This window comes from Podarcis bocagei (genome assembly GCF_964188305.1).
Source record: "Podarcis bocagei genome assembly, chromosome: 10".
NCBI classification, from domain to species: Eukaryota; Metazoa; Chordata; class Lepidosauria; order Squamata; family Lacertidae; genus Podarcis; species Podarcis bocagei.
Window position 1 is genome coordinate 38,854,312 of NC_138135.1, and position 59,869 is coordinate 38,914,180.

Genomic DNA, 59,869 nt, shown 5'->3' on the forward strand with positions numbered 1-59,869 from the left:
AAGGTCTAGGCCTTACTGACAAATTGAAAATGAACAAATTACCATGGCAAGAGTTCTTGAAGAGCTCACATGTGAAGTTGCTGGTCTTCTAGCAAAGACATCTAACTTGTTCCTATACCAGAGGACTGAGAAGCAGCCAATGCAATAACAGTTTTTAAAAAGGGATCAGGAAGTATCCAGGACATAAAGGTAAAGGGACCCCTGACCATTAGGTCCAGTCGTGGACGACTCTGGGGTTGCGGCGCTCATCTCGCTTTATTGGCCGAGGGAGCCGGCGTACAGCTTCCGGGTCATGTGGCCAGCATGACTAAGCCGCTTCTGGCAGACCAGAGCAGCACACGGAGACGCCGTTTACCTTCCCACTGGAGCGGTACCTATTTATCTACTTGCACTTTGTGCTTTCGAACTGCTAGGTTGGCAGGAATCCAGGACATAAGGGGCTGCTAAATTTAACACCTGCTCTAAAGCTATTGGTGAAAAGCATTATTAAATACAATATTAACAAGCACGTAGAACAGAGTGGTGCTGGCCAGGTATTGTGGACTACAAACCTCATCAGCCCTGGCCAGCAAGACCTATGGTCAGGGATGATGGGAATTTTCAACACTTGGAGGGCATCACTTTGGCTACCCATGATATAAATGGACAAGTCTTGTTTTTTGTTTGTTTGTTTTTTAAGAATCAGCATGCCTTCTGCAAAGGTAAGTCCTGTCTCAGTAACTTTTTAGAGTTTATTGTAAGTTTCAGCAAGTAGTGGATGGAGGTAGGTGCAAAGTGATTTCTCCTAAAGCAAGAGAAGTCAATGTGGTGCCCTCCATACACTGTTGGGCTACAACTCCCATCATTTCTAACTACAGTCATACCTTGGTTTTCAAACAGTATATTTCCCGAACATTTTGGCTCCCAAACATCGCAAACTGTTCCTGTTTGCGAACTATTTTTGGAAGCTGAACATCTGACGGGGCTTCCATGGCTTCCTGCAGCCCATCAGAAGCAAAGATTTGGTTTTCTAATGTTTTGGGAGTCAAACTCCCGGAATGGATACCATTCGACTTCCAAGGTATTGGCAACGCTGGCTGGGGCTGAAATAAATTGTAACCCGGTAATGTCTAGAGAACATTATGTCAGCTACTGCTGGTGCAAAGTGATTACCGGTAGGTGAAAATTCCTGTACAGGGAATGCCATCAGCAACTTACTTTCTGTGTGTGTCCCCAGCTTTGTTTAGATAAGGGCAAGCACATACTACTCAGAATGTTGTCTTTCTTGTTCTTACAATACTTATTGACTCTAGCAAATCTTACAAGGTCTGAACACCCCATATAAATACAGGGAAATAGGTTTGCAATAACATCCTCAAGAATTATCTACAAGTTAGCCTCTTTTTTATTCTTTGTAGTAACGGGCTTGCAACCAGGGCAGGCCCCAATGAACCTCTGAGCCCAGGTAGAGTCCTCTTTTTCCACCCACATGCTTGGGCTCCTATGTTTGGATCCTGCTTACAGCAAGGTTCCTCTTCATGCTGTTATGAGTTGGTTTTGTGTGTGTGTTAAACTGGGTGCCAGATCCTTCTAATCCCTGGATCCAGCACTAATCAAGCCAGGCTAGCTTCCTGATGAGGTGATGCGATTGCCTGGATGATGGGCCATTAGGAGAACAAATGAAAGAGGGCTCTGTGCGAGACAGCAAATGGGTGGAGCCCGTCCCACAACTCAGAGATAGTTAGAAGGACATGGCTTGAATTTAGAGTTGAGTTTTGCAGTGATGAAAGCAGGAAGCTGGAAAGCCAGAGAGACAGAGCAATGGTTGATTTCTCTTTGAATCCAAGGCTGCAGTTATGGGAGAAACAAGACCCTTTTTGGGTGTTAATGCTGTGAATTGTAGGCTCAAATAGTATATATGTGTAAATAAACCACATATCATAAAGACACCACAGTCTCATTTCCAGAAGGAAACACAAACCCCGGGAGATAAGTGCATTGTGTTAGTTGTGCTGATCAGAGCAAGCACAATTAGCAGAAAATTCAGTGGTGGTTGTTTTTATGCTCCCTGCATGCAGTCATTCATATAATCATAGCATTAGAGGGCCCCTTCTTCTACATCCAAATCTCTGCCATTCAGCTCATTCCGCATTTCAGTTGTCCTCTGTATTTTCCTGTAGTCTCAAATTTAGCATGACAAAGATGGAGTTCCTCATCCAATTCCTGTTCTCTCAAAGAGATCAGAGCAGCAGTCAGGTTGGGGAGAGGAGAGTGAGGGTATGGGTGTTTGAAACATCTCCCCACTATTTTCCTTATCAGAATTGCCTTCTTCAATTCAGGCTTCTGATTTTCCTGCAAAGAAAAGACTACAAGGGAGCATTGTATAGTCCCCTTTTAGACAAAGAGCACCCTGGATATGTGTGTGATTTTGATAAGGAAAATAGAGAGTGAGATTAAACACCCCCTTTCCTTGGGCTGCTGCTCTGACCAAACATCCTAAGCAGTTGCATTTTTGGCTACAAATATGCCGTACTGTACTTTTAAAGCCCATTTCCCTCAACGACAACAGGGATGCTGGGAGCTGTAGTTTACAAAGCTACAATTCTCACAACCTTTAACAAATTTCATTTCCCAACATTCTTGGAGTGTGTGTGTGTGTGTGTGTGTGTGTGCGTGCTTTCAGCCGACACAGTTTCTAAAAAACACACAAACCACAGGAGATCCAGTTACCTATTTGTGAAGATGTAGCATAAGCTGCAAGGAAGCCATCAATGGTTTGACCATTCATTTAGAAATCTGTTTTTGAATCTGCCCTATCATGGTGTGAACACTTTTTTTGATTGACATGAGAAAGACATCCACCCAGATTCAGGCTCTGTAGTTCACCACCTGTGCTACCAGTGTCTAACTGGATTCTGACATCTCAAATCTTTTTGGCTACCCCAATTCTGTTTTTGCAGTCTGGATCAGGGAGAAATCAAAAGGAGGTTCTGGGTGGCTGCCACACATGACTAGTTGACTGAGGACTCAGGTAAAGGTAAAGGTAAAGGACCCCTGACAGTTAAGTCCAGTTGCGGATGACTCTGGGGTTGCGGCTCTCATCTCGCTTTATTGGCTGAGGGAGCCAGTGTACAGCTTCCATGTCATGTGGCCAGCATGACTAAGCCACTTCTGGCGAACCAGAGCAGCGCACGGAAACGCCATTTACCTTCCCACTGGAGCGGTACCTATTTATCTACATGCACTTTGATGTGCTTTCGAACTGCTAGGTTGGTAGGAGCTGGGACCGAGCAACAAGACCTCACCCCGTCGTGGAGATTCAAACAGCCGACCTTCTTGATCAGCAAGCCCTAGGCTCAATGGTTTAGACCACAGCGCCACCCACATCCCTGCGGACTCAGCTACACAGCTGCAAATGAAACATTTTAAATGTGTTGTAAAGTGCAGTATGCAAATGTGACACTAGAAGGTGACAGTGAGCTATGCCAAATTCAATGTATTTTTTCAAAACTCCCCCCCCAAGCATTTTCACAGCATTTTTTATATGTGTGTAGATTCCACCTGAGTTTGGCTTGATGGGTCAGATGTGCAGGTCTACTCTGTAGTTTCAGGAACTACTTTTTGAACTGGACTATCCAAATTCTCAGTTTTTGAAGGGATATTTATCATCACTTTCTGACTAGCCGAAGCTAAATTTTACTGCCCCCCCCAAAAAAAGTTGCTATATTTTTCATAGCAAAGATGAAGATTCAGATCTAATTAGGAAAGGACATTAACTCTTTTTAGAAGTCCTACTTCCATATTAATTTAGGTGGGAGATTTAGAAACCACAAATAGTCATAGTAATGCCTGCCTTATAGCCAGCATGCTGTTTTAAACTTATTCATATTTTTACAAAATGAATATGCTCCCTAAATGATTGCTTTAATGTTAAAACACTGTGCTCGTTCTAATCTTATTTGCTTTAGCGTGTTTAGCAGCACACCTTTGTATATGATTTTTTTTATATATTGACTTACACTGAAAGACTTAAGCAAAAGGAAATCTAACGAACTGCTGGTAATTTTTGGCCACTGTTTATGTTTGAACTTTCCTCCTTCTTCCTGTAGAAACTTCCGTATCCTCTTCCTGTGTCCCTGCAAAGGATTGTACAATGCTCAACAAGAAATGCTACACAGGCAGTGCTCCACCTTTCTCCTTCCTGCAGGGATATCCTTTTCCTTGCAGAAATGTTAAGAATGTAATGTTCCTATCAAAACGTTAGCTTATTATTTTGCCTCTGTCCATTTCTGAATTCATAACTAGATAAAAGTTAAATGTATATGCAACCACATAGCATTCATTTTCTGTATGAAATGTTCACTGTCAAAATTGGATTTTTTAAAAAAAGAAATTTAATCAAAATGACTAGAATCCCAGGATCTTATCAAGAACGCAAGCCCAAGATAAATGAGAAAAGGGTGGGTAAGCCTTTTCTCTTAATTGTTTCAATTGAATGAACAGGAAAAGGGGTTGAGGAGAAGGGTGGCTTTCTACCTATCTGACACCAGAGTGTTATTAATTAACTCCACTATAGATTTGTCGGTTGCAGGCTGAACTTTTAGTCTGTTACACCTCCCCACCCCACCCCCGAACCCTACAGCTTTTATCCGGATGTATTTTCAATAGCCATTTCCACCATCACTCTGCCAGAGTGCGACTGGTGTGGTTGCACTGTGTGCGAAGCCTTGGGGGTGCTGTGGGGGGTGCTGCAACTCTGATGTAAAATGGAAGGCGAGAGATGGGGGGGTCATCAGTTTTTTCGTTGCATAGAGCACCATGGAGATTTGAGGCCCCAAAATCTTCCACTGACTGCAGACAGCTTAAACCAGGGTTAGGCAACCTAAGAACCTAAGGCCCATAGGCCACAAGCTGCCCATGGGGGTCGTTTAACCAGCCCACGAGCTGCCCCCGAACCGAGCCACCCACTCAGTGAGTCCCCACGCGCTGCACTAAAGCAGCGCAGCGCGGTGCAGGGACTCAATTCCACGGTGCCAGAAATCATGTCTGCGCATGCACAGACGCTGGGAAACGCATCTGTGCAGACGCATCTGCTGGAAATCGTGTCGAACAGACGCCGGAAATCGCGGGCACACACGTAATCCGGCCCATGGGGGGGGGTTCTGGTGGAGTAAGCCGGCCCAGGTGAGGTAAACCTTGCTGACCCCTGTCTTAAACACACACAAAATTAGAGTGCACTGTGCATGTGGCAGACAGAAGCCTGAGTTGTTAACCACAAGAACAAAATAAGGGTTTGTACACCCCTTCTCAGCTCATACTGGGATCTAGATATGTTTCTACCTTATGTGATCTATCCTAAATACCTGCCAGTAGCAGGCTGCCCGTGCCCGGCGTCGGAGGCGGCGTCGGCACTGCTGCAGCGGCTGCTCCTCCTGTGAGCAGTGAGTGGAGCGCAGCCACAGCGGCGGCGGCGGAGGGCACGCGCGCGCTAGGGCGCAAGGCTGGAGGTGGCGCCGGGGAGCCCGGCGGAGGAAGGAACTTGTCCCTTCCCTCTGGACTCGCGCCCCCCCAGATGTTGCGCCCGGTGCGGCCGGCACCCCTGGCACCCCCCACGCTACGCCACTGAGTGGGGGTATAGCTGAGGAGGAGGAGGAGGAGCTTGGGACGAGTACCAGGGCTAGATAGAGAGGCCCAGAGAACTGCAATTTACCTCTGAATCTGAGGTTCCCTACCCCTGGTTTAGAATATGTGATTTCTGAGGAGCTCCATTTTTCTCTTTTCCTCATATGTTAAAACTTATTCGTCCTAAGGACTAATCTACACTGGTCATTTAAAACGTAAAAATGTGTTATAAACATGTGACACAAGATGGTGCTGTAGAGCAGCAAGCTGTCGTCAATGTAAAATTGCATTGAGAGCGTTGCTACTTTTTTAAAAATAGCGTTTTCCAGATCAGTGTAGATACAGCCTTCCATTCAAGTTACCCCGTTCTTAGTATTGATCTGTGACAGGAATAGCAGTGACTAAACCAAGAGTTTCCTGGCCTGTGCATTGGAGTCCCTGACATGCAGTGACTCACTCAACAATGTCCTGCTTTGGGCAAATTTCTCTCGTGCATCTAGAGGGCACAACATGGCCTAACCCAGCTCCAGTCAAACCTCGGTTTTCAAACATCTCGGCTGCCAAACGTTTGGGAAGCCAAACGCTGAAAACCCGGAAGTTAATGCTTCCATTTTTGAACGTATCTCGAAAGTCGAATGGCTTCCGAGGCGCATTTCTCCACTTTTTCAATGGATTTTGCTGCCAGCCCTTTGATCCTCAGTTTTTGAATGTTTAGGAAGTTAAACGAACTTCTGGAATGGATTATGTTTGAAAACCAAGGTTTCACTGTACAGTGGTACCTCGGGTTAAGTACTTAATTCGTTCCGGAGGTTCGTTCTTAACCTGAAACTGTTCTTAACCTGAAGCACCACTTTAGCTAATGGGACCTCCTGCTGCTGCTGCACCACTGTTGCACGATTTCTGTTCTCATCCTGAAGCAAAGTTCTTAACCCGAGGTAATATTTCTGGGTTAGTGGAGTCTGTAACCTGAAGTGTATGTAACCTGAAGTGTATGTAACCCGAGGTACCACTGTATAAGATCTGCCCAACACTCCATCTTGACTATTTCTAATTCTGTTGATATTTATATTTTCAGCTCCCCATATGCTTGACTGCTAGTGACCTAGCACTCCTCTGTTTCAGCCCTAATTATATTTAGCTTTACCTTTTTCATTCTCTTGCACTCACATCTATTTATCTGAGGTGGGAATTATGTTGTAAAGAAGCCCTATTGCTTTTAATACGAGCACTCAAAGAATTAATATCCAGAAAGGAATTAATTCCCAGCTAGCACATTATGCAATGAAATGAAGAGGACTACTAAATCTGAGGAAGTCATATGAGAAGTTGCATCCCTTTCAGCTTAGAGAACAAAGAAGAAAGTTGGATGAAAGATGATAAACAAAAAGCACAAGGAACAGGACAGTCCATTACATCAACAGTAGGATTTCCATGTTTTCCAGAATCTATCTTGTCTCCCAGCTTTTTGGAAGTCAGGCTTCAAATAAAAATGTAATACTCAGAAAAGGCCCATTAAAATCAACGGACTTAAGTAAGTCATGACTCAACTAAGCTGGTTTATTTCAGTGGATGTACTCTGAGTCAGATGCCACCCATATTGTATTATTTATTTTTGTTTGTTGAAAGTATTTCTTACTTGCGAAGAGATAAAAGAAATACAGTGGTATCTCGGGTTAAGTACTTAATTCGTTCCAGAGGTCCGTTCTTAACCTGAACTTAACCTGAAGCACCACTTTAGCTAATGGGGCCTCCCGTTGCCACCGCACCGCCAGAGCATGATTTCTGTTCTCATCCTGAAGCAAAGTTATTAACCCAAGGTACTATTTCTGGATTAGCGGAGTGTGTAACCTGAAGCGCCTGTAACCTGAAGCATATGTAACCCAAGGTACCACTGTAATGAAATGCGTTTAAGCTAGTTGGAAAAATAAAGTAGCGTAACAAGAACGGCTGGAAGTCAAGTCACTTGATAGGTGTCCGTGTGGGGTGGGTGTGTAGGTATGTTGATATGTATAGTATAGATAGATATTATGTAGAGTAATGTAGGTATGTTTTATGTTATGAAAATAGTGCGTTGTGTACGTGTATTGTGTAAATGTATATGTATGTGTTTTATATGTTAATAAAATAAAAATTAATTTAAGAAAAGAAAAGAAAGAAAGTATTTCTTACTTGCTCCTCTTATCACTAAAGGTAATCCCAGGGTGGGTTGCATAAAAATTTAAAACATAATACATGATAAAACAGAAGAATACAAAAATAACACAATAAACCATTTTGTAGCTTTATCCCACTTAACTAAACATTCCCTTCTATGTTCTCATACAATCCAATCACTTGAGATAAACTCTATACTCCAGGCTTGTACAGGATGCTCCTATCCATTGCAAGTGCCCCAATATGAACACGGTGCTGTGTCCTCCTTCGCACATCAGGGCAGGCATAGGTTTCTGCATCAGGAGCAGTCTTCAAAGGGATTCTAGAGCAGACAAGCCATTCATTGTGGCACTTCCCCTCTTCTCTGCCTTTTTAAATGAAGTAACATATTTACATTTGTTTAGCTTCCAGGTTTTTGTGATCTTGGAATATATTCCTTTCAAAGGTAATCTAGAGGGACTCTACTTTTTTCCACATCAGACTCTTCTTACTTTCATCTTTCAGACTCTTTCATCTCCCTAGTCTTTTTTGTTGATTGGTTTCTTCTGCCTTTTGTTTTGCTTTACAGTGTTCAGCAGTTGGCTTCTCCTCCCCTGAGCAGGAAGAAACCCATGCTAGACTCTGCAAGGTTAGCTCTCTTCAAAGTGGAGAGAAATGATGGTTCTTCAGTACATTTCACTATGTCAGCTCCAGTCTGTTGACCAACTTCGCTCTGGAGATCTGCAATGCTTAGGACATAGCAGAGTGCTATTTAAGAAGGGGCCTATTGTCCAGTCGTTATGGTTGTCCTCTCCACTGGATTTGAATCTGAAGCCACAAAATACTCTTAACAGGTTGTTATTGTAAGCAAAATGTTGAGTGTATTGTCTTGTTGACAGAACAGCTTGGGCACAAGTGTGTAGGAGGGTGGAGGCATGCCCCCTTGGCCCAACCCCCAACATCACTGGACACACCCCCTCCATTCCTGGCCTTCATCTAATTTGTGTGGAGATCTGAGGGGGACATGCCCCCCTCTTGGTTGTGAGGAGGTTTGTGAGCGCAAACCTCCTCACAACCAAGAACCCTGCCTTTTGAGGGTTCCTGATCTAGAAGATGCCCGGAAGGTTTGAAGTGAGAACTACTTACCGATGGGGCTTTTGTTAAATCATGCCACTGCTTATCATGCTTGCACAAAAAGACAGAGAAAAGGGCAGGTATGGAAAGATTGGAGAAGAGCAAAGAAGGATGGCTCTATCCACCATTATCTCCGCCTCTGACTACCATTGGTTCTAACCAATGACTGATATTTCCTGTGGGTTAATAGCCCTACATAGAGTGGGAAAGGCACAACAAATACTAATGTTCATAAGATCTAGCTGCAAATTTGAAGCATGCAGGTGATCTTGCACCTGGGATTTTTTCTAGCTCTGATGAAGTGCATCCCGGATGCCAAAACCAGGTCAAGATTCTAATGTACACACAGTTACAATGGGTGCCTTCAAAATATACGTTCTTGTCACCATTACCTACATTGCTTTTTGAAGACAAAGGGACACATACACATAATGCAATGTGATCTCATGGAGAAAAGAAGATGCTTTTCTGCTTCAAGCAATACATATTCCATGCATCTTTTGTAAGCAGTACAGAGAGTACCAGTGCTTGCTAGGAAACAGACACATGCCTTGCCCCTCTCCAATTTATCTGCACATGCCCAATCTACTCCTGTCTGTCAAACGAAACATTCTAAGAGGTCTGAAAGATTTGCATGGAACAGATTCTTGTGTAAGTGGCATGCTTTTTTAGAGGCATGCTAATGGAGGCATTTCTCAAAGATTTCTTCCAGGACGCAATTATTTCTAGCTTCCTCAAACCATGCTCCATGGCACTTTGTTCCTGGAATAAATGGTACTGCATGTAAAGGTATAATTATGTAGACATCTTTGTTTTGCTCACATTGGCCAATGCTAATGTTAGAAAGCACTTATCCTGTGGGTAAGACATGCTGGTGCAGCATCCATTGCCTGGAAACACTAGGCAGACGAACAAGGCCAACTTGCAGGGCTTATTTTCCCTTTCTTTTAAAATTGCAGACCACAAACACTGATAGAACGTCAACTGTTTTCAGTCTAGACAGGATGAAGAAATGGTGGTGCCCTTTCAATTTCTTCTCAGCAAACCAGTACCTTTCCTCCTAAAGTGGATTCATCGCTTTTTATAAATTACAAAAATATCATGCCTTACTAGTAGATTTAAATTATTTATGCTACCTGATGCTATTGCATGCTTTACTAAGAAGGAAATTTAAAGTTCAGAGGGACTTACTCTACTTCGAAAATGTCAGGTGTTGGGCTGATTTCCTCCACCCCTCCCCAGCCAGAGAGCAGGTACAGTAAGGGCAAGTATAGCTGCCTTCCTTACTTCCCTAGCAATGATGGGGTGATGGGTCTCTGATTCTGGGAGCATTTTATGTGAAGTATGCCACCAAATTGCTGGCAGTTAGAAGCACAAAACCCAAAGTTGAAGTGTGTGAGAGATAGACGCTAGACAGAGGAGGCAGCCTGAAGTCTGTGAGGGAGAGACATGCTTGATTTCTGCTGGAATCCAAGGCTGTGGCTATAGGAGAAGCAAGGTCTTGTTGGGGTGTTAACACTGTGAGCCCCTCCATCATAAGCTCAGGTTGTATATCCGTGTAAATAAACCATATATCATAAAAACACTACTGTCTCCACTGTCTCTCATTCCGAGGAAACTGAACTCTGGGTAAGTGCCTCAAAACACTGCGATCTCATACCACTTGGAGACTGGGGTGGTATGCAACAATATTTTGAAAATTGTGAATGGGCATGAGAAAGGAAGGCAGGTAATTTTAATCTCACTACATTTCAAAACACCCTGAATTATTTTTACCAACATGTACTTTCCCTCAGAATCATGTATCCAGAAAGAAGTAAAAAGGTGGGTCTTTGTTAAACAAAACCAAAAACAAAACCTGACAATAGTAATAGGGAGAGTTCCAGCTCTTGTCTCTTAGCTTGGTAAGCAGGATACCCTCACAGCATCTCTTCTTTTTTGACTAATGTGGAGAGAGCTCCCTCTCCTGTCTCTGGCTGGTTAAGCTGCTGGTCATTCTGTTGTCATGCCGTGTTCTGGCAGCCAAATCTCTGGGACCCAGAAACTACATGGAAGTTTGTGCGATATCTGTATAGCCACATACATTGTTAACATCTAGGTCTGTGTCTACATGCGAGCCTTGGGAAACCTCTGCATCTGAGTAGGTCTGCCTGCCCTTACCAGGTGGGACCTATTTATTTGGATGCATTTGCAACAGGAATAGACTTGGCTCCTATCGTGAGCCTGGTTGAATATAATGTGTGTGTATATGTGTCGAGTGGGGTGAGTTGGGGTGCCAGGATATTAACTGTTGAGCAGGGTGAGATATGACATGAGAGGATGGACAGGTCAGGTAAGCAGATGGATAGCATCTGACAGCTGTCCTCTTGGCCAGTCCATCCTCCACCTGGACCTAGGTGGCCCTGCTGTTCTGCCCTCTGTTCTGGCAGTGCTCTTCAGTGCAGAGCAGGCATAGGCAAACTCGGACCTCCAGATGTTTTGGGACTACAACTCCCATCACTCCTAGCTAACAGGACCAGTGGTCAGGGATGATGGGAGTTGCAGTCCCAAAACATCTGGAGGGCCGAGTTTGCCTATGCCTGGTGCAGAGTAAAGCATCTATCATGGTTGTGGGTCCAGCTTAGCAGGTATTACTGAGATCTGGATGGGTGAACTAGGCAAAGGAAACCAGACTAAGCTCTTCCTGTCCAAATAAGACAGTGAAGCACCTGCTCCTTAAGAAACAACACTGGACCCAGAGATGACAACTACCAGCCAATTGCTGGTGTAACACTCTGCTGTTTTGAGTCAGGAGAGGATTTCCCTCTCTCTGAAGGAGCAGGTGCTTCGATTGGAGGTGCTCTAAGTGCTGTCGTTGTCAACAGAGGCAGAAATGGCCTCTACAGCAAGGGGTGCATTTTGCCAGCTTCAGCTATTGACATTCCTGTACAAGGGTAGCTTGGTCACAGTGATCCACACCCTGATAACCTCAAGAATGGACTATTTCAATGTGCTGTATGTGGGGACGCCCTTGAGGTTGTGTAACGCGGAGTAGGGGTTCAGCCAAACGGTGGGCTTTTGCTCTCTGTGCAGAAAATGTGGCCATCCTGTTGTGCACTCAATTATTCTAAGAAGGAAAAAAAAGAAGTGCTACAACTCAAAGCTGTATGGTATCACATAACAGCAAAGCAATGATTATATGCTCCGATTACAGGGAAATTGAAACAAGGGGGGCTATAGTACTTTAAAGACTAGCACCTTTTGTAAATAGTTTGCAGATCGGGCATGGGTAGGGGGGACACTTGCCTTGCAGAAGTGTGAAGTAGCCTGCTTCAGGCAGCACCGTGAAGGTGGGGGATAATAAATAAAGGCTGGACTTGGGGCTCATCCACACTTAACTTTTGCCTTGATCTTTCGAGGTAGAAGTCTCCAAGTGTTTTTTGTTTCCTTGTTTGTTTTTCCCCAAGCTTTCCCCATGACAACCTGCTCTAAAGAGCTTTAAAGAGTGGGTTTTCATGAAGAAAGTTCTGGAGGGGGAAAAAAGTGTGCTTGAATGCTTTAAATTGGGGGCCGTGCCTGGAAAGAGCAGAGGAAAGATAAGTGCAGGTAACTCCTTGATGTCTGAAACGTGCAGCAAAACCTTTTGAGGTGTTGGGCCTAGAGAGGGAATGGAGACTCTGCTTCAAGTAGCAAACTGTTTTGACCAGCCATGTAAGCCAGCAACCTTTTTCAGCCATGGGCCAGTCCATCGTCCCTCAGACCATGTGATAGGCCGGACTGTATTTTTGGGGGGGCGAAAAATGAACGAATTCCTATGCCCCACAAATAACCCAGGGATGCATTTTAAATGAAAGCACACATTCTACTCATGTAAAAACACCAGGCAGGCCCCACAAATAACCCAGAGATGCATTTTAAATAAAAGGACACATTCTACTCATGTAAAAACACGCTGATTCCTGGACCTTCCGCAGGCCGGATTGAGAAGGCGATTGGCCGCATCTGGCCCCTGGGCCTTAGGTTGCCTACCCCTGATGTAAGCAGATACCTTGAATCACACTATGTATTACATACAGAAGCGGAACTAGCTGCTCTGGCACCCAGAGCAGCGCACATGCTGTGTACCTGGGGGCAGAGCTAACTGCCTACGGCGAGCGGCGAGCATCCCAGGGGGTGGGGCGGCAATGTCACACCCCCCTTCAATGATGACACCCGGGGCAGCCCGCACCCACCACACCCCCTTCCTCTGCCAGTGGTTATATACATTCTTTAGTACACATATAATGTAAATGGATCTATTTACACAATCATTATTAACGACTGCCAATGTTGCTTTTGGGTGACAAGCTCACCGCTTGGAAGTAGTATTTCTATCTATAATGGTATCAAAACAGCGGAAGAAGATGCAGCCTTGTGGCTTCCCAATTCATCTTCTACCAACTAGCTGTAGCAAATGGGACTCCCAGTTTCTTGCCACAGCAGGCAGGATATGCAACAGACCAGTGGATGAATAGGGCAGGAGGCAAAGCTTCACAATTTTTAACAGTGTTGGCAGCACTTGCAATCTTCAGATTGTTTCCCCAACTTTTGTCTACATAAGGAGGCTGCATACCCCGGCTAACTATCTTGGCCTTTTATAAATCATTGCTTTTCCAGATAGCGTGGAGAATTTCATCCACCAAATACAATGCCTATAGAAGTGAGGCAGACACCCCTGATCTTGCCAGAGATCCAGCTCACATCAAACCAGCTCACATCAAACCCTGTAACGATATTGGAGTAAAGAAAAGTATTTCTGTATGTCTCTATGTGCATGCAAAAGATGAAAATGTGGCATACAAATCAGATGCCTAGGGCACCAGAATAGGATAATTTTCCTATATTCTAGCACTGCTAGAATGTTTAAGAGTCACTCCAGTACATGGTAACTGCATGAAATGTTGCGTTCCCTCATTCCTCCTCTCTCTTATTATATCCATATGGAGTGGTTGAATCAATAAGTGGCATTTAAGGGGTTAACAGCTATACTAGGAGAGGAAAGGGTGGAGAAGGGAAGTGGATTGGAGGGGGCTGGCAGTGGGGAGAGGAACAGTGGCACTGTTGCAATCATGAGATCAAATCGCAGGGTGGAGGAGGTTTTTCCAGATCCTCTGACCTTAAAAGTTGGGGAGTAAAAGGAAGAGGAAGCACATTTGCACAGGCCTTCTGTCATAGCTTCCTTAGGGAGGGGTGCCTGTCCATGCACACACAGAAACCTCAGCTAAACAAGTATATATATGTGTGTGTGTGTGAAGTTGCAAACTGAGACACACAAAGGGACATGTAAACAATGGGAATATTTTATTCACAGTTCTGTCCTCAACTCCTTCACATGCTGAAAACCCAGAGCTATTCACAATGTGAAATACGTAAGTTCAAAAAACAGTAATAATAATATTAGTGGGGTTTTGCACTTTGACAGCACCTTCTCTGGTTCCCAAAATACACTATGTCTGCAATACAAAGGCACTCACTCATGGTCAAATAAACAACAAAACTTGGAGGTTTTGCTCCACAGAGGGACCACTGAGACATGAACAGTCCTCTATGCAATTACGTATATCATCAATAAATATTGATCTCAGTAGCTGCTTATTAAAAGTAATCTGTTTATATGTGTGCGATTCTCCAATGTAATTATAGAAAAATGATACAGTACTTAGAACATAAGCAGTTTTTTATTGGGGATGCATCTGCTAGGTCTCTCTGCTTTTTGAGTGATGAGGCATCAAGGCTCGTTTTGATATTATTAAAAGTGCATAAGACTAACAACTCCAAAAATGCAAATGAATAGCATTAATACTGTAAGATACCTATAAAAAATAGAGCAAATGCTATACAGTACAAAAAAAATTGAAATTGCCTCATACTTTCCATATTTTAGAGAACTAATATTAATTATTAACATGATTTAAAAACTGAATCTGTTTGAATGTTGAGCCAATCAAGTGATCTCATTGGGAGAACATTCTTTTTAGTGTTTTGTATGTAGAATGTACTACAAATGATAGATTTGTGGGTGGCGCTGTGGTCTAGGGATTGCCAATCAGAAGGCAGTTGTTTGAATCCTCACGATGGGGTGAGCTCCCGTTGCTTGGTCCCTGCTCCTGCCAACCTAGCAGTTTGAAAGCACGTCAAAGTGCAAGTAGATAAATAGGTACCACTCCGGCGAGAAGGTAAATGGCGTTTCCGTGCGCTGCTCTGGTTTCGCCAGAAGCGGCTTAGTCATGCTGGCCACATGACCCGGAAAAACTGTCTGCAGACAAACGTTGGCTCCCTTGGCCAGTAAAGCGAGATGAGCACCGCAACCCCAGAGTCGTTCGCGACTAGACTTAACTGTCAGGGGTCCCTTTACTTTTACCTTTATGCAGAATGTATTACAAATGAGGGAGCTGGGTATGTTTAGCCTGGAAAAGAGGAGACTGAGAGGAGATATGATAGCCATCTTCAAATATTGTCAAGGGCTATCACATGAAAGAGGGAGCTTGTTTTCTCCTGCTCTGGAGTGTAGGACCCAAACCGATAGATTCATGTTACAAGAAAGGAGATTCCGACTAAATACGTATCAGAAAGAACTTTATGACAATAAGAGATGTTCAGTAGTGGAATGGACTTTTCTGGAATCCATATGCAATTTCATCAAAGTCGTTCCCCACCCCCAGCTTCTTAATCAAAAGTGTTACTTTACTGGTTTCCTTTCCAATATACTTTGACAGTCAAGGCAGCATGAAGTCTGTCTGGCACAACAGCTCCACTGTAGCAATTAAATGTCTGCCAGCCAGTCAGCCGACTTCCTGAGACATATTTCCAGTGTTGGAAAGTATACATTGTGTGGTATATTAGCAACTGAGTGTGCTGCTCCAGTCCGGTTCCTTCAGTGGTGCCAGTGTTTGTGATAACTGATACACCTGAGCAAATAAATGTGTGCTATTTTGTGCAGTTTCAAAATATATGACACGGTGCCAAATGCATATGTAATGTTATACAGTTGCTAGCCAGAAAGGTCTGGTTTCTTTCTTCCAACCTGCATTGTTTTCAATCAGGAGTAGCTAACATGGTGCCCCTGCAGGTGTTGCTAGACTACAACTCCCATCAGCCCCATCCCACATGACCAGTGGGCAGGGATGATGGGACCTGTAGTCCATATCTGGAGGGCACCAAGTTGGCTACCCCTGTTTTAAGTGGAGACACATTTTGTGGATGGGGAAGGGCAGGGGAGGTTCCTAATAATGTTTACCTGGACTATTAGCTCTGAAATTTTTATACCAGTTGTAGCTATGAGAGATAAACTACTTTCCCAAACCCCATAGAATGGAGGCAGAAGGTCCAGTGGGAAAAGAAGGCTGAGGTTGCAGTAACAATAGAAATGAAATTTTATTGGTGCAAACTTGGCTTAAATGTGGGTGTGCATATACAGTGGTGCCTCACAAGACGAAAAGAATCCGTTCTGTGATTCTCTTTGTCTAGCGGTTTTTTCGTCTTGCGAAGCAAGCCCATTGACGGATTAGCGGATTAGCGCTATTAGCGGCTGCGGCTTATCGGCTGATCGGATCAGCTGATAAGCGGCTTAGCGGCTTAGAAAAAGGGGGGAAAGGAAAAAAACCCGCAGGAACTCGCAAGACATTGTCGTCTTGCGAAGCAAGCCCATAGGAGATTCGTTTTGCGAAGCACCTCCAAAACGGAAAACTCTTTCATCTAGCGAGTTTTCCGTCTTGCGAGGCATTCGTCTTGCGGGGCACCACTGTACCAGTATTGCAGGGTGGGGAGCTGGGTGACATCCAGATGTTGTTGGACTACAACTCCCATTATCCCTTATCCCTGACCACTGGCTAGGCTGACTAGGGCTGATGGGAGTTGGGTCTCCAACAATATTTGGCGGACCACAGCAGGCATTTAAAGCACATTCATCACACCTTTAAGGTACATGGTTTCCCCCAAAGAATCTTTGGAACTGTAGTTTGTTAAGGGTACTGGGATCTATAGCTCAGCTACATTTCCCAGGATTCTGTGAGGGGTGTTGTGTGTTTTAAACGTGCTTTGAATGTATATTGTGGATCAGCAATTTTGCTGAATAGCCCTCGGGTCAGGTGCAAGTCTTTCCTGAGCTGTGGTCGGAAAAAATGGTCATGAGGAAATAAGTAGGGACAGGAAACCTGCTCCTGCTATCTATTAACAGAATCTTAGTCCACTTCCTAACTTGGATTTTTGTTTTAAAAGCTACTTAAGTCTGGTTAATTACATTAGTAGTGCAGAATGTACTACATACTATAATTCACCCTATTAGCATAGTGACTTCCTTCATATGCAAGCTTCGTTTTTCTTTCAACCACCTGCTTATTATGGGTTTCATTTACCTCAGTACACGCCACAAAGTTACCAAACTGGCCTTATTTAACACACTTGCAGTAAAGATCAGACCTTGCAACAAGTTTCAACTCTAACACTGCTTAGCTTGCTTTTTTTTTTTAACTGCCAGTTAACATTGTTTTAGTATTCTTGATTAAGAAGATGATAGAAATGTGCAGGAAAACCTGTTTGCCTGGATAATAGTAACGGTGAAGAAGTATCTCTACCAGAAACTCAACAAAGTAAACAAGCAGCAAAGGGCTACAAAGGACAGAGAGTACAAATAGGAGCAAATTTGGGTGAGTGAGGCTTCCCTCACAATCTAGGCCAGCCTCCTTGGATTTGTCATGGAGGGCTAAAATCTTGGTGACCCTGGGTCCTACCTCAGCACTGAATTCCCTATTACTGAAATTGCATATATTTGTTATATTGTTACTTGTCACCCCAATCTCTGTCGAGAGGTACGCAAGATTACAAGGGGTCTTGGAACTCAACTAGAGTTTGTGTTCCTTTGGGGGAAATGAGGTGTGGTGCAGTCTACAGTGTCTTTGAAATATGATTTATTTACACGTATTTCCACTGAAAGCTTTCAATGGAGAGAGATTTCATGGCATCTACATCTCAGGAGGAGCCGAGCCTTCACAGAAGCCCAGCATTATCCCCCAACCTCTAAATTTCAAAGGGACACATTTTTCCTGTGTGACACCATGCCCTGCCTGTTACCCTGGCAACCTCCTATTCTCAACTTTGCTATTGTCTCCTGTTGTCTTCTGCTAATGGGCACACAGCTGGGGGAAAGGCAGCACCTGCTTGGGGCTACTTTTATTTTCCCCATGGCCAAAAGGCCCTTATCCCTGCTCTAGAATCTGCAAAGCCCTTTTTTGTTGCTATTGCTTTTCAGTTTGTGTAGTTTACTGCGGATGCTCTTCTGCATATTCCATGGCAGAGACAAGTAAGCAATGGGCTATGAAAAGCCATTCATTGGACTACATAATAATAAACTGATTATTCACTTCAGATGTGGATGACTGTGAAAGAAATCTGACTTGAAATACAGAATTGTACACTAAAGATCTTTCCAGGGATACTAAAAGCTTAACACATTATTAATATTTTTAAAAAAATTCTAATAGTCTACCCAAAGGTTTTAAAGCTGGAACACAAATAAGAATTACTGCACATTCTGAGTTTACCAGATTCTGTTCTTACTGTTTCCAACTTCCAGCACAGAGCATCATTTTTAACCGTTGTGGATAATCAGTCCAGTCAGCTTGAAACCAACCAACTGCATAGCAGCCTGCTCTTAAGTGGAATAATCCCCCATTTGTGCCAGTGCCACAAGATAAGGGCATTATTGCCTTCCATTGTCTATAACCTTTTCTGACTCCCATTGCATTACTGGTAATAAATATGTAAATTTTTTGCTTGCTTTCCTGATACTCATTTTGTGTTTTTATGGTTTCATAGCTCACTGAAGAGAAACAATTTATATTTCCCTGTGAAAATTTGCTTGCAGTGTTGTTTTTAAATATAAGGCTTTAAAAGATTAAGAACTGGTGGGGAAAATACTATTGCTGCATGTCACATTTGCTTATCAGCTGTATATTTTGGCAAGTTGTTTGCTGTGCATTTGGACACCTCTTAAGATATTGTAACTGAATCTTGCCTGATGGTTTCTGATATCAAAGAGATTCTCTTCCCCATTGCACATATCACAGAAGAAGTGCCACACATTATAGCAGGGATGAAATTCACACCAGGATTTTTGTTTTATTTCCTATTCCAAATTTTAATTTAAAAAAAACTGAGTTAGTTTTGAAACTATTATTTCCAACTCTCTTTTCTATTTTCACAAAGTATTTGTTTGTTTGTTTGTTTGTTTGTTTGTTTGCTTGCTTGCTTGCTTATTTGCTGAAGCATTGACAATGGTACACCCTAGTGGTTGGCAGCCAATTTATGGAACGCAGACCGGGGTGACTTCTTCATAAGTTGAATTGAATCTGAGATAGTTGCTGTAGCCCCTCAAACAAACCAGGACTGGAAGCAGGTGTAACAGTTATTCTGAATCTATTCAGTTTCCTCTGCAAATAATAAATTGCAAATAATACTTGTGAAGGTAATACCTGTGGTTGCAAAAGACTCATGCAAGACATTTTGGACTTCAACTTTTATTAAACTCTTCTAAATATATATAAAAAAACTTGTACTGCTCCCTCTAGCAAGTCCAGCTTTGTACCTAGAGTATGAGGTGTTTAACTTGCACTCCTGCTTCTCCATTGCAAGCTGTCTCCAAATTAAGTACTTTTTGAGTTCCTTGTTTTAATTTGGCTTTATTTTATTGTCGTGTCATTCTGTAGCTGGTGTCTGAAAGCCACCTTGTAGTTATAATTGCATTTAACAGTGGCAGGAGAGACAGGAAATACAGTAAAGGTGCCTGCCCTGGTTTGCTGGTTTTTAAATAAGACCTCTATGATGACATTCAGGTTTTTCTTATTCTCCTATTTTGACTGGGCTTGCATATAAACAGCAGATGGTTAAGAAAATAACAAACCTATTTTTGCTGCTAGCTTTTGTTTTGGGGGAGGAAGAAAGATGGAATGAATAAAGTGTGCAGCCAATGGTTGGGGAATAAACCAAACGTATGTACATATCTCCTTTATTTCACCAGTTTCCAACTTGAAATACATGGTTCTTATTAAATGCAAATAATATATTATATTTGGTGGAGGCTGCAACCACAAGTGTTATCAGTGTGTCCTCTCTCTTTCTCTCTCTCTCTCCGGTAGAGGTTTTGTCACATTGGGGTGTATGTATCAAATTTCTTTGAACCAGTCAGTAACTGAAAGAGTTAGGACACAGGAAACTGCTTTGGGCTGATAAGACTATTGAACTCTTTTGCTCGGTATTGTCTACTAACTGTGACTTCCAGGCATTGAGAAAGGAGTGAAATTACATTAGCTTTTGAATTTCTTTTCAAAGCTTATGTCCCGCTTTTCCCCACTAGGTGGACTCCTAACAGCTCACAATATACTTTTTAATGGAAGAGTTCAAAGCCAATACAGTACAGAATCTTAGAACTGTAGAGTTAGAAGGGACCCAAGGGTCATCTAGTCCAACCCTTTGCAGTGCAGGAATTCTGCTCACAGCCATCCCTGGGTGTGCTTGAACCACCAACCTTCTGGTTAACAGCCAGAGACACTGACCCATTGTGCCACAGGAGAATTTGTTATCCCAGAGGGGCCCCAGAAGCAACTTTAGTCCATATTACTTTTTTTAAAATGGGTTGCACAACACAAATTTATGAGTGTTTTGTTGTGTATATTTCAGCAATCCCAAAGTTTGACAATCAGTAGCACAGCTGTTGTAAAGATGGTTATGAACAACCCCACTAAAGAAGCTAACAGACCTCATTGCTGGTTGTGAAGCTTAAACTTCAGGGACACAAAAATGTACCGGTAGGTCTACCACAGCAAACTATGGCAAGTTTTTTAAAGAAATGGGAGTGCCTGATCACCTCATCTGTCTCCTGAGAAATCTCTATGTGGGACAAGAAGCTACAGTTAGAACTGGATATGGAACAATTGATTGGTTCAAAATTGGGAAAGGCGTACGACAAGGCTGTATATTGTCTCCCTGCTTATTTAACTTATATGCAGAATTCATCATGCGAAAGGCTGGGCTGAATGAATCCCAAGCCGGAATTAAGATTGCCAGAAGAAATATCAACAACCCCAGATATGCAGATGACACAGCCTTGATGGCAGAAAGTGAGGAGGAATTAAATAACCTTTTAATGAGGGTGAAAGAGGAGAGTGCAAAATATGGTCTGAAGCTCAACATCAAAAAACGAAGATCATGGCCACTGGGCCCATCACCTCCTGGCAAATAGAAGGGAAAGAAATGGAGGCAGTGAGAGATTTTACTTTCTTGGGCTCCATGAACACTGCAGATGGTGACAGCAGTCACAAAATTAAAAGACGGCTGCTTCTTGGGAGAAAAGCAATGACAAACCTAGACAGCATCCTAAAAAGCAGAGACATCACCTTGCCAACAAAGGTCCATATAGTTAAAGCTATGGTTTTCCCAGTAGTGATGTATGGAAGTGAGAGCTGGACCATAAAGAAGGCTGATCGCCGAAGAATTGATGCTTTTGAATTATGGTGCTGGAGGAGACTCTTGAGAGTCCCATGGACTGCAAGAAGATCAAACCTATCCATTCTTAAGGAAATCAGTCCTGAGTGCTCACTGGAAGGACAGATCGTGAAGCTGAGGCTCCAATACTTTGGCCACCTCATGAGAAGAGAAGACTCCCCGGAAAAGACCCTGATGTTGCGAAAGATGGAGGGCACAAGGAGAAGGGGACGACAGAGGACGAGATGGTTGGACAGTGTTCTCGAAGCTACCAGCATGAGTCTGACCAAACTGCGGGAGGCAGTGGAAGACAGAAGTGCTCTGGTCCATGGGGTCACGAAGAGTCGGACATGACTAAACGACTAAACAACAGCAACCATGTTCATATGGTGGTACGCTGAAGTGACTGCAGCATTGCCTAAAGGAAAAATAAGATGAAATGTGCAGCAGCTAAAAGAGCGATGCTCTGATGCAATAGTAGTTCCAGCTTGCATGCAGAAATATTGATGCATGCTTAGCACTGCGTAGGGCTGCCCCTTACACTTCAGCATGGAGGAATGAGGTAGCCACAGATTATGTGGAGCAATCTTGAACATCCGATCCCTGTGAAGCTTCAGAACACGTCCTAACTGGTTTGCTCTTGTGTAAGCTTTCAGAGGCAACGGACAGCAGTGCCGTCCATCACACCACGGGGCAATGATATGATCGGATGGAACTTACTACAGCGCCTCTTTATGCTTGCACAACACCCCATTGCACTAGCAAGTAGTCAGCCCCAAAATACTCTTTGCAATGAGAACGGGATGCAAATGTTAAAATAAGTGATTAGAAACTGTCCGTACTATAAATATGCAAGTCTGCTTGAACTTGTGATGCCACATGCTTAAAGATCAGTACCGTATATATCTTAATGCAGTGTAGCAAGCAAGCTAAATACAAAGGGATTTACCACAAGAAAAAGGAAGTTATCCGTAATTATGAAGTCAGGAAATTAGTTCTGAGGAACTAGAACTAATGGTTTTGCAATGCATGGTCTTAGCACAGAAATTTCAGCATTGTAGATGAATAATCAACTCATGCAGAAAGCAAGATTAAGTAAGCAACTGGCAATGAATATAATGCTTTTCATATGAATCTAACACAAGTAAGACCATTAATTTCTATAACCAGATGTGTGTGTGTGTGTGTGTGTGAGAGAGAGAGAGAGAGAGAGAGAGAGAGAGAGAGAGAGAGAGAGAGAAACACAGTTTCTTAATTTTCCTAAACTAGCATATATTTGAACTGATAAAAGGGCCTTAAGAGAGAAGAGGCTTCCATTTACAGTGGTACCTCGGGTTAAGTACTTAATTCATTCCGGAGGTCCGTTCTTAACCTGAAACTGTTCTTAACCTGAAGCACCACTTTAACTAATGAGGCCTCCTGCTGCCGCTGTGCCGCCGGAGCACAATTTCTGTTCTTATCCTGAAGCAAAGTTCTTAACCTGAAGCACTATGTCTGGGTTACCAGAGTGTGTAACCTGAAGCGTCTGTAACCTGAAGCGTATGTAACCCGAGGTACCACTGTACAAGTTTCTCAGTACCCAACACCCAGGAAGAGAATCAGATGCCCATATCCAGGCCCTCCTTCCCCACAGTGACTTCACTTCAGAGAGGCATAAATAACCAATGAAATGAACACATGACAGAGAGAGCATTCTATTGACAGGTTGTATGATAAACTTTATATTACTGCCCTACTGGGGAAATGTTACAAAACGATGCAAAAATTACCCAAAGTAAAAAAAAAAAAACAGACTTAACTCTTTACCAGAATTGTGTGTGTGTGTGGCATCATTTTATTTCTTACACAAGGAAGCCAAAAGCACCACATATCAATTTTCAGTGCCCTACATCTCAATCTGGCTGCCTCGAGTTTTCTTCTGTGTTGAGGACTCCAGTATAACATGGATTTTCAGACCTGCGCACAGATGTACCTATACAGATAAAAGAATAGACTAGTTTGTCTTTTTTTTTTGGTTGTTTATATTTGTAATTTGTGGCTAAGATCAAGTGTAGAACCTTTCCTTAAGAAACAAATGAATACAATTTTTTTAAACAATCAGACCTGATCCAAAGATCCATGTGGTTATCTATGAGCTGGGCACATGCAATCTCTGTATGTACTAACAATCAATGGTTTTAGGAAAAATTATAAGGGTTGATGTTTTTAGATATGTTGTAAGCTGCACAGAGTGGCTGGTGAAACCCAGCCAGATGGGTGGGGTATAAATAATAAAAATATGAATTATTATTATTATTATTAACGGAAGAAGAGTTCCTCTCTACATTCAAGTTCCATCCCAAGCCACTCCAACAGGTGAGCCACACAGTCCAAGTGGACAGCTGGAATCAACTATCCATTTGCCACGATTGTGAACACTATTCATAATTAATAATCCACAATTAATTTTCATCACCGGTCATAATTATAAATTTTGAAAACACAGCAGTCTTGCAAAATTCCCCCATCCCTGATGAAACAGGATGGCACTTCTTTAATCAAGTAAAATGCGCTAGCACTAAATCTCAATCTAAAATATGAATTCATTTAATGATGCCACCCTAGGTTTCCTGTAATCCCTTGAGGTATGAATAATGAACGTCTATTAAAAAGCTGCTTTTCAGCTTAATATCATTAGCCATTGCTGTAAGCATTGCGAGTGCAAAGCCGTGGGCACTTACTCTACAAGCAGAGACAAGTATTAATAAACCAGTAGGTGAATTGTACATGTTCGAAATAGTTGCTGTATACTGTATTATATATACAGTATAGACAGGAAAGGAAGGAAAAAAACATAGCACCTCCCCGTCGGGGAATCGAACCCCGGTCTCCCGCGTGACAGGCGGGGATACTCACCACTATACTAACGAGGAACCACTTGGTCAACTCTCTTCCTCCGTCAATTTAAATTCTTCCTCCGGAGAATTCGCGGCGTGCCATAGGATAACCGACCCATCCAAACAAAAGCCATTGAACGAGGCTTCCCCGTAGTGGATTGTGGGAGTGGTAGTCCTCCCTCCGTATTTTCCTTAGGCTCTCCCCATCTAAAGAACTATCTTTCCCAGAATCCCTTTCCCTTAACCCCGCCTCACGAGGAGGGGCCTGTGGCCGGCAGGCCGGCTCTTAAGCGCCGTGGGCCGGCTGGCGTGAAGGCGAGAGCGCAGCCATGGCCGAGGCGGACCCCAGCTCCTTCGCGTCGCCCGGCTGCTGCCGCACCCACCACCTCCACCTTCGTTGCCGCGTGGACTTCGCCAGCCGCTCGCTGAGGGGGACCGCGGCCCTCACCGTGAGGGCGGAGAGGGACAGCCTGCGCCGACTGGTAACTTCTTCCCTAGACGGGCGGGGCGCGGGGCTCTAGGTCTGGAGGGAGAGCGGAGGACCGGCCGCCCTCCGTCGTGGAGCCGGCAGGAGCGCAGGCCCCTCTGTGGGACGGAGGGAAACCGGAAGGGACCCCTGGGAAGCCGCACCTGCCGCACCGGCTGGAAAGTTACTGGGTGACACCTTCTCCTTTGACGCCTCCTTCGTCCCAAGATAATATCTCTTTCTCCCTCCTCCTCCTACCTGTGGGCGCGTTTATCTTGGAGGAACCCAGCGGAGCTTCCTTTGGAGCAGTGGTTCCCAACCTTTTTTTGGCCATGCCCCTCCTAAGTATCTCTAAAATCCTGATCCCCCCCCCCCGGTGACATATAGTTTATTATTCAATAATTGAACTCCTGTTCCCGTGGAGGAAGCCTAAAGGCCACTAACTTGCTCTAAACAAGCTTCCAAATTGCCCCCCTGTGGGGCATGTGCCCCGCATTGGGAATCACAGCATTGGAGGAAACGGGCGTAGGGATTGTGCGCAAAGTTGGCTTGGGCTTCTGTTTTAAGTTGGTTTGTCTTAAGCAGATGCTCTGAGGCTGGCGACTTTCTCTCGTGGCTGCAGCATTTGCATTTTGTTTCCTTGGAAGTTGTACTTTGTCACGCTGGTATGGTAGGTGCTTGCAAAAGCAAGTTCCTCAAGGGCTTCTCTCTCTCTCTCTAAACTTAAGTGGCCGAATCCTTGATAAAGAACTGGCGGCGATTGCTAAAGTCTTTCGGTTGATTTGAAGTTGGAGAGATCGCTGGATGTTCTAAATTGTAAACAAAGATCCAAGTCAAGTTTCTCAGTAAAGGGAAGTCTGTCAGTTTCTGGGATATTGTCCCTAATGATTACACAATATCCAAAAAATACTTAATGCACTTCAGGGACTGATATACTTTACTTGGTGCTGCTGTTGTGTAAATAAATGTATGATTTATAATAGTTTCTTCAAGTTGACTCTCCTGGCCACAGAAATGGGTTACACTTGGCCAAAAACAATCCTAAGTGTCTTGTTTCGTCAGCTGTTTAGTACTTTGGAGCAATGCCAGTTTCTGTTCTTTGTAAGTACTTGAAGGCACAGAGACTTAAGGTTGTGGAATGAACAGAACATTTTAAGTGAAATACAGCTAACTCTAGATACTGTGTTTTCCTACATCTTAAAAACAGATGTAGAAAACTGGCCACAACATAGCTGCAGTTGTGTAGCTCTGAAGCATATACGGTAATTGTTTGTGCTGTGCAGATAAAGCTTTGCAAAATGGTTGTCTTGTATTCATATAGCACCTAGAGATTGATAGCACCGACTGTTCTGAAAATTGAGCTGGGCAATGCAGTCAAGTGCTGCTCAGTCCCCTTTGTCTTGGCAACATAATCCTTTTGCATGACTATGAGGAAAAGCCTGTTAATAACATGCAAGGAAAGGCTGGGCTACATTTTTGAGCCTTTGTAAATGTCTGCTTCTCTATTTCTTTGGGTATTTATGAACAGATAGAATTTATACTGGCCATTTAAAATATTGAGTATATTGATTCAATTTTCAATATATATTAGTGTGTTTGTCAATAATAGCTCATGAACTCACTTACAGGTTTTGGACACAAAGGATCTAACAATACACAAAGTGGTTGTCAATAAGCAAGATGCACAATTTGTTCTTGGGGAACGTCATAGCTTCAAAGGAGCACCGCTGGAAATCACGCTACCTTTTGAGTTGGGAAAGTATGTGTGTTCAGTTTATCCCCCTTTTCTGGTCTCTTGATGATCTTATCTTAAAATGTGCTAGATTAAGAGGCCATGTCATGCTAAACTAGCAGTTGTGCTTGTGTAATATTGTAGCGTATGACATGATGCCAGACTTGTAGAAATTTGCTTAAGAGTCTAGCAAAATATACTTACTTTGGGCCCGTATAGGTTTTTTCTTGCTATTTTTCTTGCTATAAAATCAGATAAGACTTGTTCCTTGAGGTAGTTATGACTCATTGTCCTGAAATTCTAATATATACCAGTCAATGTATTTGTGAGTTGGGGCTACTGTTGCTCAAGCACGAACAACTTTGTAGTTGTTTGAATGGAAGATTATTTGCCCACTACATACTCTTCATTAACATAATTAAATTGCTTGGCTGTTAAAATTTTAAGAAAACGGCTGCCTAATTTTATCCCTAAATTTGCAGTTACAAATTTAAAAGTTAGAACTTTCCAAAGATGATGGAGGTATCACATCTGACCTGTTCTCAAAAATGCACACTATTCCAATATTCACAGGGGTCAAGATGTGGTTGTAGAGATCACTTTTGAAACGTCTCCAAGGTCTTCAGCTCTCCAATGGTTCACGCCAGAGCAGACATCGGGGAAAAGGCACCCATTTCTCTTCAGTCAGTGTCAGGTGAGAAAACCATTGTTTTCCTTCTCTGCTATGGGCAACCTTTTCCCACATGTTACTTATAGTTTTGTGTATCCTGCACTGCTTCCACTTGACCAAATGGTGCCTGTCAACTGAAATCACTTGAGCCAAGACTGTCTGCCACAGACTCTCTTAAAGTACCGGTATATATCATACAATCTTACAGTGTGTTGGGGGAGTGAGTAGCAGTCTGTAAAGGCTCTCAGGATCCCATTGTGTGATAACTCCCCATTGCATAGTGGGTACATTGGCTGGGTGCAAAGGCATAAAAGGCCTCAGTTATATTGGAGCTGAGGAACTGATCTGGTTCTTGCATATCTCAAGAAATTGCACATTCTTTAAAAGAAGTTTTATGACCTGGTGGCTAAGAGAACAGGGTCATTGTGTCTTGCAAATCTTGTGTACTATCTTCTAAATGTCAGACATTTATGGTTCAACACATTTGTATGAACTATAATACTAAGTGCAACTGTTAATAGGGTTGCAATTCTTTACCAAAGGTCAGAAATAAGCTGATAATAGTGTTGAACAAGATTTGCAAAACGAAATCGTTTTGATACTTAGAACATTAAACCATTTAATTTCCACCAAAGTCAATTGATGATGGAGGTGCTGTCTAGACTTTCCCTGTGGTCTTCTGGAGATGAGCAGTAAAGGGAGAAAACTTTACCCATTTCCTAAAGTCCTTGTACTGGGGTATGAAAATAACTTAGTAGAACCATTCCTGTAAGGAGCTTGCTTTAGATCGATCCATTAGGTGCAGGATGAAGCAGATGTAGGGTGTGCTACCAGGTAAATTCAGAGTTGCTCATAGAATTACACAGGAACAGATATGGTAGGGAGGGGAATGCTTGATAGTTGCTGAATTTTTGGATATAACACTTTTTCGGGAAAAGTCTAGGAAATTTCCTGTTCAGTTTCCCCCGCAGAAAACCCATATCACTGGTTACTGCCTTTTTATGATTACTTGGAAGCATGTATGTTGTATAAAGTTCTGGAGGGTGCTCTGTTATGACATTTTTGAAGCAATGTTTATAATGTGGTGAGGCAATCTCAAATAGTACATGTGCTTGTGATCTTACTGGTCCACTTGCCTTTCAAACTTCAAATTGCCTTCTAAACTTAGGGGCATTTGATTGGTGGACTGCATTAGGGAATGTGAAATGTATATATGAATTTGAAGCAGGCACATGGGCCTAATTAAATCGTGCCTAGATGTGGTTACTTGGGGGTATTATGCTTTTAATGGTAGCAGTGTAGTGCAAAACCTAAATGTAATATTAAAAAAGTGTTCCTTGTGCATTACTATATTTGCCTGTAAGAATAGCAACCTGTAATCTGTGTCACTTTGTTTTTTAGGCCACACACTGCAGAGCTGTTCTTCCCTGCCAGGACACTCCTTCAGTGAAGCTAACATACTATGCAGAAGTAGGTGAACCTGAAAGCTCTGTACCCCTGAGGTGCAAACTTGGCTCTCTTATTTAGCAGTCATGCATAATCTCAATTAGTGCATTGGTATTCATTAAAACCCCGCCACCAAACTAAGCAACCTAAGTGAACATGCAGGCAAAAAAACCTGAAAATGTATAGCGAAAAACTCTTGCATTCTTTGCCGGTACCTGATTGTGTTATTTTGTTCGTAAAGCTTTGGTGCACAAATTTAAGTGTCTCCTACTTTATAAGATTCCAGCTGGTTGCCTTATCATGCTCTATCTGGAAGGTGTCACTGTCTTTCAACAAATAGATGGGGTTTGGAGAACTAGGTGTTAGTACAGACCCAGGTGCTGATGTCGCAGGGCGTGTGGTTGCCCAGTGGTGTGTGTGCGCAGGGCTGCTGTAGAACTTGGGGAGGCTTGGCTGCCATGGCCTCACATAGATGGTGCGCCTGTACAGACCAAACAGTAAGATTCTTGCTTAATGAAACTTGCCCATTTCTATAAATCATGGCTTATGAAGCCAGGATAGTTATTTGATCTGGAGCCACTCTTGAATATGCAGAAAACCAGTTGGTTAGCCTTCATGGTAAGAGGGCGCCATGGGATAGGTTTTGACAGATTGAATTTGCAATGTTAGAAATAAAATACCTTGTTCCGTGGAGGATGGCCCAGCATGTGAGAAACCCTGCCACCTAGTGTCCAAAGGCAGGAAAATTGACTTCTGGAAGCAGCTGGTCTTGTGCGTCCCTTTTCCTGCCTTTTGTCCATGGTGGCTTCTCTTTTTAGCTTCAATTTTTTTCTTTCAAGTGGATTTTTTTCCTTTGACTGCTTCTCTCTCCTGGGTTTGGGTGAGTGTGGAAGAAATGTTTGTATATAAAAGTGACAGTTTGAATCCAACAAGCACATGTCAAGCTGTCTGTTTGTTCTAGTACTTGGCAGAAACTGCTTAGGATTCATAACACAGGAATCTTAACAAATCGGCTAAAGTAAATTGGCTGAGAAGAAGTTTTTCCCACTATAAGCTTACAGTAAAACCAATTTCTATCTTCAGGGAAATCCTTAAAGAAAATGTTGCTAAATAAAGGAGGCTTGAAGATGTTTGTTTTCCCAGCCCAAGGAAGCCAAGCTCTCTAGCTTTGAAAACTTTGTTCTGAAATTGTTCTTATGCTCCATGACAGAAGTCCTTTGAACAACTGAGCCATTCAGTAAGCTGGGTAGAGCTTGATCTATTTGCTTAACATCAGACTTGCATGGCAAATTTGCATCAGATAATTAGGAACATATGAAGCTGGCTGGTTCACACAGTCTCAGAATTTGGGTCCATCTAGCTCAGTATTGCTTGCATCAGGGGTGGGGAACCAGTTTCAGACCATAGCCACATTCCTATGTGGACAACCTTCCGGTGGCCACATGCTAGTGATTGGCAGGGCTGGAGGCAAAAGTGGGCAGAACAACATTGTGAATGTTACCTTTGCACAGTAAGCTAGTTCCCTTATACTTTTACATCCCTCTCTATCCATCCATCCATGAAAGCTTTATCAGAGTTTGAAGACACATTCCAGCAAGGCAAAAACAGTCAAGGAGGTTGCAGAGAAAGTCTGGTCAGGGGTGTTGCTCAGGAGGGTGTGGCTTGGGGGTGGTTCTCCTAGCATTCAGACGGGTGACTCTCGCAGTCCTGCCTGGAGATTTCAAGAACTGGACTTGAAATTATAAAGCATGTTCTCTCTCACTGAGCCACAGCTTCTTCCCTAAAAGAATGGGCACGCTGATAGCAGTTACGGGGCTGCATCTTCAACATCTCAGACTGATCTGGGCCCTGGACAAGGGTTTCTGGAGGGACCAGTGGGATAATTATGTATTAGTAGAGAATGGCCACAGACAGGTTTCATGTAAATTAGTTGCCAAAGCCTGCACCTCAGCAGCAGGAGCCGTGGGGAGCCTTGAACTCATTGCTTTCCTAAGCCTGAAAACAAGATGATCTGGCAGGTGACAAGTCATGTATAGACTGGACCACATGACATCTCCCCAATCTGGTCTTAAGAAAAATCTGAGAAAAGCAGGCATGTTTTTCAAAGATCCATGCAAATATCATAGTCTGGATCAAAAGATTAAGGATGAATGCACGAAGTACATTTTTTAAAAAAATTCACCTTCCTCCTTCCTTCCCACTTCCTTTAAATTCCTATAAATGTTAATTGTTATTGATACAAAATACAAATGCATGTTACTATACATCATTTCATATCTGCAGTTATTGCAATAATTTTGGTAGATACACTTTGATACAACTTTGTTACTATATTCAGAAATGTTTGTTTATTTTAATTTTATGTAATTGTTGCATGTCATATGCTCTAGTGTAAACAAAGGTAGATGGATATATCAATGCTGCAGTCATGTTAAAAAGCTTAACACTAATAATGAATAAAACTGTTACCAAGAAAAAGAGGGGAGGTTAGGAAAGAAGAAAAGTGTAGGCAGGATCTTGAGGGTACATTTTGCAGCCACACTGCTGAACCCAAGGAGGCCTGGGCATGACCAGTGCCTGCTGGGACATCACTGGAAAATTCCATGTGCTTCACTTTGAATTCTGTAGTGGAAGAAGATGGGCAATAAATGTTACCAATAAATAAAGCAAAGAACATTTTACAACCTAGTCTCATGCAAACTGTCTATGCTGCAGCCTCAACCCAGCAACTTTTCAAGTTGCTGCGGTGTTGCTGTTTGTGTAAATTGCACCTTAGAACACACTTAAAACATTCAAGGGTATAATTTACCCTTGCCTATAAATAATGCCGTAAGAAACAGATGGATATAAAGTTAAGCTTATTGGAAATCAGAATCTCTTGCTTACCAGCCCCAGACACTTTATTACCCATAACCAGATGGCAGAGTGACAAGTTTTGCATCATTTGTGCCAGATTTGTCATGATAAGCACTTAAATAGCTGAAGAGGGAGGTTGTGAGAATGCAGTTTCAGCACTTAGAACTCCAGAATGTTGAAACTGTTGTGGCATTATTAACATAGCTGACTCAACATTTTAACATCAAATCCACATGTTCTCCTTGAGAGTATCTTTCTTTATGCATTGCAAAACACATCAGAGGTTACTTCTAGAGAGGGATATGTTGGTGGTTAGTTGCTCAATGTTGGGTGCAGGTTCCCAGGCCTCTGTCTTATGGGCTGTTAAGCCCTTGCACAGCTATTTTATTTTTTTTAAAGAGTTTATGGGGAAAACAAAGCAGGCCAGGACCACGGGAGGCAGTTTTAACCTTTTATCCTCTGTCACATTTCCAATCTAATTTGGGACAGAGGACCTGCAACAGTTCTTACCTGCCAGAAAGTGTTTTACTGTCCACACAGCACTGCTCAAAGTGTACATCTTATCGGTGTCTTTTTGCAGGAACAGTCACTGTTCATTCTCTCCAAGAGATCAGTATGTTACAGGGAACCAAAAGATCAAAATTGCACATTGGCATGTGTTACTTGTGATCAAGTAACTTAATGTTTGTCATGACACCGGGGAATGTGTCACTTAACACTTCTGAAAAACCCAGGTGTGAGCATGGCAGAAAATAAGGGGAGCTTTCAGGTAAGGCGAGAAGTGAATTATTTCTGAGCTGCACTGCTACAGAATTGCCATTCTAGGATATCATTGCCTGCAAGGTGTGAAATAGTTAACATATTAAATAAAAACAAATGTATTTTTGTACTTCACTAGATATCGGTTCCGAATGAACTGGTGGCACTTATGAGTGCCAAGAGAGATGGAGACTTGCCTGACCCAGAAGAAAGCACAAGGAAGATATACCGCTTCATACAAAATGTAAGCCATTATGCACTTTCAGCTCACAGTGGTTGGTTACATAATGCAGATATGCATCATTGCATGGAGCAATTGGATAACTTTGGCTTCAGCCTTGTAGGTGCAAAATATGTGATATGGAGCACTGTTATTGTTTCTATTATTTTTCTCTCCTTTGGGGTTAGGTTCCAATACCCTGCTATCTGATTGCTTTAGTTGTTGGTGCTTTGGAAAGCAGGTGAGTATTACTCAATAACTGCAGAAATTCCTCAATTTGTAAAGTGTAGAAATTGCCTGAGCCTGTCCTCTCTCAAGACTAGGCTGCAGCCTATTTATCAATATTGCTACAATATCACTTTGGAGGACGGTAAAAATGATTCAGTAGGATTCATATCTGAACAGGAGAGCCAGTGTGGTGTAGTGGTTAAGAGCGGTAGTCTTGCAATCTGGGGAACTGGGTTCGTGTCTCCGCTCCTCCACATGCAGCTGCTGGGTGACCTTGGGCTAGTCACACTTCTTTGAAGTCTCTCAGCCCCACTCACCTCACAGAGTGTTTGTTGTGGGGGAGGAAGGGAAAGGAGAATGTTAGCCGCTTTGAGACTCCTTAGGGTAGTGATAAAGCGGGATATCAAATCCAAACTCCTCCTCCTCCTCCTCCTCTGTTGTTCTACACTGGCTGCTAACAGAATATTATAGTTCAATCTAGCTTGGGACAGGCAAGACAACTTTCTACCTTTCTAATCACTTTGTATGCAGTAAGAACGGGCTGTTTTGGAAGCGATTTCTAGAATTAGACAGTATTTCTTTTGTTGCTTCCTCACTGAAGAATATAGTTGAGCTCCTGGACGAAGTAGAAGTTGCAAGACAGTTGTGCAGAAACTGACTGGTACATGCACATTGTTTGGGCAATGCATCTTTGCATCAGTCCTTCCAGGTCACTCCAATTGTTGGGCTACAGAATACTTAAATAAAGAGGAGTGTGAATATCATGACTAAGTATGACAAAGGCTGGCAGGGAGAACTTGCTTGCAAAAGGAAAAGTGTTGAAGAAGGGTTTGCTGAAACCCTGTCACCTTCTCCTAATGCACAAACTCTGGCCAGGATATGGACCTATGTCTGCACCAGTCATTGGAACCAGAGGCAATTAAAGGAACTGTCCACATCAGCTATTCCCTTTCAATAATGCTTTTACAGCCACTCGCTTGCCCCAGCTACTAAAATGTTCACAAACATCTGCATTGAAATTTTTGCTAAGAAATAAGCAGCCAGGAAATCCAAGATGGTATTCCTGGTTTTTCTGACTGAATTTTGTTCTTCAGAGAGATTGGTCCCAGAACTTTGGTGTGGGCTGAAAAGGAGCTTGTGGACAAATCGGCACATGAATTTTCAGAGGTTAGTGAAAATTATGGCTATATGACTTTGGTATATTGTGAAAAGATGAATAGCTGGTAGAGGCAGTGACCATTTTAGCTATATCTAATTTACACGTAGTTGCCGGTGCACAGGTGCTTTTGGACCTGGAAGAAGGCAGAATGGGCAGGGCTTAGCTGACATTTGTAGGGGCTGGGAATGGAGCCTCTGTGTGAAATGGCCATTGCCTGTACTTAATTATTCCTTAGATGGCTGTACATTTTGCATAAGAAACGCAAACTTGAGTGTTCTCCCAAGACCCTATGTAAAGCAAACATATAGCAAGTTTGAACATTAAAAGCTAATTGACTAAGTTGACTGCATTCCTCAGCTTCAAGATAGTCTCAGAGGATCGCTCCACAACTGTCACCTGCATATAAGATGACTTGAAAGTGATTGTATCCTACCTCTATCACAATTGTGTTTTGTAATTAAAAATGCCATATTTGTGACAGGTTTGTAAGTTCTTAAAATATGAAGCCACTTGTATTATTTCCCCACTAATAATGACTTTACAGATTTCCTGAATTTCAAGTCAGGAGGGACTTGGTTTCTATTGTCTGAGTAAAATTCATTCTGTACGAACAGGTCAGTTACTATCCTGTCTGTGATGTATCTTATCTCACTAATTGGGCATTACCTGTATATATATATTAGAACCTATTTTAGTTTACTGACCTTTTTTTCAGACAGAAGCCATGCTGAAAATTGCAGAAGACCTAGCAGGTCCTTATGTATGGGGTCAGTATGACTTGCTAGTGTTGCCACCATCATTTCCATATGGTGGTATGGAGAACCCCTGCCTCACTTTTGTGACTCCCACATTACTGGTAAGTGTGTCTCCCTCTCTTATGGGTTACATTACATAGCTTTCCTTAGGACATCACATTAAAGCCATTTAGAGTTTGGGACTTGCATGGTGGCTTTCATTTTGCTAAGTGACCTTAACTTAGCCTGAATTCGGAAATGATACTATATTAAGCTTTCATCTGACATGGATTAGAGAGGTAACTTTTTGATTTCTGTTTGCTGCAGGCTGGTGACAGATCATTATCCAATGTAAGTATAAGTCCAGCTGTATTCAAGTATTTATACTGAAGGTGCTCTTTCCCCCTGAAATCTAAACAAGGTGCCTGAAACATTAGGTGCTATGTATGTTTTCTAAGCAGTAATCATACTTGGAATAGACGTAGACCACTGAAATGAATGAAATTTATTTTAGAATTTGACTAACATTGGAGATCACCTACTATTTCTCACTGTTTACTTGTCTTGTAAGTGTTTAAACTTCAATATTAAGAAACTGAAAATGTTGCAACTTTATAGAGTTCTGCACAATACAGTCTGCTCAGTTAACACTTAGACCAACTGTTCTCAAAGCATTACGTGAATTAAAAAAAGACAACAAATTATGGTGAATTAAAAAGACAACAATAACAACAGTGGTAGTAGCTGCTGGAGTGGAGGTAGCTGGTGATCTGGAAATCAGATCTATGGAGACTCACTGAGATATTGTACATTAAACCTGCCTTTCTTGGAACAAGTGTGGTTTTATTTTTATGTTGTAAGTTGTTTTGGGACCCTCTTCTGTGTGTGAGAAAGCCCAAAAAATATTTAGGATTATGGAGTTGCTGGTCCTCCCCCTTTTTTAAAAAAATTAAAAGGCTTCTCTATTGAAACCATAATAAAGCTGAAACCAAACAAATTTTAAAATGTTAGGTTAGATGCCACTAAAATGTGTAACAATTTCAACAGTATTTTGCATTTTGGGAGTTGATGATTAATTTCAGTGGAGGATAACCCAAGTACCTCCATGAAAATTGAAGCAACTTCCCCATGGTTATTACCATGTCTGCATGGGGCCAGTTTAGGGCATCTTTGGCACCTAAGTGGCACCCTCCTTTCTGTTATGGATATGTGTGTTTGTGACAAAAGAGACCGCTATGTGCTTATGCCACTTCTATACATTTCAGGTTATCGCCCATGAAATTTCTCATAGCTGGACTGGGAATTTGGTAACAAACAAGACCTGGGAGCATTTTTGGTAGGTGAAATCCATGTGCTTTTAAGGCGTACTTGGCTTTTCTTTTGGTGTGCGTTTAACTCATTAAAAGATTTCTCTAATTTACAGAAATAATGACTTGTGCGCTTGGTGTTTCAGGCTAAACGAAGGACACACCGTTTACTTGGAACGCAGGATCGGTGGCCGGCTCTTCGGTGAGCAGTTCAGGCATTTCCAAGCTCAGGGAGGCTGGAGAGAACTGCAGAACACGGTGAGTGCTTCTGGTTGATTTGAAGAGTAACTTACACATAACTTTTCTTCAGAAACACTGGGCACATGTAAAATTAAGAGCAAATTTATTTTATCTGGTATTGCAGATAGAATTAATTTCTGCTCTATATTGCTGTAATTATCTTTAGAAAAGTTCTATTCTGCCTTTTGGCCTCTAAGGCAGCTTCCAGATTAACAAGCACAACTTCAGTAAAAATTGGAGGGAAATAAACAGTATATCAATTAAATAACAAAGCAGCAGTATAAGCATGGCATAAAATCAATGGGTAAGTTTTAAAATACATTCCAGTGCAGGAGATGAATTAGGATACAAATACTTTGTTACCCTCCGAAAACACACAAGAGGAACAATCAGACTTCTTTTGGGAGGAAGTTCAGCAATCTGGCTGCTGGCAGGTAGAGTTCTGTTACAACTTACAAGCACATCAGTTTCCAGCAATATGTGTCTCTTTCTAGATTAACACCCTTGGAAGCACAAACCCTGTGACTCACCTGATCCCTAATTTGAAAGAAGTAGATCCTGATGTTGCATATTCTTCTGTTCCGTATGAGAAAGGCTCTGCTTTACTACTTTATCTAGAACAGCTTCTTGGAGGGCCAGGTATTGGTTAATTTGCTTTTAAATATGTGTGGCTTTTTTTTCCCTGTTGCAGCACTTTATTTCTGGTTAATGCATCTTATATGTTCCCAGATGTCTTCATTGGCTTCTTGAGGGCATACATCCAGCAGTTTGCATACAAGAGCATAGACACGGAAGACTGGAAGAATTTCCTGTACTCCTACTTCAAGGACAAGGTTAGGTGCTAATCTTCCAATTCAAGATGCTGGAGTGTAACCCCATCAAGAGCAGCCAGCCTCCGATCCCTTTGGCTATGCAACAAATGTCAGCAAGAGTTATAGTGTCATAGGAAAGGAAACTTCCATCTAGAAAAAACTTGTACTGCAGGTACCCCTCTCTCCTAGAAGTTCCCATATGGCAGAGATATGTGTACCTCTCCTGATTAGCTGCCTGCTTACTTGTGTTTATCATGCAACAACAGTGTTAATTGAAAAGTTTAATCTGACAATGAGTCATTCTCCGCGCCTCCCCAAAAACCCACTTTGCTGAATGATTTTTTGAGGGCTTAGTCTTCTGAGGTCTGTAGCTTTCAGTTTCATAAGGCCTTCTCAATTATGCCATCTTTGCTGTGTCATCAGTGTGGTAAAATGCTGGTAGAACCACACATTACACTGTTATATGGAATTAAGCATGAAAGGAGTAGAAGAAACCTCAGATTTCCTAATTCAAGTTAGTCAAATCATTTCATTGTATATGTGATTCCCATTAAAATTATCAATGAACAGTTAAAAACAAATCTTCAAAAATATTGGGATCAATATGAGTTTCAAAGAAATAAAACACTTCCAAGATTTTGGGTAATTTGTTGGTCTGTTCATTTTAGGTTGACCTTCTTAACAAAGTTGACTGGAATGCATGGATGAACACTCCTGGCATGCCTCCAGTAAAACCAACGTAAGCACATAATCTTTTTCTGTAACATTTCTATTTGTTTTGAAAGAGCACCTCTGTATAATAATAATCATGTTTATTTAACTATAATGTAATTTAAATTAAATATATAATTAGCTATTTATATAGCTGAATTTATTAGAATTTAATATTCAGTTATATATTTAATAAAAATATATCCTTGATTATATTAGATCCTTAATGTAATCACTTTTCCTATTTTTAATTTTTTTTATTTATGGTCAATTATATATATATGTATATTCCTTAACTTGATTTGATCCCTTTGGACTGGGGTAAGAAATGTTTTAAGTATGACTATAGCCAATGATCTAAATGCAACATAAGCATGTCTCTTTCAATAATAAAAAATATTCCTCAAACACCTGCACAATTTTGGTTATACCAATTTCTAAATGTGTCTGCTCTATAAAATGTCCCTTTAGACTTCATTTTCCATTTTCTACTGTTGGTTGTAACAGTAATAGTCTATTCTATTTCTTCAAAGCCAGATGTGATCAGTGAGGAGTATAAAAGAGAGCTGCTCATAAACTATATTGTAGCAGCTGGCAAGATAGAATTTGGATATGTGCTCTAGATACAAATGTATGTGTTCTAGGTATGTTCAAGATACAAACATTTTCTAAACAAGACATACTCATTTTTATGTCTTCACCAGGTATGATTCAACACTGTCAAATGCTTGTGTTGCCTTGAGTCAAAGATGGGTCAAAGTGAGTTAATGTCGTGTTAAACATATGTTGAGTGAATTACTTGTAAGTGTTGTATTTTGCATTGTCTTTCAACATGCATAACTGGGGATTCAATGCAATGTAGAATTTAGTAAAGTCAATTTATAATTGAGGCAAACTTCAGATTTTATTGAATTTTTTATTTAACTTCAGACTTCATTTTTTTTTTTTACATGAGCTTGCAAACTTCTCTTACATTAGAGGCAGTAAATGTGGTATAGGGGGAGATATAGGGTGTTGGAGGCTGGGCAGATCAGATAAAGAGAAGGGGCTATTGCTCAAAAGCTAAGGCATTTTCTGGGTCGTGGCTGCTGTCTCAGCCTGCCTCTCTAGTCTGGTGCTGTTTTAAGAACAAGTTAGTCATAATACAGTACTTTATTCATGATTTGATTATGGATCGGGGCATGGATAGAGGTGGGTTGGGCTGATTTGATCCACTTGTGCCCATCTGGGTATCTACTGACACATTAGCTGAAAGGTCACTGTAATTCATAAGAATTCCATGCAGATAGCATTCCTCCCAAGAGAAAAGAATCCAGAGCCCTTGAGTTATTCTTTTGACTTTTATGTATCCAAATGAGGTTTTCTAAACAAATTTCTGTAATTTCTTAAAGGCCTGCTTCTCCAATTTCCTCCTAATTCTGCTTGTCTTATAGGCCACGGAAAACGATCTTGGCTCCTTCAGCTCAGCTGATATAAAAGAGTTGTCTTCACACCAGCTTATTGAGTTTCTTGCACTACTGCTGCTGGAGGTAAATATAGGCAAAATGTTTTTTTATTACCTTTCAGGATAAACGTTTGTGGCACCATCTTGTTGCGTTTCCAAGTTTGTAGAGTGAAATTTAGGGGAGGTTGGCATCCGTTTGTCTCGAGAGACAATGGAGGAGTGCTGTTGGAAGGTTTCAGTTCCTGTTGCGGCTATAGAGACAGATGCAGGAGAGGCGTGTTTTGTTGCAGCTGGGGCAGATGAAGGCGTCCAGTTATTAGTCATAGCATGTTCATTTCTCTCTTCCAATGACTGTTAGATCTTGTCATCTTAGTAGATAAGAGACTAAGTCTTAGTCTTAGTCATACCTTAGTCTAAGTCTTAGTCGTACCTTGGTTCACGAACGCCTTGCGAGTCAAATGTTTTGGCTCCCGAACGCTGCAAACCCGGAAGTGAGTGTTCTGGTTTGCAAATGTTCTTTGGAACCCAAACGTCTGACACGGCTTCCACTTGGCTGCAGGAGCTTCCTGCAGCCAATTGGAAGCCACGCCTTGGTTTCTGAACATTCTGGAAGTTGAAAGGACTTCCAGAACGGATTCCATTTGACTTCCGATGTACCACTGTACTGCAAACTTATTGCTGTGCTTATATAGAATTGTAGAACCACTGTGGGATGTTGGTATCTTGTCCTACTGTTCTGACCACCCTGAACAGTATGCATGCACTTTGGCAGCAGACTGCAGAATGAGCGCCATTTTGTTGCTTACAACTTTGGTCTGTGTCATTTCAGAAACATGTGGTCCTATTGTGTGGGCACAATGGCTTACTTGCTTCAGGGGTGAACTCTAGAGCTGGCACAATTATTTAGAAGTGAAGAGTTGATGACTTGATGTTGCTTTTCTTTGTACCCCTTGTTTTATATTTTTAGAATCCCCTTCCAGTGAGCCATGTAAGGCGAATGCAGGAAGTTTATGACTTCAATGCTGTGAACAACTCTGAAATTAGATTCAGGTTTGTAAAATGTAGGAATATTCTGAAATTTTAAGAATGTAATGGATCGATACTATATAGTAGTAACTTTTATTAAATCTGCAGTCGAATTGCCTGTTATATGTAAAATATAAATGAAAGCACAAGTACATAGAACTGAGCAGTGATGTGTGTGCACATTCATACCTGAGGTTGTAAAACAACTGTGAAAACAAATAATCCTGTTCGTCCCTGGTATAGATCCCTGAAAGTAGTTTTGAATACTGTCCAGCCAGGAACAGCTGGTTGCAAAGTTCTAAACTTACCTGTTTATTTAGAGATACATGCAAGCATGTGGTTTGTGGGGCCCTAACATCTTGCCAATGAGATCCAAATTCATTGAATAAGCAATCTTAGATGCAGAATAAACTATGCAAGCATTTTAAATATATATAAATTAAAAGATTATTACTTACATCCCACATTTCCTTCAAAGAGCAAAGGGTGGTATAAATGGTTTGGTCTTCACAGAATCCCTGTGAGGTAGATTAGACTGTGACAGTGACTGTCCCAAAGTATCCCCGGTCCTAGTCCCAACTCTTTGGAGACTGCTTGTGGTTAAACTTGGATTTTCTTGATCTTGATTTAGCTAACTAAGGCTAATTCTGCTTTTCAGATGGCTGCGCATCTGCATTCAAGCCAACTGGGAAGATGCCATTCCTTTGGCCCTGAAGATGGCTACAGAACAAGGCAGAATGAAATTCACTCGTCCTTTGTTTAAGTAAGACAGTTACCTAAGCAGGCAGGCAGTGGTTCAATATAAGAAGTTCTCTGCATCTTACATGTTAAATATGTACAAAGTGGTTCTTCAAAGATAAATGGTACTTGTCTTGATTTTTTAAAAAGTCGTTTAAAATTTATTTTGTGGCGTCTATTTCAGGGACCTCTATAAATTTGACAAATCCCGTGCTCAAGCTGTCAGCGCTTTCTACCAGCACAAGGCTTCCATGCATCCAGTGACTGCGATGTTGGTAACCAAAGACCTGGGACTCGACGGACAAACAGCCCAACCTTTGCAGACCTAAGGATAAACTCCGATAAGAGTTTCTTCTCCCCACTCCCTCCGTGAAAAAGAATCATTGTAACTTGCATGTTTGATTACTGAACTAGCTTTCTGTTCTGATGCTGAATCAATAAGCACCCCCCTGCCCCCACCCCTGATTATTCATGCTGGCATCTCAATCTTGTGCCTCATTTAAAATTCTGCAAAACCAGGAAAAAATAAGATATATTTTGACACTGCATTTGGCACTTCACCACAAGTAGCATTCATAGTTTTGCTACATGTACTGCTTTATTTGAAGCAATAAATCTTTTATGATAAATCGGATTGTCTTTCCGTATATTTAATTGCCTCCAGTATACAGAGTAAAGGTGAAGGGACCCCTGACCGTTAGGTCCAGTCGTAGCCGACTCTGGGGTTGCAGTGCTCATCTTGCTTTATTGGCTGAGGGAGCCAGCGTACAGCTTCTGGGTCATTTGGCCGGCATGACGAAGCCGCTTCTGGCGAACCAGAGCAGCGCACGGAAACGCCGTTTACCTTCCCGCCGGAGCAGTACCTATTTATCTACTTGCACTTTGACGTGCTTTCGAACTGCTAGGTTGGCAGGAGCAGGGACCGAACAACGGGACCTCACCCCGTCGTGGGGATTCGAACCGCCAACCTTCTGATCGGCAAGTCCTAGGCTCTGTGGTTTAACCCACAGCGCCACCCACGTCCTAGTATACAGAGTACTGACATGTAAAAAGCTACTGTCTAGCCCTTGCATTCCCAGTGGTGGTTGGGACCAGAACTGGTGTTGGGTGTGAAACACAAACATGCACATGCGCTCTTCCCCCTTCATATGTATACTCTCATGCATACCCTTCCATTCCCTTCCATTCCCTTTTGTCTCCATCCCCCACCAAGCACTCACCATCCAGCAAGCTGCTAGCCTGCAGCAATCTAGTTGCCATAAGGAAAAAGAGACGAAGAACCAGGCAGACACATGCAGATGCTAAAGGTCTGAGTATGCAACACAGTTGCTTTCCACCATGCTCTGTTGTGAAAGGGGCCATGGCCTGAATCTGAAGGTTCTGCCGGCCTGATCTAGTCTCAAGGCAGCCCATTCTCCACCCCTCTGAGACCTTAACACTGGATGATAAAGCAGTTAAGTTTCTGAACTCCATTTGATCTCACTTGCCATGTTCTTTCCATGGAGGTACTTAAATCTGTTTTATTGTATGAAAGCCACCCTGAACGTTCATAATTGAAGTTTTATTTTTTTAAATAATGGCAACATCACTTTCCCACTGTTTTGGAAATTCATCTTATCTGAATTCTGCCATATTTGTTACTTAAATTACCTTGTCTACAGAACCCTGAGTGGCTAACAACAAACAAGTATGAAATAGCAATAGCATTTAAGACCTGAAAGTGCTACATAAATGTTCAAGGTCCTTTACATGTATCACCTAGTTGTAATCAGTTCTGTAGGGTAAGTCGGTGGTATTCTTTATGGCAGCATAAACACTATCCCCCCCCCATGCATTGCAGAATAATAAAAGTACCGACAGGCACGAAAGCAACTTAATCAGATATAAAAACAACTTAGTCAGAAATTGCCTAAGTTAAGAGCAGTTCAGTGAGAGCAACAACGTATACTTACATAATCCAGTGCCCAAAAGACACATCTGAATTAATGATTAATAGTTAGCCCAACTACAAACGACTCTTGTTCAGGTTGCTGAAGTCTAAAGGTTGTTAAATTGCCATGGTTGACTAGTGCTGATTTTTTAGCTGGGATTGCAGTAGCTCATAGAAGTAATAAATTGTAGATCGCATCTCTGCAGCTTGTCCCATCTTCTTGATAACAGTGTGCAGTGGCATGTATGGTTTGCTAAACATGCTGGCTGCTATAAGTGGTGCCAAAGGCTGAGAATCATGAGATGTCTCCAAAGGTAGCATCTACTACTGGGGACATAAGTAGTTGGGGATGGAACAGCAGAGAGAAGACTGGAGTCCTTGAGGCTATTACATTTGTCCCTTTGTGATGAAAAGTGGAGAGCTGGCATGCAGTCTCTTCCACTTTCAAACTAGTAATGTACATAGCATGTAAGAAGACACCCACCAGCTCTGACTTTGATGGTGAATGACATTCTCGTGCTCACGGACTTATTTCTGGTGCACATGCAGAACCCAGCTCCAGTGCTGCCATTTTTTGTCTTGATTTTTGAGATTTTTCGCCTTGCCAGATGGTTCTGCAGAACCTTCAGCATGGCTTATAACAAGCATGGTAAACCTTTCACCATTGCTTTTGCCTAGCTGGAGTGTGTCCTTGAACTATGATAATTCCTCTTGCTCAGGTGGAGTGTGTGTGTGTGTGTGTGTGAGTGAGTGTGTGTGTGAGAGAGAGAGAGAGAGAGAGGCTTAAATGCAGCCTGCTCTGCAAGGGCAACAAATATATTTGCCCGCTATTGTCAGTGTGGCCCCCTGAAGACTTCCTCTAAGGCGGGGGGGGGGGGGAATAACTCTTAAACTAAAAAGAATCCACATCCCTGACTTGCAATCTATGAATAAAAACAAAGTGCAGTGGTACCTTGGTTTGCATATGTCTTGGTTTGCATACGTTTTGGATTACAAACACGTCCAACCCAGAAGTACATGTCTCGGTTTGCAACCTTTCTTTGGATTACAACCCCCCCCCCTTTTTTTTGGATTAAGAACAATTTTTCTTGGAGGCCCCATTGGCGAAACAGGTTACAGCCTGTTTGGGTTTACAAACTGACCTCCGGAACTGATTATGGTTGTAAACCAAGGTACCACTGTAATGGATAAAGGCAGTAGAGCCATATTGGCTATCAGGAAGCAGCATAAAATGTCAACTGCTGCTTAAATAACAATTTTTTGGAAGGGTCCATGGGTCAGGTTCAATCATGCCCCCTGCCCCCAATGAAAAACATCTGAAGCATCTTCCTAAAACGGAAAACAGCTTGTTTGCCGAACTTATCAGGAGATGAAGTTCTATAATGAACTTAGTAGGGCAAGGTTGGAGCATGGATGTGGGAGTGCACTGAGTCCGGAATAAATGCCAATGTGTACATAGCTTTGGATTCATCTTTTCCCGTTTCCTCATTGCTTTGTTGTGATAGGGGTGTGTCACCCGTGTGTGTGTGTGTGATTTGATACTTGGCTTAAATACACATGCTTGTTTGCAGAGTGAGGGAACTTTGGGGTGGGTGTGTAGCTTTTTGGCCTTTTCTGATTGGGACAGTGGAATTCAGTCAGGTGGCATGTGCTGCAGATTGCACACCTATGCAGTGCTCACACCGACCCTCCGCAGTGGAGGGACAAGCCCAGGCGGAGAACAAGCATGCCAAGGTACACTGTGCATGTCCGAGGGGAATGGCTTGCCGTGCCTTGCCGAAGTGGCGCAAGCACAGTGAGGTGGCTGGGGAAAGAAGCCGTCAGGCGTTACATGAAAAACAAGCCTGACAATGGAGGCTTCGGTTCTGTGGAGGAAGTACAATTCTACGTCCGCCGTTGCAAAGGCCTTGGATTGCTGGATCAGGACGATACTTTGGAAGATGTCCTCGAGGACAATGAATTTGTGGAAGTTGGTAAGTAAGCGGAAGACAAGTTGCAATGTTTGCACATATTAAGGAGAAGTTCATAAAGGGAAACACTTGGCAGGAAACAATGAAAATGTTTTGATATTGTGATGGGAAGTCTCTCCAAATACCATCAATGTCTGGGGGGGACCAGCATGCATTTTAAGTGTGCAGTATTCCAGCCAGTTATTTTCACAAGGGTTGCTTAGAGTGCTGTTTCCATTTTCCATGTTGGTAGGCTGAAAGAAAACTCCACATGTATCCAGATATACTTTGGACTTAAACTGGGATGTCTTCTGCATCTCATTAACTGTAACATCCCAGACTTTGACTACAGCAAATAGAGGAAGAAAAGAAGCAATTGCTTCCATTTTGTGCTGTGTTATTCCTCCTCGTTTCCAACTCACTGCCATACGTAAATTAGTTGATAGGGTCTTTGAAGCAGTAGCTTGTGGGTCTTTTGGCTTCTGCTGTAAATAATCAGACACCCCCACTGATATGGATCATATAGTAGATTGATCACATCCAGGCCTCATTGAGATGTTGCTTACATACTGGAGTTGCTGGTTGGAAATCAGAAGTGCAAAGAGGCTCAGGAAGCTGCCTCACACCAAGTCGGACACTTGGCTCATCTTGCCAGGATTGTCTACACCGACCAGCAGCTACTCTTTGGAGTGTCAGGCAGTTCCCAGTCCTACTTTGAGATGCCAGGGATTAAATCTGAGACCTTTTGGCATGTAGAGCAGATGGTTTCCCAGAGGACCACTGAGCCACAGCTTCTCATGTGAGAAAATGGAATAAAGGTGTTTAGGAACAATTCCAAATGCTTAGCAAAATACACTTCTGATTACAGGGATAGCCTGTGAAAGCATAACTACGCTGGCCACAGAATAAACAAAATGTCATTGATGGTTGTCTCTCTTTCCTTTCAGTGATACAAGGAGATGTAATGTCCCCAGACTTCATTCCATCACAGCCTGAGGGTGTTCATTTGTATCCTTGTTAAAAATGTGGTGGTGGTCTATTGTTTTTCTGAGGCCTCATAAGTCGAGAGAACTTAGTTTTCGCATGTTGTCTCTCCTATACCCGCAAATGTGGACTGAAATCTAAATGATCTTGTATTACATTATATATTTTCCTATGCTGTGCTTCAGATATAGTAAATATCGAGAACCAGAACAGGTATGGAGCAAGAGTAACTTATGAAGAACTGGTGTTTGAATTATGTCTTTCCCTGTCCTTAATTCTCCTCCCTATGTGTTAAGTTCTAAGTCTGCTATATATACTATGCTAAATGCTATGTGCCTGTACTCCTATTTAACACAATGGGATTTGCTTCTGAGAAAACATTAACAGGCTTGTGCTGCACAATAAATAGTAACGAAATAGAACTTAAAAAAAAAAACCAATTCTGTAATGCAACATGCAACATAGTCACAGATTTTTGAAGTGCTGAAAAAAATTAACTGCAATAGTTCTTTTAAACACTTATATGAAAATGTGATATTCCCATTGTAGCAACACTGACTGTACAGAGACATAAATACTGTGTCCACATAGCACAACTGGTTAATTACGTTTATCCATGTCGTATTCTCTTATTCTAACGCTGTTCTTTTATACAGTATATTTATTTAGATGGGAACCATTTGACAACACAGGATTTAGTCAATTTAGGAAAGGGGCTGTATAAGATTAAGGTGAGTACTGGAAAGATTATAACTCTAAAATACCCAGGGGTGGAATTTAGATGATTTTAGACCCTGGACCTTTGACCCACTTCCTCTTTTAGCCAGCCCTGTTGTATCTGGGGGCCCCTCTGCGTGTTTTCCTGAGTGGGGCCCTAGACCTCTGCCCAAATGTCCTACAGTGACAGCACCCCTGTAGATACTTTATTTGCATTTTAGCTCGAAATAAAAATATATATAAAGACAATTTTATTTCTAGTTAACCCCTGAAGCTGAAACTAAAGTCAGAGAATCAAGAGATGTTATTGAAAGTATTCTAAAGGAACAGAGAGGTAACCATTAATTACTTTATTTTATAAATTGGGTGTGAGCAGTTGGGAGTACTGCAATATATGTAAAAGTGATTACATATATTCAATTGCATTTTTTTTATTTAAAAAATGCAAGTAAAGCATTTGTTTTATCATTCTTCTTTCAGTTGTCTATGGAATTACTACAGGTTTTGGGAAGTTTGCACGAACTGTTATTCCAAACAGCAAGCTATGGTATGTCTCTTTTTTAAATTTACAAAAGAAACCTATAGAAAATGCAGCCAAACAGATTCTAACATGTTTTATTTAGTGAGGTTACTTTCCATTGGTTAAACGTTCTGTCTACAATTTTATTTGTTCTGTTTTTGCAAGAAATTTAAAACTTTGCCTGCAGTTGGAACTAATTGTATTGTGTGTTTTTCCCCTTTCTTTCTTTCTCTCTCTGAGGGAACTTCAAGTGAATTTGGTTCGGTCACATTCTGCAGGTAAGGAAGAGCAGATCTTCCAGATGCTTTCCTACGATTTATTCTAGGCTATACTGAGGTGGTTGTTTATCCTTGCAGGTGTTGGGAAGCCTTTGATTCCAGAGAGATCTCGTATGCTCTTAGCTCTAAGGATCAATGTCTTAGCAAAAGGATACAGTGGAATATCACTGGAAACTCTTCATCAAGTCATTGAAGCATTTAACGGTAACGTAATCTGTGCTATGCCACATTTTTGCAGAGTTCAGCTTTCAGTGCAATAGGCATAATTTTGAAAGGGGATGAAGCTCCCATCAAAAAACCAATTTTTTCTCTTTGTGCCAAAAAAATGCAGCAACTTTCCCATTTGTACCTAGAACTGTGCAAAGAGAGGTGGTGACATCCTGCACCTTGCAGTTTAACCTGCACCTGCAGCTTCTAAAGAAAGATTGATTTCAGAATATACTTTCCAATAGAAGCAAGGCCTATGCAATGTGCTGTGGACTGTCTCCTTGAAAGGGGCAGTGCCATTTGGGATATTGGTGGTCAATAGAGTGTTGTAGCTATGAAAGGCAACGGGCAAGTTTGGTTTGCATAAGGCACTCCTTCAGGTCACTAGGAGTAAAGCTCACTGCTAAATTTCAAGGGTCAGGGTGAATTATGGTATGTGTATTTCTGTAACCAAGGTCTGCTTCTCCCGCACCCTCTTGTTCTTATAGCATCCTGCCTGCCCTACATTCCTGAGCAAGGGACTGTTGGAGCCAGTGGAGACTTAGCACCTCTTTCCCATCTTGCTCTGGGACTCATAGGAGAAGGGAAGATGTGGTCTCCAAAGAGTGGATGGGCTGATGCAAAATATGTAAGAGACAATGCTCTGCTGGTTCCTTTTGGTTTGCTGAAGCATTCGTGAGAACGGTGGAAGGTGAAGAGGGGTGTTTCGTTCTGATGCTTTGCAGATTAATGATTTGTAATAAATTTAGGCTTCTTACAATGCAATCTTATAAGTAAATATAGGATCTCAGTCCTAGATTTTAATGGGGGAAAGTTATTGACCAATTATAACAGATGTGCAACAGGGAGACATATGAGGGCTTTGTGTCACAAGCTGAATGTTCATAACTTATTTTTAATGAGGGTATGAGTGGCACGTGACCATCCACACACTGTCCGCTGCCCCGCCCCCCGCCTCCCACAAAGTCTTAGAGCTTTCATAGCTTGTCCACTTTTTCTTTATGGAATGTTTCTAAGCTGTATTTTCTGCCCTTTCCCTTCAAACACTACTCCCCACTTTCAACTTACTTTCTTCCATTCTGGGCATGGGCAATGGCATTTCTGTACCTTTGTACCTTTTAATTCCCACCCCCTCCCAAAGGAAGAGTGCAAGAGCAAAAATTTGATTGGGATTGCATCCAGTCTCTTGGTATTCTAAGTCTAACGTTACTGATCAGCATGTATGGAGAACTGCAAGCTGAAGAACTGGAACAGACAGCAGTAGAAATAATCTATCCAGAATGTCTTGCTGGCTTTGTAGCATGATGGGAGTGGCAAGGTGCCCTTCTGTTGTTCAGTGACAGTGACTGAGTGCTGCTCATGATTTTCTGGTAGCACGAGCAAATGATCCTGCACAATGTCTACCATGGTTTTTAATATAGATGTCGTAACCCATAGACAAAGCAAAGGATTTGTGTATTCTTAGCATGCAAATGCCGGAACTTTTCTGAAGCCGAAATGTTCTGCCAGCCAAGGGTCTGTTAACTTCAAATGGTTTCAAGTGATGAACATAAATGAATTCTGACAGCAACTGTGGTAATGTTTCCTTATAAGCATGTCCCACTGATTTAACTGGGACTCACTGCCAAGTGAGCATGCACAGAATTGCAGTTCAGAAGGAAACACAGGGTCATGTTTTTAATTAATTTTTATGCTGATAAGGCGATATAGGGAGAGGCTTCCTAAAATGAATATGTTGTTTCCGGTGCAAACTAGAGGAACTACATGAGCCTGAAAGGGCATGTTAAAAGAATGCAGAAGTGGGATTCCATGTATGGAACTGAAACTACTACTAATTTAAACCATTAGTTTTTTTTAAACTATGGGTGTTGAAACATCCTTGAAGCCACTTCTTCAATTCTGCTCGGGCATCTTCCTTCTCAGTAGAGTAGTTAAAAATATTTATGGGGTAACAAAAGATGAGCCCAATAAGTTTGTTACTGATACTGTTTTACAGGTGCTGGAAGCTCATGGACTGAAACCAATTACACTGAAGCCCAAAGAGGTAATAAAATGCATAGAATCTCAGCAATAGTCCAGTAGGCGGAAGCATGTACTATGTAGCTAGACCATGTCATACGTACCCTCCAATATTGTTCTGATTAAAATTGGGATACACATTTTTTTGTGCCAAACGCACATGCGAGCCAGCTGGGGTTTCCCCGCCCCAGCCCCCTGTCTCCGTTACCAGCAGCAGCTCCTTCAGCGAGCCCCAAAGTGGCTCCTCCCCATCCCCATTGCCATCCCTGTCTTTGTCTTCTCCTCCATCAGTGGTGGTGGCCTGGCCTGCGCCACCAGCAGCTCCCTCTCTCTCCCACCCCATGGGCTCCAGCTCAGCCGCCTCCTTTCTCCTAAAAAATGTGGATCTTTCAGTGTCAAACTCTCGTGGGAGCCAGCTGTCTCTCAAGAGAGAGCAGCACCAAAAACGGGACATTATGGGATCTAATCAGAAACTGGGGTGGCTTCTATAATTCTGGGATGTCCCAGTGAAATCAGGATGCTTTGACAGGTATCGTAATGGCGAAGGGAGCATTTCTAATTTGCACTGTTCGCTAGAAGGCACTTTTACAGTGAAGCGGCTTTAAGTCGGGAGAAGCTTTTTCACTCCAGTGGCCACAGTTGTGGGTGAGGCCAGAGCAACGGATGTCAAGTTCATAAACTCCAAATGTCCCTATTTTCCAGGGACTGTGCCAGAATTACAAAAGCAATCCCAGCTTCTCATTTGATCCCGGAATGTCCCTATTTCCCCCCAGCCGTTGCTTGTGAGGGGAGAGGGGGGAAACGCATGTGTCTTTATACAGAGAGAGTCTCTGAAAATTAATGCTTTCTGTTTCTTTGAAGGGCCTGGCTCTTATAAATGGGACGCAAATGATTACTTCTCTAGGATGTGAAGCAGTTGAAAGGGCCAGTGCAATTGCTAGACAAGCTGACATAGTGGCTGCCCTCACGCTAGAAGTTTTGAAGGGCACAACAAGAGCCTTTGATACTGGTTAGTATTGCATTTTCTAAGGCTGCTAGGTCCCTTTTACAGAACATACTTAAATCTGGGGTTTTGGGTATTTGCTTTGTTGCTTCTCCCACATTTCTGTGATGATGTGATTCTGATCTTCACAGTGCCAGCAGAATTGTGACCGTAGGAACTACCAACGTCATTGCTTTTAGTGTCTGCTAACGCCCTATGGGAAACGGTTTAAGTGATCTATACTGCTTTAAAGCCCGGTCATATATACTAAGCTCCAACATCTCAGTCTCCAAGTGTGGATTCTTAAGTAGCCAAAATGGTGCCATTCACACATTATAGCCAGGTACCAGTAGGTTTAGGAGAACCACAAAGTTTGTAGAACCATCCAAAACAATGTAAGCGAGAGAGACTGAGCATGCTCAGTGTCACTGAATGTTGCTGATATAGGTTGAGAGGCAAATAGAATGGAATACAGTGGTGCCCCGCAAGACGAATGCCTCGCAAGACGGAAAACCTGCTAGACGAAAGGGTTTTCCGTTTTTGAGCTGCTTCGCAAGACGAATTTCCCTATGGGCTTGCTTCGCAAGACGAAAACGTCTTGCAAGTGTTCCAATTTTTTTCCGCTTCCCCCCCTTTTTCTAAGCCGCTATGCCGCTAATAGCCTTTTAGCCGCTAAGCCTCTAAGCCTTTAATAGCTGCTAATCCGCTAAGCCGCTAATAGGGTTGCTTCACAAGACGAAAAAACTGCTAGACGAAGAGACTCGCGGAATGGATTATTTTCGTCTTGCGAGGCACCACTGTATACTGGAAAGGGCATGGCTGGCTAGAATCCTAGCCAGAATCACTCCACACTGTAGCATTTGCTGCAGATTTCACGTAACTATAGTCCCAGGCTTAATACACCTGTCCAAGTGTTGCTTGCAAAACTGTCCTTAATTTGAAGAGAGGGGATAAGTGTTGTGCTGTAACTCTCTATCTTTATTTTAAAACAGATATTCATGCACTGCGACCACATCGAGGGCAGATAGAGGTGGCTTTTCGATTCAGGTCACTTTTAGATTCTGATCACCATCCCTCTGAAATAGCAGGTGAATGGCCATTTTGGGTGATACATACTTGGCATATTTGCTTAGAAAAGAAGCTGGAACAATCTGATAATTTCATCTCGGTTTATTTTTAAAATGCTGTATCTAGCCCTCAAAAGTAAGTAAGAAAAAATAATTAAGTCCTGGATATAATTTGCTAAAGGCCAAGAAAGCAAAGGAATGTCTTTTCTTCAGCTGGGTAATTGTTTCAGCCCCTTCCACATAGTTTTCAGCACTGGTCCAGTTACCAGAAAGGCTTTCCTTGAATTTTGTTTCCCCGTTTCTTACTAAAAAGTCCCAGATATTAAAAAAAATGAAATTGTTCATTAAATATATCCAACTGTCAGACTTCAGCCTGACAATATGCAAATCTCATTTCATTTTCTTTTTTAAATCTTGTTTTGTAAAACGTTTAAAACAAAATACACTGTAAGTGTAACATTTCACATTATCCAAGCATGTGATACTCCAGGGCAAATCTCATATTTTGACTTGGCGCTAGAGAGGTTTAGAATTAAAATAGTAACTTTGCTATGTTTTCTTCTTCTTTAAAATAATAAGTTTTCATTTTACTGTGTTGCAGAATCTCATCGATTTTGTGATAGAGTACAAGATGCATACACACTGCGTTGCTGCCCTCAGGTAAAGCTGAATGTAAACTTGGTTCTGACACGTGTAGCCAGGAACTCAGTTATCACTTCCACATGTAAAGAAAATGGTTCAAATCTGTCAGTGAGCTGAATTCTATTCTCCTTAACAAAAGTTAGAACCATGGAAGGCAAAGCTTGGAGGTCCCAGGAGCAGGACAGAAATAAAACTAGGTCTGTATTTAAAACAGTAATTTACAAAGATGCAAGATATGTGGCTAATATCTGAAATTTCCTTTAGGTTCATGGCGTTGCAAATGACACGATAGCATTTGTCAAGGACATAATCACCACAGAACTCAACAGCGCAACAGACAATCCTGTATCTTTTTTGCATAATTCTGCTGCCTGAGTCAAGTGTATGTTTCACACCGTTCCACATGGACCTGTGGCTTTCATTGTTTCTGCAGGAGCTGTCAGGCAAAAGTGATCCTACATACTTGTGCATTTAGGTTGTAAGTTTTAAAGCGTATTGTTCTTAACTTACCTGAGGCCTATCATCTTTAAAGCCCTAACCTAAACAGCTTAGGACAAACAAAATAAAAAAAATCCTTCCACTAGCACCTTTAGAGACCAACTAAGTTTGTTATTGGTATGAGCTTTCGTATGCATGCACACTTCTTCAGATACATAGGCTACCTACCTATAGCTTAGGACAAGGATACCTTAAGGACCATCTCTTCCCGTGTGAGCCTATTTGCTCATTATGATCTACTGAGAGGTCTTCTCTATAACTTATTAGTATTGGAGTGCGATTGGCAGGAATGTGTGAGAATGTGCGGCCACACCTAGCCTTTGGAACTCCCTGCCTCAAGAAGCTTATATCAACTCCCTCTCTGGTCTTCCACTGTCCCATATGAACACCTTGTAGTTTGGTGGTCCAGATGAAAAATAAAGTATTTTGTTGACCCTCTGGAAATATATATATTCCTTATCATACATTATTGGTTTAAAAACATGTTTAAACATGTGCCTTTTTTGTAATGGAAAAGTAGAATAGAAATAATACTAACAAATTCAATAATAAATGAATAACTTGGGCTTTGCTATGGCCAACCTCACTACTGCTGAAGCCTTAATGTGTTCCTTAAGATGGTTTTTGCTGAGAGGAAGGAGACAATTTCTGGAGGAAATTTCCATGGTGAATACCCTGCCAAGGTAGTTAACAACATTCCCCCCCTTTTTTTTACTTTTTACAATTTAGGGCTTTAAAAACCATCACTAAAAACCAATATATGTCTTTCAGGCTCTGGACTATCTTGCAATTGGGGTCCATGAACTTGCTGCGATTAGCGAAAGGAGGATCGAACGGCTCTGCAACCCATCCCTCAGTGAGTTGCCGCCATTTTTAGTCACAGAAGGAGGTCTGAACTCTGGATTCATGATTGCACACTGCACAGCAGCATCCTTGGGTGAGTACAAAATGGCTGAAGGGGCTGCCAGAGGGATTGAATACACGGACCTCTCAATATCCCAGAGTTAATCTGCTGCTCTGACCAGTCTTCTTGCATTTCCCTCTCAGGTATTTGAGTCTTGGGCTATGTACACATGACCATTACACTTGGGATGTGTCTCCTAATTCCTAAATCCAGCATGAGTTCAACTGCTGGAATAGCTAGGCCATTTCTAGAATGTCAAGGCATTTAAATAAATCACATGCAACCAGTACATTACAAGAAACTACAGGATAGCTCTAGATATTCCCTCATGTCCTGAGTAGGCAGATTCAAAATTTAGTGGAGGGAGCACACTGCAGCCAGAGTTAACAGTAATGTGTACATGGCCCAAGTCTCTGGTTTAAATCTCTTCTCTGCCCATTTATTCTCTAATTCATGGTCTTGGCCTCTCTCCCATTGGCAGCACAAGGATATCTTGCAGGGCTGCTGTCAGCATTACTGTGATAAACATTGCTGAGATAATGTATAGGAAGCTTTGAACATGTAAAAAGAACCCTGTTAGGTCAGACCCAGAAGCTCACCTGATCCAGGCAGATGCTTATGGGAAGCACAAATACAGGGCTTGTGTTGGTGTTCCTTCCATGCTGTCTTTCTCCTTGGCAGTGTGAGCGCTTTTGGAGTGTCCTCTACATTGGGGGGAAAATAAGGTTTATGGATGCTATATATTGATATTACGCTGCTGATCTGCACAGAGTACTGTTACAAAAGCGTTTCAGGGATCCTCGTTTCCCTCACTGACGGCTGCTCAAAGTGGGGCATTGTTTACATCCGGGGTAGTCAACCTTTTTATACCTACCGCCCACCAATGCATCTTTCTTGATGGTAAAATTTCCTTACCGCCCACCAGTGCTCGATGGAAGGAGGATTCAGCTTGTGCCATAGAACCCCCTACCGCCCACCTAGAATCTTGAAACGCCCACTAGTGGGCGGTAGGGACCAGATTGACAACCCATGGTTTACATAGTGGCTTGCCTCAGAGGCTACCATTTATTCAAACTGGACTTTTGCAGTTTCCGAGAACAAAGCCTTGTGCCACCCGTCTTCTGTGGATACTCTTTCGACCAGTGCTGCTACGGAGGACCACGTGTCCATGGGAGGATGGGCTGCGAGAAAAGCACTCAAAGTCATTGAGCATGTTGAACAAGGTAAAGTCATAGGCCCAACTGGATATTAACTGTGGTCACATCTACGCCACACACAGAAAGCATAGAGCTTCCCTCAAAGAATCCTGGGAACTGTGGTTTGTTAAGGGTGCTGGGAATTGTAGCTCTGTGGCAGATAAACTACAGTTCCCAGGATTGTTTGGGAGAAGCCATGTGCTTTAAATATGGTTTAAATGTATAGTGTGGATGTGACCAGTGTTTCATACTGTGTGTAAGCTTCATGGAAATCGATGGGAATTGCTTGCATTTTAAAAATACATTTGACTGGATTTCACACTTATACATAAATATATATATTGCAGTTTATAAAAAAAACACTGTAGAAATGAGATGAAGATGATAATAAGTAGGAACAAATATAAATTATAAATAACAAATAATTTCAGAAAATATTACAGAGGAACTGCTGTGGATTGTCAATAACAAGACATAATACTAAGAATTGCCTGCATCATTTCATCCCAAAGTGTTTAGGGTCAGAATGGCAAGAGACTTAATGCAGACCCCAAAACTATTAAGAGATCAGGAAAGGCACTGCAATACAAGAGAGTGGAGCAGCCTCCCTCGGTTGGCTTCTTGAGGGAAAGATAGATGAAGGCAGAAATTGGTGTCAGTGCTGCTATATGTATTTTTAAGTGTGGGGCTCTAGTGGATTTGGGGCATTTGGACTTCAACTCAGGCAACACAGTTTCTTAGACTGACACTGTAAGTAGTGATCCTGGTTCACTGTGCTTCATTGCATAGATCAGTGGTTTTCAATCAGTGTGTTGTGGCACCCTAGGGTGCCGTGGGCAACACGGGCCTCTGTCCCTCTTTCCTTCCCTCCTTCCTTTGATGCTCTCTTGCATCTCTGCCTCCCAAAGGCTTGCCCAGCTCTTTGTTGCAGCAGCCTTGGCTACAAGCTCTGCAGGTGAATGGTGCCTCTGGGGCTGGCCAGGTTGCCAGGAGCTGCGGCGGCCTCAAAGTAAGCAAGCAAGCAGGCAGGCAGGCAGGCAGGCGAGGGAGACCAGCCAGCCAATCCACCAGCCCTTGCTGTTGGGAATGGACAGACGAGTCCTAGGTCCCTGTGGCAGTAAGGCAAACTAATCTGACTTCTGAACTTAGGAAATCCAAGCCACAGGGAGAAGTTAATTCTTCTGCCTTTGATGCAGAACCTCACCTCCACCTTGGCATCACAATTCCTCTTTCCAAGGCTTTGAGTCCTGACTCAGTAAAACTGTTCTAGAATCTTTGCATGCTTTTCATGTCATGCTTATGGGTTTTATGTGTGTATAATTCATTCAAATGTGCATATATATCTGCACAGAGTGCCACAATATTAACACACTCCATAGGAAAGTAGATTTAAGTTTCTTTAGTCTTTTACTTGCATCTAAATTCATAGAACCATTTCAAATACAGTGGTGCCTCGCAAGACGAAATTAATTCGTTCCGCAAATCTCTTCGTCTTGCGGTTTTTTCGTCTTGCGATGCACGGTTTCCCATAGGAATGCATTGAAAATCAATTAATGCGTTCCTAGGGAAACCGCCTTCAGACCAGGTCCGGGGACAGTCTGTCCCCGGACCTCTTCTGAAGGCTGGGGGGGGGACAAGGGCTTTTCTTCCCACCCCCAGCATTTTAAAAAACCCCGGGACAGCGGAGGACTTCTCCGCTGTCCGGGCGATCTTAAAATGCTGGCGGGCGGCATTTTAAAATCGCCCCGGACAGCGGAGGACTTCTCCGCTGTCCGAGGCGATTTAAAAGCCCCTGGGAAGGCAGGCAGGGGGGACAAAGACTTTTGCCCCCCGCCAGCCTTCAGAAGAGGTCCTGGACCTCTTCTGAAGGCGGGCGGGGGGCGAAAGTCTTTGCTCCCCCCCCGCCTGCCTTCAAAAGGTGTCCCCGCGGCGGCGGGAGGTGTCCCCTGCCCCCCGCCCGGCTTCGGAGCACCGGGAGAAGCGATCTCCCCGCAGCCCCTTGCTGCAAAAGACGTCCGGGGGAAGCGGGGAAGAAGCGCTTCGCTTCCCGCTGCCCCCGGACCTCTTTTGAAGCAAGGGGCTGCGGGGAGATAGCGTTCTCCCTGCAGCCCCTTGCTGCAAAAGACGTCCGGGGGAAGCGGGGAAGAAGCGCTTCGCTTCCCGCTTCCCCCGGACATCTTTTGCAGCAAGGGGCTGCAGGGAGATCGCTATCTCCCCCCAGCCCCTTGCTTCAGAAGAGGTTCGGGGGCAGCGGGAAAGCGAAGCGCTTCTCTTCCCCGCTTCCCCCGGACGTCTTTTGCAGCAAGGGGCTGCAGGGAGATCGCTATCTCCCCCCAGCCCCTTGCTTCAGAAGAGGTTGGGGGCAGCGGGAAGCGAAGCGCTTCGCTTCCCCGCTTCCCCCGGACGTCTTTTGCAGCAAGGGGCTGCAGGGAGATCGCTATCTCCCCCCAGCCCCTTGCTTCAGAAGAGGTTGGGGGCAGCGGGAAGCGAAGCGCTTCGTTTCCCCGCTTCCCGCGGACGTCTTTTGCAGCAAGGGGCTGCAGGGAGATCGCTATCTCCCCCCAGCCCCTTGCTTCAAAAGAGAAGACCCGCTGTCCCCGGGGCAAGCTTCGTTTTGCGAAGCAAGCCCATAGGGAAATTCGTCTTGCGAGGCAACTCGAAAATGAAAAAACCTTTCGTTTTGCTAGTTTTTCGTCTCGCGAGGCGTCCGTCTTGCGGGGTACCACTGTATAGGATTCTGCATTTCATATATCCAGTCAACCCATAGTAACAATGTGCCCATTTGATGGTGAGCACTAGTCCTAAGATCTCATCCTCATCTGTTTACATCGAATGTTTCAAAAATGACCAGAATTTGCCATGGTGTTTTATGTTGTTTTTGTTTACTAGTATTGGCTGTAGAACTCCTTGCAGCATGCCAGGGCATTGAGTTTCTACGCCCCCTCAGAACTACGACCCCATTGGAAAAAGTCTATGACCTTGTGCGCTCTGTTGTCAGGTATGTCAAACAAACACTTGCCCAGAGACGGTAACTTCTGAGAACATTGGCCAAACATTAACCACTTACCACCACTACTAGCAGATTTAGAAGTTGTTCAATTTGTCTCCTTTCAGGCCTTGGATGAAAGATCGCTTCATGGCCCCAGACATTGAGGCAGCTCACAGACTGCTTGTGGATCAGAAGGCAAGTGTTGATATTGGCAGCTAATGGAGTCTGATGAGGAGACTCCATGATTTTTAAAAGTTCCTCTGTGTGTTTAGCTACTTGCTGCATAATATGTGCCCTCATGCTTATGATTTATTCCGACATTCTATGAGGAAGGAAAACAATCTTGTACCAAGAAGACTTAATTTGCCATCTAGGAAAACAGGTTGGAGAAAACCATATATTTGACACTTGTTCAGCACCACAAGTCTACCACTAAACATTTGAGTGATTGGGGTTAGAGAAGTAAATCATGCTTATCATAAAGTGAAAGACGGATTGTAGCTAGGCAAGTGAGCCATGTTTATTTATTCCAGATATTTCTTTGCCACTATTCAAAGCAGCTCACAATCAAAGAAATTGAAAGCATACAATACAATAAATTAGCAGAACAATAAAGCCAAATATTAAGACCAGAGTTAGGTCAAATTAAAACAGCATCTAAAAAGCCTGGAAGAATAAAAGGTCTTCACCTGGGAACGAAAATAACAAAGCTTGGATTCAGGTGATTGGGGAGAATCTTCCTAAGACAGGGCAGAGGTGATTAAAAAGGACCAATCAAAGGTCATCCCCAATCTCGCTGATGATGGCAAAGGGACTCAAAGAAGGACCTCTTAGGAAGTTTAACATCTGGGCAGGTTCATGTGGGAGCAAAGAGCCCTAAGACACAAAGGGCTTTAGAGGTCAAAGCCAACACTTCAAATTGTGCTTCTTAGTGGACTAGAAGCCTGGACAGTTGTGTTACAAATGACAAGTCATATTCTGTATGTCTGGCCATAGACCACATGGAATCCACAGCTGAATTAACATGTATGTCTGCAGGAGGTTTGAGCTTCTGACAGGAAGTTCATAATAAAGAAATGAGAATCTTGTTTTTGATCATTCTGTGTTAAGTGTGTTTTATTGTTCAAAAAGAACATGTTCACGTACTCCATCTGGCTAGTATACATATTACAAAGCCATCCCTCAGCATATCTGAGTCCCTGACAGTCTTCTAAGGCCAGGCACAGCCTCTGGATATATTTTTCTCAAGTATTAGTTCCAGCATGAGAAGGGGGTGGGTGGAAATGATAGCAGCCTCCTGTGCTGTGTTTGGCATTTGTTTGCTAAAGTGAGCCCACCATAAAATGCAGCTCCCTCTTCCCTTCCCTCCCCTATAGAGCTGGTCTTGTGTGTCCTTGTAGAGAGTGATGGGATGGAGTACGGAGGCAATGTACACTGGACACACATCAGTCCTCCTCAGAAACCACCATCTGGGCATACCCACAGGGCCTACTTTGTCCAGATGTTTGCACTGTACATTTCCACTGAAAGTAGGTTTTTTTGCTAAGTTGCACCAATGGTTTTTAAGTATATGATTAGGATCATGTATGAGAAATGTTATCTGCCAATATTTTCCTCCAAAATCTAAGTCTTTTGCTTCTGACACTACTTTCTCTCTTCCTACCTGTAGGTTTGGGAAGTAGCTGAACCATACATTGAAAAATACAGAAGGGAGCACCTCCCTGAGTCCAGGCCAATCTCCCCTACTGCCTTTTCATTAGCAGCAAGTGAAAATGCCTCACGCTGTCGCCACCAACATCATCATAGCGACTCAGAAGAATTTGATTAAGAGTAAATGCTATCAGAAACGAACCCCAGTACTTCAGCTGATAGCAAAATCTGTGTGTTTTTAATAACTCCCGTATTCTGTACTTTATGCCAAAGGCCAAAAAATAAAAAGATTCCAAAGCCGTATCAGTTTGAATGATTTCACAATGGCTGAACTTTGTACAAAAACAAGGTGAATGTTAAATTTATCTGTAGCAAATGGGTGGATGCGACAAAACTTGTGCAGATGTGACTTATTTTGTGAGTTAATTTAACCACACTAACATCAAACTATAATTTAGCCAACTAAAATTAGCTAGCTTTTTTTTTTAATTTATAAGAACAATAAATCTAATGTTGCAATCTTTACAGAGACTCCTCCTCTCCTTATTGC

General features: G+C 42.6%; 2 protein-coding genes and 1 long non-coding RNA gene across 3 annotated transcripts; 2 read left to right on the plus strand and 1 right to left on the minus strand.

Annotated features, from left to right (window-relative positions):
- Window positions 1–23,174: 23,174 nt before the first annotated feature.
- LOC308595508 lies at window positions 23,175–24,382 on the minus strand. The gene is made up of 2 exons (XR_014012066.1): window positions 24,259–24,382; window positions 23,175–23,335 (listed from the first exon to the last, which is right to left on the minus strand). It is a non-coding gene; the product is annotated as an uncharacterized lncRNA (long non-coding RNA).
- Window positions 24,383–24,568: 186 nt separating this feature from the next.
- On the plus strand, window positions 24,569–41,421 carry LTA4H (leukotriene A4 hydrolase; the record flags this gene model as incomplete). Its single annotated transcript, XM_081209660.1, has 19 exons — window positions 24,569–24,721; window positions 26,334–26,464; window positions 27,011–27,131; window positions 28,509–28,577; window positions 32,308–32,412; window positions 32,577–32,629; window positions 33,711–33,783; window positions 34,491–34,631; window positions 34,837–34,860; window positions 35,775–35,845; window positions 35,963–36,074; window positions 36,551–36,695; window positions 36,786–36,889; window positions 37,537–37,607; window positions 38,284–38,338; window positions 39,013–39,108; window positions 39,991–40,073; window positions 40,708–40,812; window positions 40,972–41,421. 19 exons carry the CDS (start codon window positions 24,569–24,571, stop codon window positions 41,114–41,116), a joined length of 1,857 nt encoding a protein of 618 aa, XP_081065786.1. The 3' UTR covers window positions 41,117–41,421.
- A 2,950-nt stretch (window positions 41,422–44,371) lies between these two features.
- HAL (histidine ammonia-lyase) lies at window positions 44,372–59,620 on the plus strand. Its single transcript, XM_081209651.1, has 20 exons — window positions 44,372–44,690; window positions 45,614–45,674; window positions 45,836–45,863; window positions 46,307–46,381; window positions 46,629–46,701; window positions 46,848–46,914; window positions 47,128–47,165; window positions 47,244–47,369; window positions 47,861–48,000; window positions 49,369–49,416; window positions 50,253–50,400; window positions 51,366–51,461; window positions 52,042–52,100; window positions 52,347–52,427; window positions 53,198–53,263; window positions 53,352–53,517; window positions 54,573–54,707; window positions 57,570–57,678; window positions 57,795–57,864; window positions 59,339–59,620. The coding sequence occupies exons 1-20, from the start codon at window positions 44,444–44,446 to the stop codon at window positions 59,495–59,497; spliced, it is 1,992 nt and encodes a 663-aa protein (XP_081065777.1). The 5' UTR covers window positions 44,372–44,443; the 3' UTR covers window positions 59,498–59,620.
- Window positions 59,621–59,869: the final 249 nt, after the last annotated feature.

Coding starts and splice junctions, on each gene's coding strand:
- HAL (XM_081209651.1), top strand. CDS start 44,444: ATGCCAAGGTACACTGTGCATGTCCGAGGGGAATGGCTTGCCGTGCCT. Junction 46,915..47,127: donor ATTCCAAACAGCAAGCTATG/GTATGTCTCTTT, acceptor TCTCTCTCTGAG/GGAACTTCAAGTGAATTTGG. Junction 51,462..52,041: donor CCATCCCTCTGAAATAGCAG/GTGAATGGCCAT, acceptor ACTGTGTTGCAG/AATCTCATCGATTTTGTGAT.